This window comes from Vidua macroura, chromosome 12 (assembly GCF_024509145.1).
Source record: "Vidua macroura isolate BioBank_ID:100142 chromosome 12, ASM2450914v1, whole genome shotgun sequence".
In the NCBI taxonomy this organism is placed as follows: Eukaryota; Metazoa; Chordata; class Aves; order Passeriformes; family Viduidae; genus Vidua; species Vidua macroura.
The window spans coordinates 4,685,459-4,755,639 of NC_071582.1; positions in this window are offsets into that span (position 1 = coordinate 4,685,459).

Below are 70,181 nucleotides of genomic sequence, written 5' to 3' on the forward strand. Positions count from 1 at the left end.
ACACTTCATTTTCCTGGGCAAGCTGCAACCTGCTGGCAGATGGCCGTGCTCTCTGCCCACTCCTGCCCAGTTCTTGGTACTAGCGGGCACGTTGCAGCCTGGCGAAGGCAAGAAACCTGGAGAGCTGTCACAGAGCAGAAAGGCAGCTGAGATGCTGAAAAGCAGCAAAGCTGAACTGCCTGCCTCAACTTCAGCAGTGTGTAATTGACTGAAGGCGAAAAACCAAGCAGCAGAGCAGCGGGCTTCTGTGCGCACTGAAGGCAATTGCAAGAATCCAGCAGCTGCTCCTCGCCAAGCACAGGCAGCTGCCTGTGTTCTTGCTTCTTGACCAACTCACAGTTGCCCTTCTTTTCAGCAGCTGCCACCGTGTTCTCTGCATCTCGGAGACTCTGGGGAGCAACAAGAATTTCCAAGGAGGGATGCATGAAAACTAAAATAAAAACTCAGGAAGGTTGTCCTGGAACACCTCCCATTGGCATACCAGAAGTGAATTCAAGAGGCAGGAGAGCAGCAGCCACCGTCCTGCAGCTGTCTGCGAGTTTCGCACACAAGCCGGCTTCTTCGCGGCTTCGTTCTTCGCCTCTTGCAAGCTACCGCGATCTCCGGCTGCCGGAGGCGAAGAAGCGGCTACTTCGCGCACAGATCACTGGAGCGGCAGCGATGCGCTCCGAAGAGCCGCTTTTGCCGAAAGACGCCGGGAAGCGGCACTTGCTTTCGGCCAGCTGCGGAGCTGCGTATTCTGCCTCTCTAGTCGCCTACATCTTAGCGAAAAGCTTTTCCGCTCCAGTTCTCAAGGAGAAAGTGTACCAGCACTGCTCACTTAGCCCGACCTTGCCAGGAAATATGATATGCTGCACATTCCGAGGAGACTGCATTTTCCTGGGCAAGCTGCAACCTGCTGGCAGATGGCCGTGCTCTCTGCCCACTCCTGCCCAGTTCTTGCTACTAGCGGGCACGTTGCAGCCTGGCGAAGGCAAGAAACCTGGAGAGCTGTCACAGAGCAGAAAGGCAGCTGAGATGCTGAAAAGCAGCAAAGCTGAACTGCCTGCCTCAACTTCAGCAGTGTGTAATTGACTGAAGGCGAAAAACCAAGCAGCAGAGCAGCGGGCTTCTGTGCGCACTGAAGGCAATTGCAAGAATCCAGCAGCTGCTCCTCGCCAAGCACAGGCAGCTGCCTGTGTTCTTGCTTCTTGACCAACTCACAGTTGCCCTTCTTTTCAGCAGCTGCCACCGTGTTCTCTGCATCTCGGAGCCTCTGGGGAGCAACAAGAATTTCCAAGGAGGGATGCATGAAAACTAAAATAAAAACTCAGGAAGGTTGTCCTGGAACACCTCCCATTGGCATGCCAGAAGTGAATTCAAGAGGCAGGAGAGCGGCAGCCACCGTCCTGCGGCTGTCTGCGAGTTTCGCACACAAGCCGGCTTCTTCGCGGCTTCGTTCTTCGCCTCTTGTAAGCTACCATGATCTCCGGCTGCCGGAGGCGAAGAAGCCGCTACTTCGCGCACAGATCACTGGAGCGGCAGCGATGCGCTCCGGAGAGCCGCTTTTGCCGAAAGACGCCGGGAAGCGGCACTTGCTTTCGGCCAGCTGCGGAGCTGCGTATTCTGCCTCTCTAGTCGCCTACATCTTAGCGAAAAGCTTTTCCGCTCCAGTTCTCAAGGACAAAGTGTACCAGCACTGCTCACTTAGTCCGACCTTGCCAGGAAATGAGATTTGCTGCACATTCCAAGGACACTGCATTTTCCTGGGCAAGCTGCAACCTGCTGGCAGATGGCCGTGCTCTCTGCCCACTCCTGCCCAGTTCTTGCTACTAGCGGGCACGTTGCAGCCTGGCGAAGGCAAGAAACCTGGAGAGCTGTCACAGAGCAGAAAGGCAGCTGAGATGCTGAAAAGCAGCAAAGCTGAACTGCCTGCCTCAACTTCAGCAGTGTGTAATTGACTGAAGGCGAAAAACCAAGCAGCAGAGCAGCGGGCTTCTGTGCGCACTGAAGGCAATTGCAAGAATCCAGCAGCTGCTCCTCGCCAAGCACAGGCAGCTGCCTGTGTTCTTGCTTCTTGACCAACTCACAGTTGCCCTTCTTTTCAGCAGCTGCCACCGTGTTCTCTGCATCTCGGAGCCTCTGGGGAGCAACAAGAATTTCCAAGGAGGGATGCATGACGACTATGTCAAAACCCAGGAAAGTTGTCCTGGAACACCTCCCATTGGCATGCCAAGAGTGAATTCAAGAGGCAGGAGAGCGGCAGCCACCGTCCTGCAGCTGTCTGCGAGTTTCGCACAAAAGCCGGCTTCTTCGCGGCTTCGTTCTTCGCCTCTTGCAAGCTACCGCGATCTCCGGCTGCCGGAGGCGAAGAAGCCGTTACTTCGCGCACAGATCACTGGAGCGGCAGCGATGCGCTCCGAAGCGCCGCTTTTGCCGAAAGACGCCGGGAAGCGGCACTTGCTTTCGGCCAGCTGCGGAGCTGCGTATTCTGCCTCTCTAGTCGCCTACATCTTAGCGAAAAGCTTTTCCGCTCCAGTTCTCAAGGAGAAAGTGTACCAGCACTGCTCACTTAGCCCGACCTTGCCAGGAAATATGATATGCTGCACATTCCGAGGAGACTGCATTTTCCTGGGCAAGCTGCAACCTGCTGGCAGATGGCCGTGCTCTCTGCCCACTCCTGCCCAGTTCTTGCTACTAGCGGGCACGTTGCAGCCTGGCGAAGGCAAGAAACCTGGAGAGCTGTCACAGAGCAGAAAGGCAGCTGAGATGCTGAAAAGCAGCAAAGCTGAACTGCCTGCCTCAACTTCAGCAGTGTGTAATTGACTGAAGGCGAAAAACCAAGCAGCAGAGCAGCGGGCTTCTGTGCGCACTGAAGGCAATTGCAAGAATCCAGCAGCTGCTCCTCGCCAAGCACAGGCAGCTGCCTGTGTTCTTGCTTCTTGACCAACTCACAGTTGCCCTTCTTTTCAGCAGCTGCCACCGTGTTCTCTGCATCTCGGAGCCTCTGGGGAGCAACAAGAATTTCCAAGGAGGGATGCATGAAAACTAAAATAAAAACTCAGGAAGGTTGTCCTGGAACACCTCCCATTGGCATGCCAGAAGTGAATTCAAGAGGCAGGAGAGCGGCAGCCACCGTCCTGCGGCTGTCTGCGAGTTTCGCACACAAGCCGGCTTCTTCGCGGCTTCGTTCTTCGCCTCTTGTAAGCTACCATGATCTCCGGCTGCCGGAGGCGAAGAAGCCGCTACTTCGCGCACAGATCACTGGAGCGGCAGCGATGCGCTCCGGAGAGCCGCTTTTGCCGAAAGACGCCGGGAAGCGGCACTTGCTTTCGGCCAGCTGCGGAGCTGCGTATTCTGCCTCTCTAGTCGCCTACATCTTAGCGAAAAGCTTTTCCGCTCCAGTTCTCAAGGACAAAGTGTACCAGCACTGCTCACTTAGTCCGACCTTGCCAGGAAATGAGATTTGCTGCACATTCCAAGGACACTGCATTTTCCTGGGCAAGCTGCAACCTGCTGGCAGATGGCCGTGCTCTCTGCCCACTCCTGCCCAGTTCTTGCTACTAGCGGGCACGTTGCAGCCTGGCGAAGGCAAGAAACCTGGAGAGCTGTCACAGAGCAGAAAGGCAGCTGAGATGCTGAAAAGCAGCAAAGCTGAACTGCCTGCCTCAACTTCAGCAGTGTGTAATTGACTGAAGGCGAAAAACCAAGCAGCAGAGCAGCGGGCTTCTGTGCGCACTGAAGGCAATTGCAAGAATCCAGCAGCTGCTCCTCGCCAAGCACAGGCAGCTGCCTGTGTTCTTGCTTCTTGACCAACTCACAGTTGCCCTTCTTTTCAGCAGCTGCCACCGTGTTCTCTGCATCTCGGAGCCTCTGGGGAGCAACAAGAATTTCCAAGGAGGGATGCATGACGACTATGTCAAAACCCAGGAAAGTTGTCCTGGAACACCTCCCATTGGCATGCCAAGAGTGAATTCAAGAGGCAGGAGAGCGGCAGCCACCGTCCTGCAGCTGTCTGCGAGTTTCGCACAAAAGCCGGCTTCTTCGCGGCTTCGTTCTTCGCCTCTTGCAAGCTACCGCGATCTCCGGCTGCCGGAGGCGAAGAAGCCGTTACTTCGCGCACAGATCACTGGAGCGGCAGCGATGCGCTCCGAAGCGCCGCTTTTGCCGAAAGACGCCGGGAAGCGGCACTTGCTTTCGGCCAGCTGCGGAGCTGCGTATTCTGCCTCTCTAGTCGCCTACATCTTAGCGAAAAGCTTTTCCGCTCCAGTTCTCAAGGAGAAAGTGTACCAGCACTGCTCACTTAGCCCGACCTTGTCAGGAAATGAGATTTGCTGCACATTCCAAGGACACTTCATTTTCCTGGGCAAGCTGCAACCTGCTGGCAGATGGCCGTGCTCTCTGCCCACTCCTGCCCAGTTCTTGCTACTAGCGGGCACGTTGCAGCCTGGCGAAGGCAAGAAACCTGGAGAGCTGTCACAGAGCAGAAGGGCAGCTGAGATGCTGAAAAGCAGCAAAGCTGAACAGCCTGCCTCAACTTCAGCAGTGTGTAATTGACTGAAGGCGAAAAACCAAGCAGCAGAGCAGCGGGCTTCTGTGCGCACTGAAGGCAATTGCAAGAATCCAGCAGCTGCTCCTCGCCAAGCACAGGCAGCTGCCTGTGTTCTTGCTTCTTGACCAACTCACAGTTGCCCTTCTTTTCAGCAGCTGCCACCGTGTTCTCTGCATCTCGGAGCCTCTGGGGAGCAACAAGAATTTCCAAGGAGGGATGCATGAAAACTAAAATAAAAACTCAGGAAGGTTGTCCTGGAACACCTCCCATTGGCATGCCAGAAGTGAATTCAAGAGGCAGGAGAGCGGCAGCCACCGTCCTGCGGCTGTCTGCGAGTTTCGCACACAAGCCGGCTTCTTCGCGGCTTCGTTCTTCGCCTCTTGTAAGCTACCGCGATCTCCGGCTGCCGGAGGCGAAGAAGCCGCTACTTCGCGCACAGATCACTGGAGCGGCAGCGGTGCGCTCCGGAGAGCCGCTTTTGCCGAAAGACGCCGGGAAGCGGCACTTGCTTTCGGCCAGCTGCGGAGCTGCGTATTCTGCCTCTCTAGTCGCCTACATCTTAGCGAAAAGCTTTTCCGCTCCAGTTCTCAAGGAGAAAGTGTACCAGCACTGCTCACTTAGTCCGACCTTGCCAGGAAATGAGATTTGCTGCACATTCCAAGGACACTTCATTTTCCTGGGCAAGCTGCAACCTGCTGGCAGATGGCCGTGCTCTCTGCCCACTCCTGCCCAGTTCTTGCTACTAGCGGGCACGTTGCAGCCTGGCGAAGGCAAGAAACCTGGAGAGCTGTCACAGAGCAGAAAGGCAGCTGAGATGCTGAAAAGCAGCAAAGCTGAACTGCCTGCCTCAACTTCAGCAGTGTGTAATTGACTGAAGGCGAAAAACCAAGCAGCAGAGCAGCGGGCTTCTGTGCGCACTGAAGGCAATTGCAAGAATCCAGCAGCTGCTCCTCGCCAAGCACAGGCAGCTGCCTGTGTTCTTGCTTCTTGACCAACTCACAGTTGCCCTTCTTTTCAGCAGCTGCCACCGTGTTCTCTGCATCTCGGAGCCTCTGGGGAGCAACAAGAATTTCCAAGGAGGGATGCATGAAAACTAAAATAAAAACTCAGGAAGGTTGTCCTGGAACACCTCCCATTGGCATGCCAGAAGTGAATTCAAGAGGCAGGAGAGCGGCAGCCACCGTCCTGCGGCTGTCTGCGAGTTTCGCACACAAGCCGGCTTCTTCGCGGCTTCGTTCTTCGCCTCTTGTAAGCTACCATGATCTCCGGCTGCCGGAGGCGAAGAAGCCGCTACTTCGCGCACAGATCACTGGAGCGGCAGCGATGCGCTCCGGAGAGCCGCTTTTGCCGAAAGACGCCGGGAAGCGGCACTTGCTTTCGGCCAGCTGCGGAGCTGCGTATTCTGCCTCTCTAGTCGCCTACATCTTAGCGAAAAGCTTTTCCGCTCCAGTTCTCAAGGAGAAAGTGTACCAGCACTGCTCACTTAGTCCGACCTTGCCAGGAAATGAGATTTGCTGCACATTCCAAGGACACTGCATTTTCCTGGGCAAGCTGCAACCTGCTGGCAGATGGCCGTGCTCTCTGCCCACTCCTGCCCAGTTCTTGCTACTAGCGGGCACGTTGCAGCCTGGCGAAGGCAAGAAACCTGGAGAGCTGTCACAGAGCAGAAAGGCAGCTGAGATGCTGAAAAGCAGCAAAGCTGAACTGCCTGCCTCAACTTCAGCAGTGTGTAATTGACTGAAGGCGAAAAACCAAGCAGCAGAGCAGCGGGCTTCTGTGCGCACTGAAGGCAATTGCAAGAATCCAGCAGCTGCTCCTCGCCAAGCACAGGCAGCTGCCTGTGTTCTTGCTTCTTGACCAACTCACAGTTGCCCTTCTTTTCAGCAGCTGCCACCGTGTTCTCTGCATCTCGGAGCCTCTGGGGAGCAACAAGAATTTCCAAGGAGGGATGCATGACGACTATGTCAAAACCCAGGAAAGTTGTCCTGGAACACCTCCCATTGGAATGCCAAGAGTGAATTCAAGAGGCAGGAGAGCGGCAGCCACCGTCCTGCAGCTGTCTGCGAGTTTCGCACACAAGCCGGCTTCTTCGCGGCTTCGTTCTTCGCCTCTTGCAAGCTACCGCGATCTCCGGCTGCCGGAGGCGAAGAAGCCGTTACTTCGCGCACAGATCACTGGAGCGGCAGCGATGCGCTCCGAAGCGCCGCTTTTGCCGAAAGACGCCGGGAAGCGGCACTTGCTTTCGGCCAGCTGCGGAGCTGCGTATTCTGCCTCTCTAGTCGCCTACATCTTAGCGAAAAGCTTTTCCGCTCCAGTTCTCAAGGAGAAAGTGTACCAGCACTGCTCACTTAGCCCGACCTTGTCAGGAAATGAGATTTGCTGCACATTCCAAGGACACTTCATTTTCCTGGGCAAGCTGCAACCTGCTGGCAGATGGCCGTGCTCTCTATCCACTCCTGCCCAGTTCTTGCTACTAGCGGGCACGTTGCAGCCTGGCGAAGGCAAGAAACCTGGAGAGCTGTCACAGAGCAGAAAGGCAGCTGAGATGCTGAAAAGCAGCAAAGCTGAACAGCCTGCCTCAACTTCAGCAGTGTGTAATTGACTGAAGGCGAAAAACCAAGCAGCAGAGCAGCGGGCTTCTGTGCGCACTGAAGGCAATTGCAAGAATCCAGCAGCTGCTCCTCGCCAAGCACAGGCAGCTGCCTGTGTTCTTGCTTCTTGACCAACTCACAGTTGCCCTTCTTTTCAGCAGCTGCCACCGTGTTCTCTGCATCTCGGAGCCTCTGGGGAGCAACAAGAATTTCCAAGGGGGGATGCATGACGACTACGTCAAAACCCAGGAAAGTTGTCCTGGAACACCTCCCATTGGCATGCCAGAAGTGAATTCAAGAGGCAGGACAGCGGCAGCCACTGTCCTGCAGCTGTCTGCGAGTTTCGCACACAAGCCGGCTTCTTCGCGGCTTCGTTCTTCGCCTCTTGCAAGCTACCGCGATCTCCGGCTGCCGGAGGCGAAGAAGCCGCTACTTCGCGCACAGATCACTGGAGCGGCAGCGATGCGCTCCGAAGCGCCGCTTTTGCCGAAAGACGCCGGGAAGCGGCACTTGCTTTCGGCCAGCTGCGGAGCTGCGTATTCTGCCTCTCTAGTCGCCTACATCTTAGCGAAAAGCTTTTCCGCTCCAGTTCTCAAGGACAAAGTGTACCAGCACTGCTCACTTAGCCCGACCTTGCCAGGAAATGAGATTTGCTGCACATTCCAAGGACACTTCATTTTCCTGGGCAAGCTGCAACCTGCTGGCAGATGGCCGTGCTCTCTGCCCACTCCTGCCCAGTTCTTGGTACTAGCGGGCACGTTGCAGCCTGGCGAAGGCAAGAAACCTGGAGAGCTGTCACAGAGCAGAAAGGCAGCTGAGATGCTGAAAAGCAGCAAAGCTGAACTGCCTGCCTCAACTTCAGCAGTGTGTAATTGACTGAAGGCGAAAAACCAAGCAGCAGAGCAGCGGGCTTCTGTGCGCACTGAAGGCAATTGCAAGAATCCAGCAGCTGCTCCTCGCCAAGCACAGGCAGCTGCCTGTGTTCTTGCTTCTTGACCAACTCACAGTTGCCCTTCTTTTCAGCAGCTGCCACCGTGTTCTCTGCATCTCGGAGCCTCTGGGGAGCAACAAGAATTTCCAAGGAGGGATGCATGAAAACTAAAATAAAAACTCAGGAAGGTTGTCCTGGAACACCTCCCATTGGCATGCCAGAAGTGAATTCAAGAGGCAGGAGAGCGGCAGCCACCGTCCTGCGGCTGTCTGCGAGTTTCGCACACAAGCCGGCTTCTTCGCGGCTTCGTTCTTCGCCTCTTGTAAGCTACCGCGATCTCCGGCTGCCGGAGGCGAAGAAGCCGCTACTTCGCGCACAGATCACTGGAGCGGCAGCGGTGCGCTCCGGAGAGCCGCTTTTGCCGAAAGACGCCGGGAAGCGGCACTTGCTTTCGGCCAGCTGCGGAGCTGCGTATTCTGCCTCTCTAGTCGCCTACATCTTAGCGAAAAGCTTTTCCGCTCCAGTTCTCAAGGAGAAAGTGTACCAGCACTGCTCACTTAGTCCGACCTTGCCAGGAAATGAGATTTGCTGCACATTCCAAGGACACTTCATTTTCCTGGGCAAGCTGCAACCTGCTGGCAGATGGCCGTGCTCTCTGCCCACTCCTGCCCAGTTCTTGCTACTAGCGGGCACGTTGCAGCCTGGCGAAGGCAAGAAACCTGGAGAGCTGTCACAGAGCAGAAAGGCAGCTGAGATGCTGAAAAGCAGCAAAGCTGAACTGCCTGCCTCAACTTCAGCAGTGTGTAATTGACTGAAGGCGAAAAACCAAGCAGCAGAGCAGCGGGCTTCTGTGCGCACTGAAGGCAATTGCAAGAATCCAGCAGCTGCTCCTCGCCAAGCACAGGCAGCTGCCTGTGTTCTTGCTTCTTGACCAACTCACAGTTGCCCTTCTTTTCAGCAGCTGCCACCGTGTTCTCTGCATCTCGGAGCCTCTGGGGAGCAACAAGAATTTCCAAGGAGGGATGCATGAAAACTAAAATAAAAACTCAGGAAGGTTGTCCTGGAACACCTCCCATTGGCATACCAGAAGTGAATTCAAGAGGCAGGAGAGCGGCAGCCACCGTCCTGCAGCTGTCTGCGAGTTTCGCACACAAGCCGGCTTCTTCGCGGCTTCGTTCTTCGCCTCTTGCAAGCTACCGCGATCTCCGGCTGCCGGAGGCGAAGAAGCCGCTACTTCGCGCACAGATCACTGGAGCGGCAGCGATGCGCTCCGAAGCGCCGCTTTTGCCGAAAGACGCCGGCAAGCGGCACTTGCTTTCGGCCAGCTCCGGAGCTGCGTATTCTGCCTCTCTAGTCGCCTACATCTTAGCGAAAAGCTTTTCCGCTCCAGTTCTCAAGGAGAAAGTGTACCAGCACTGCTCACTTAGCCCGACCTTGCCAGGAAATATGATATGCTGCACATTCCGAGGAGACTGCATTTTCCTGGGCAAGCTGCAACCTGCTGGCAGATGGCCGTGCTCTCTGCCCACTCCTGCCCAGTTCTTGCTACTAGCGGGCACGTTGCAGCCTGGCGAAGGCAAGAAACCTCGAGAGCTGTCACAGAGCAGAAAGGCAGCTGAGATGCTGAAAAGCAGCAAAGCTGAACTGCCTGCCTCAACTTCAGCAGTGTGTAATTGACTGAAGGCGAAAAACCAAGCAGCAGAGCAGCGGGCTTCTGTGCGCACTGAAGGCAATTGCAAGAATCCAGCAGCTGCTCCTTGCCAAGCACAGGCAGCTGCCTATGTTCTTGCTTCTTGACCAACTCACAGTTGCCCTTCTTTTCAGCAGCTGCCACCGTGTTCTCTGCATCTCGGAGCCTCTGGGGAGCAACAAGAATTTCCAAGGAGGGATGCATGACGACTATGTGAAAACCCAGGAAAGTTGTCCTGGAACACCTCCCATTGGCATGCCAGAAGTGAATTCAAGAGGCAGGAGAGCGGCAGCCACCGTCCTGCGGCTGTGTGCGAGCTTCGCACACAAGCCGGCTTCTTCGCGGCTTCGTTCTTCGCCTCTTGTAAGCTACCGCGATCTCCGGCTGCCGGAGGCGAAGAAGCCGCTACTTCGCGCACAGATGACTGGAGCGGCAGCGGTGCGCTCCGAAGCGCCGCTTTTGCCGAAAGACGCCGGGAAGCGGCACTTGCTTTCGGCCAGCTGCGGAGCTGCGTATTCTGCCTCTCTAGTCGCCTACATCTTAGCGAAAAGCTTTTCCGCTCCAGTTCTCAAGGAGAAAGTGTACCAGCACTGCTCACTTAGCCCGACCTTGCCAGGAAATAAGATTTGCTGCACATTCCAAGGACACTTCATTTTCCTGGGCAAGCTGCAACCTGCTGGCAGATGGCCGTGCTCTCTGCCCACTCCTGCCCAGCTCTGGGTAGTAGCGGGCACGTTGCAGCCTGGCGAAGGGAAGAAACCTCTGAAACGATACGCGGAATAAATCAATAGACTCCATAACCTGGGGTAGTTATGAAGTGGGTATGTATGTCAGCGCCCGGCACAAGTGAGATAGCTCTCCAAAACTTGTGCCCCGAGCCTCAGTCTGACCCACACTTTTATTCTTAAAGTCGTTCCATATGCAAAACATTGCACAACTTTTTCATGCATATTCAACCCCTGGCCCCGCCTGTCCTCGCTTCTCATGCTAAGTAAGTCCACGTCCTTCTGGGCATGCGTGGTTTGCTGTGGTGGTCGTACGGGGGTCTCTTGGTGGTCCTGAGGCTGACGATTGTGGTCTTCCTCATGATTGAACTTTTGAACTTTTCCTCTCTGCGCGTGCGCTTTTGGTCCTTTGGTGCTTCTCTGAGTACGTCTGTCAGTCTTGATAGGCTTGGAGACAGAGGAGCTTCTTTATCTGGGTTCTTTCCTTCTTCTGGTATTGTTCTTTATGCAAGAAGCTTCAGAAATTTGCATTTTCCTATGCCCTTTGTACTAGGCAGAGGTTTCTTAAGTAAAAGGTTGAAAATTCAACACATAACTCTACAAGCTAAATTAGAAATGCTTCATTCATTTTGTTAACCTAACTCTAAAAATCTCTGCTTCAGTCCCCCCTTTTCTTAAAATAGAGTAAATTCTTTTACTACAGGGGTCTTGATTTAAATTCTGATCTACTATCATGACCGTCCTCTTTCAGTAAGATTCTAGGAGTTCTAGAGAGTGATGTCAGACTGGCCATGTGTTTTAACATCCTCGAATTCTACATGAGTGTTAAAGTAGACATCATTAAACTTACAGTAACTAAAATTAATAGAATTGTAATTGGGTGACATAAAGTGTTCTAAACAGCGTATTTCACTAGTTATGACTTGTGTTTATTAGCTAGTGATTGGTGCTGGATACACCAAGTTAAGAGACTTAACATACAGGAGGTTAGTGACATGTCTTGGGTAGACATTCTCTTTCGCACCCCATATGGTTTTTCATAAAGCAATTCAAAGTGGTTTAGCTTTTCTTTAGTCTTGGGTTTGGTTCGGATCTGCAGTAGTGCTAATGGGAGGGATTGAGTCCATGACAAATTAGCTTCTTGTCCCAATTGTACAATTTGTTGTTTGATCAAATGGTTCATTTTTTTTACCTGACCACTTGATTGTGGGTTATATGGGGTGTGAAGTTCTCAGTCTATGTTCAAGTATTGGCTAACTTGTTGCACTAATTTTACGATAAAATGTGGTCCTCTATTTGAGGAGATTGTGGCCAGGACTCTAAAGCGTGGTATGTTTTCTTGTACCAATACCTTAGTTACTTCTTGAGCTTTAGAAGTCCTGGTGGGGAATGCTTCTGGCCATCCTGAAAAGGTATCTGTTAGCACCAGTAAAAACTTATACCCCCCTTTTCTTGGCAATTCTGTACAATCTATCTGCCATTGCTGCTCCGGCCCATGACCCTTCCTAATCTGGCTAAGCTTTGGTTTGGGAGTATTTTTGGGGTTGGTCTGGAGGCAAAGGTCACATTGTCGAGTTGTAAATGTCTAGTTATGCTAGAGCATCAATACCCCAATGGTTTTCTGGTGTTCTTCCTTTATTAGGGACCATCAGAAATAGGAGGGTAGAAGTAATTTTCCTTCTATGGTGGCCCATCCCTCTTGGTTATAGTCTCCTTTTTGCTCATAGATTAATTTTTTTTCTAGTTTGTTGTATCTTGGCTTACCTTTAGGGGAAATTTGCCCGTCTTGCTGCTTCTTTTGCTTCCCTATCTGCCAGCTCGTTTCCTTCTTCCAATTCTGAGTTGATCTTCTGATGTGCCTTAATGTGCATGATCGCTACTTTCTCTGGCAACTGGACTGCTTCTAGAAGTCGCAGTACTTCTGATGCATCTTTAATATTTTTCCCTTGAGAGTTCAGCAGTCCTCTCTCTTTCTAAATGGCTCTGTGAGCATGCACTACTCCAAATGCATACTTCGAGTCCGTGTATATGTTTATTTCTTTCCCTCTTGCCAATTCTAGGGCCCGAGTTAGAGCAATTATCTCGGCCTTCTGTGCAGAGGTATTTGTTGGCAGGGGCCCAGATGATATTACTTCCTTGCACGTTGGAACTGCCTACCCGGCGTGCCGTTTTCCACTGATGATATAACTGCTTCCATCAGTAAACGAGACTTCTGCATTCTCCAGAGGGGTGTCCTTCAAGTCAGGGCAGCTGGAGTAGGTGGCTTCAATGGTCTCCAGGCAGTCATGTTCCACTGGTTCCCCTTGGTTTCTACTGAGGAAGGAGGCTGGATTGACAATGTTAGCCACTACTATCTCTACATCATCTTGCTCCGCTATGATAGCTTGGTATCTCAGGAGCCGTTGTGGGGAAAGCCAATGCCCACCTTTTACCTCTAGCACTGCAGACACTGTGTGAGACACTAGCACAGTTCTTTTCTGGCCTAGGGTGAATTTGTGTGCCTCTTGGATGTTCAGTACGACTGCTGCAACAGCTCTGAGGCACCCAGGCCACCCTTTAGCTGCTGTATCCAATTGCTTAGAGAAGTAAGCCACTGCTCTCCGATATGGGCCGAGGTCCTGTGCTAGTATTCCTAAGGCGATTCCTTGCTTCTCATGGGAGAATAAAAGGAAAGGCTTACTCACGTCCGGCAATCTCAGGGCTGGAGCTGACATGAGGGCTTTTTTCAGCTGGTTGAAAGCTTGCGTAGCTTCCTTTGTCTCTTGGATGTTCCTGCTTTCAGTTGCAATCAGTTCATAGAAGGGCTTAACAAACAGTCCATAGTTATAGATCCATAACCTGCACCACCCTGTCATCCTCAGGAAAGTTCGTAGTTCCTTTACAGTCTGAGGTTTTGGGCTCTGGCATATTGCCTCCTTCCGGCTTTGGCCCAAGGTACGTTGTCTAGCACTGACTTCGTAGCCCAGATAAGTTACTTTCTGTTTTACTACTTGGGCTTTTTTCTTTGATACTCGGTACCCTTGGAGCCCCAAAAAGTTCAAGAGGCTTATCGTCCAGGCCGTGCATGCTTCCCTTGTCCGTGTGGCTATCAGGATGTCATCTACGTACTCTAGCAACTTCCCTTCCTCTGGAGGGGCTTCTCAGGTCTCTAATTCTTTTGCAAGTTGTTCTCCAAACAAAGTGGGTGAGTTTTTGAATCCTTGTGGGAGTCTGGTCCATGTCAGTTGAGTTCTTGGCCCGCTCTTAGGATTTTCCCATTCAAATGCAAAAATTTTCTGGCTTCGTGGATAGGAAGGCAAAAGAAGGCATCTTTTCAATCTAAAACGGTAAACCAAGTTAGCTCGGCTGTTAAGCAAGTTAATAACGTGTAGGGATTGGCCACCACAGGATACAGATCCTCAGTGACCTTGTTTATGGCCCGCAGATCCTGTACTAACCGGTATGACCCATCAGGTTTACCAACTGGTAGGATAGGGGTATTAACACTTACATAACATAAGTTGGAACAAGGTATTATAGACAATATCATGGTCATCAATGGAAGCAATATTTGATTGAACTTTTTAGTTCTGAGGGTTCGTAACTTGTGTTTGTTGGTGACAGCAGGGAAGCACAGTGAGGCTGCTTAACAGGGCAGGATGCATACATATACTTTCCTTCGTCTACATTCACTTAACTTTATTTTACTTACTCTTACACATAACAAAACAACCACAACAACAAGGTACCTTTTCTTTTTCAACACACCTATTACACTTTTAGGTGTCCCTGGCTAGTCCCAGTGTTCTTGGATACCCCTCAATCTAGCTGTGTGGTTCCCAACTCTAGATCCTGTCAGACTTCTCTTCAAACTGGCAAAATTTTTACTCAATCTTGGCTGCTCTCAACAACCCAGCAAACTTAATTCTGGGTGCTCTTGCAATGTTAATCCCTCAACCCAGCAGGTTTGACTTAACCCTGGATGCTCTTGGAACATTAATCCCTCAATCCAGCAGGTTTGAATCAACCCTGGATGCTCTTGGAATATTAATCCCTCAATCCAGCAGGTTTGATCTTGGATGTTCTTGGGCATTCTTATCCCTCAATCCAGCAGAATTTTTAGGGGCCCCTCCTACACATTTTACCTTTTATTTTTCCCCAATAGATTATGCCAAGAAAACCCTCTTTTTACCTTTTAATTCATTTTTTTTTTCTAATTAATTACCTTTTACTCCCCCCCCCCCCCCCCCCACTAAGGGGTCCCACTCTTTCTCTGAGACCCAGTCCCAGGGGGGGTTCTCTCACTCTTTTTATTACTCGCTTCGTCTCTTTACTGGCCGCTTTTCTCGCGAAAAAGACGGAAACGCAGCATGGGAGACTGTCGCTCTCGCTTAGCAGGTCTGGGGTAACCAGCCCGCCTCTGTCACGATCCGCTTATGGCGGGGTGTCGTGATGGTTCTTTTCACCCATCCCAAAAGTGCAACAAAGGCAAACAACAAGGGACTATCAGTTAATCACAACAAATGCACCTTTAGTAGGGGCCAAAACAGTAAACGCGATAGTGGGGATCTGAAAGGAGATAAAAGGTTAGAGAGAGAAGAGGGATATGGGAATAGCTACCAACACAGGCGAGATCCTCAGTGCTCCGGACGATGGGGATCCGTCTGTCGTGTCGGGGGAGTCTTCGAAGTTCTGGTCGACTCGGGGCTCCAGTTATAATCCACAGAGGAGAGAGGGGGGGAACAAGTGTAATAATGAAAGTCCATTGTAATCGCCCCGAGGGAACGGGTGAGTCCACAGAAACCACCAAAGCAAGACGAATCCAATGAAGAATAAGTCCATTTGAATCACTGAAGGGAAACAGGTCATGTCATTAGTGGTCAGAGCACCAATTTCCCCTCCTCCCTATAGCAGGGGTCTCAGTCCTTGGGAGGAGGGTTCTCATTCTTTCTTTGTCACAGTGGTAACGAGGCAGATGAGGGGTCTTCAATGAAGGACCGCGAGAGTCACCCCAAAAGTTCATTTGGCTTAAGAACGGAGATTAGAAGCAGGCTGCGCATCAGGCTGTCCCGTGCTGGCTCCATGTCAGGTCTTTGCCAAGTCCTTGCCAACTCCTTGCCAAGTTCTTACCAGGCCTTGTTGGGAACAGCCAGCATGACGGTTCAGTGGTCCCACCTGTGCTGTGTCCTGTTCTAAGCCGGAACTACAGTGGGGGAAGGGATTCTTTCTTGTGGCAATCGGAAGGCAGAATGGAAAATGAGGGGCTTCAGACGGGCTCTTACAGCCTCTCATTCACACACATTCATCCCCCCTTTATTCGCCCTGTAATGCAAAGGATCTCCCAGTTGCCGAGCCGTGGGGGCTTTTAGCCACTCGGCACGAAGCTCGGATAGCTGGTACATCTGAGGGTCCACCAGAAGAACGGGAGGGACACTCGGGCTGCTGAAATCCTGCTCGTTGATTGAAGGGTCGCAGAAGGGGCAAACAGGGAGACAACGAAGCAGAAGGGAGGCAGATTCCGAGAGCCCCGAAGGGCGGGCTGAGGATTCTTTTACTGCGTAGGGGTAGGAGGGTTTAGCATTCGAGGGTACAATCGGGAGAAGGCTAAAGGGAGGGGAAATATAACATTAACCAGTGGGGAAAAGGGAAAGGAGTGTTCTTGGTGGAAGAACCAAAGGGAAAACGTGGAACAGAGAAGATTCTAGGCTAAGGGGCAGACTTGAACAATAACTGACAGGACAGGGGGAGGGTACAATTCTCTTCCAAAAGGGGGTGGAGAACTCATACAACTGCTGTTTCCCATGGCAACCCTAGACTGCCTTCCCCAACCCCTCCTCCTGCACCAGTGACAGCTTTTAACACTGAAGGGCAGTGCTATTGTATAACAAACACTTAACTCTTAGCCCAGCCGGGCTCGCCGGCTACTTTTGCAAGCTTTTTACCAACTAGCGATGCTTGTAAGCGGTGCTTGTAACTCCTAGCTTGTACCACGCTCCCACTAGCTGCGCTATCAGCTAGCGGCGTTCAAAGCAGCTCCTCAAACCGCGGCTTGTGCCCGCGCGCCCGCTGCGCTATCAGCTGGGCCGCGCCTAAAGCACCTTTGCAAGCCCCGACTTAAGCCCCGCGCCGCACTCCCCCAGCTCGCCAGAGACAGCCCGTGCCACGCATGCGCACCACCCGCTCTATCGGGTAGAGCGCGCACTACCCGCACGATCAGGTAGTGTGGGCTGAGAGCTGCCCTGCGCATGCGCTCTCTAGCACCACCGCGCCGCCTCTCTGTATCTTAGCAAGGCCGCACCGCGCTTCACCGTTCCACTCACACATACACACACACGCACAAGCACGCACGTCCGGACGTAACAGACACACTACACTGCAATCGGGACACACACCACACACTGAAATCGCGATTTCGCCCTCCCCGAGCCGCGCTATCAGCTGGGGAGGTCCTCCCGCCGCCGGCCTCTCCCCCGATGGCGGTCTGCTTGCAAGCCCCTAGGCAAACCTGCGCGCAAAAACATCTTTTTGCGACTTATCAGTGCCAACCGTAAGAAAATAAATTAACACATACCGCTTTCATCCGCTAGTCGACGGGCCGTGGTCTGCTCCCCGCAGTGTACAGCCGAGGCGCAGAGTCCCTCCGGGGAAAAGCCCTGTGGCGCCTGAGGGTGTCTGCTCCCAACCGGACCTGCGGGTGAGCAGAGCAGTCCCTTCGTGGTCGCCAACTGAAACGATACGCGGAAGAAATCAATAGACTCCATAACCTGGGGTAGTTATGAAGTGGGTATGTATGTCAGCGCCCGGCACAAGTGAGATAGCTCTCCAAAACTTGTGCCCCGAGCCTCAGTCTGACCCACACTTTTATTCTTAAAGACGTTCCATATGCAAAACATTGCACAACTTTTTCATGCATATTCAACCCCTGGCCCCGCCTGTCCTCGCTTCTCATGCTAAGTAAGTCCACGCCCTTCTGGGCATGCGTGGTTTGCTGTGGTGGTCGTACGGGGGTCTCTTGGTGGTCCTGAGGCTGAAAATTGTGGTCTTCCTCATGATTGAACTTTTGAACTTTTCCTCTCTGCGCGTGCGCTTTTGGTCCTTTGGTGCTTCTCTGAGTACGTCTGTCAGTCTTGATAGGCTTGGAGACAGAGGAGCTTCTTTATCTGGGTTCTTTCCTTCTTCTGGTATTGTTCTTTATGCAAGAAGCTTCAGAAATTTGCATTTTCCTTTGCCCTTTCTATTAGGCAGAGGTTTCTTAAGCAAAAGGTTGAAAATTCAACACATAACTCTACAAGCTAAACTAGAAATGCTTCATTCATTTTGTTAAACCAACGCTAAAAATCTCTATTTCACCTCGAGAGCTGTCAAAGAGCAGAAAGCAGCTGAGATGCTGAAAAGCAGCAAAGCTGAACTGCCTGCCTCAACTTCAGCAGTGTGTAATTGACTGAAGGCGAAAAACCAAGCAGCAGAGCAGCGGGCTTCTGTGCGCACTGAAGGCAATTGCAAGAATCCAGCAGCTGCTCCTCGCCAAGCACAGGCAGCTGCCTGTGTTCTTGCTTCTTGACCAACTCACAGTTGCCCTTCTTTTCAGCAGCTGCCACCGTGTTCTCTGCATCTCGGAGCCTCTGGGGAGCAACAAGAATTTCCAAGGAGGGATGCATGAAAACTAAAATAAAAACTCAGGAAGGTTGTCCTGGAACACCTCCCATTGGCATACCAGAAGTGAATTCAAGAGGCAGGAGAGCAGCAGCCACCGTCTTGCAGCTGTCTGCGAGTTTCGCACACAAGCCGGCTTCTTCGCGGCTTCGTTCTTCGCCTCTTGCAAGCTACCGCGATCTCCGGCTGCCGGAGGCGAAGAAGCCGCTACTTCGCGCACAGATCACTGGAGCGGCAGCGATGCGCTCCGAAGCGCCGCTTTTGCCGAAAGACGCCGGGAAGCGGCACTTGCTTTCGGCCAGCTGCGGAGCTGCGTATTCTGCCTCTCTAGTCGCCTACATCTTAGCGAAAAGCTTTTCCGCTCCAGTTCTCAAGGAGAAAGTGTACCAGCACTGCTCACTTAGCCCGACCTTGCCAGGAAATTAGATTTCCTGCACATTCCAAGGACACTTCATTTTCCTGGGCAAGCTGCAACCTGCTGGCAGATGGCCGTGCTCTCTGCCCACTCCTGCCCAGTTCTTGCTACTAGCGGGCACGTTGCAGCCTGGCGAAGGCAAGAAACCTCGATAGCTGTCACACAGCAGAAGGGCAGCTGAGATGCTGAAAAGCAGCAAAGCTGAACAGCCTGCCTCAACTTCAGCAGTGTGTAATTGACTGAAGGCGAAAAACCAAGCAGCAGAGCAGCGGGCTTCTGTGCGCACTGAAGGCAATTGCAAGAATGCAGCAGCCTGTCCTTGCCAAGCACAGGCAGCTGCCTGTGTTCTTGCTTCTTGACCAACTCACAGTTGCCCTTCTTTTCAGCAGCTGCCACTGTGTTCTCTGCATCTCGGAGCCTCTGGGGAGCAACAAGAGTTTCCAAGGAGGGATGCATGAAAGCTAAAATAAAAACTCAGGAAGGTTGTCCTGGAACACCTCCCATTGGCATGCCAAGGGTGAATTCAAGAGGCAGGAGAGCGGCAGCCACCGTCCTGCAGCTGTCTGCGAGTTTCGCACACAAGCCGGCTTCTTCGCGGCTTCGTTCTTCGCCTCTTGCAAGCTACCGCGATCTCCGGCTGCCGCAGGCGAAGAAGCCGTTAGTTCGCGCACAGATCACTGAAGCGGCAGCGGTGCGCTCCGGAGAGCCGCTTTTGCCGAAAGACGCCGGGAAGCGGCACTTGCTTTCGGCCAGCTGCGGAGCTGCGTATTCTGCCTCTCTAGTCGCCTACATCTTAGCGAAAAGCTTTTCCGCTCCAGTTCTCAAGGAGAAAGTGTACCAGCACTGCTCACTTAGCCCGACCTTGCCAGGAAATGAGATTTGCTGCACATTCCAACGACACTGCATTTTCCTGGGCAAGCTGCAACCTGCTGGCAGATGGCCGTGCTCTCTGCCCACTCCTGCCCAGTTCTTGCTACTAGCGGGCACGTTGCAGCCTGGCGAAGGCAAGAAACCTGGAGAGCTGTCACAGAGCAGAAGGGCAGCTGAGATGCTGAAAAGCAGCAAAGCTGAACAGCCTGCCTCAACTTCAGCAGTGTGTAATTGACTGAAGGCGAAAAACCAAGCAGCAGAGCAGCGGGCTTCTGTGCGCACTGAAGGCAATTGCAAGAATCCAGCAGCTGCTCCTCGCCAAGCACAGGCAGCTGCCTGTGTTCTTGCTTCTTGACCAACTCACAGTTGCCCTTCTTTTCAGCAGCTGCCACCGTGTTCTCTGCATCTCGGAGCCTCTGGGGAGCAACAAGAATTTCCAAGGAGGGATGCATGAAAACTAAAATAAAAACTCAGGAAGGTTGTCCTGGAGCACCTCCCATTGGCATGCCAGAAGTGAATTCAAGAGGCAGGAGAGCGGCAGCCACTGTCCTGCGGCTGTCTGCGAGTCTCGCACACAAGCCGGTTTCTTCGCGGCTTCGTTCTTCGCCTCTTACAAGCTACAGCGATCTCCGGCTGCCGGAGGCGAAGAAGCCGCTACTTCACGCACAGATCACTGGAGCGGCAGCGATGCGCTCCGGAGAGCCGCTTTTGCCGAAAGACGCCGGGAAGCGGCACTTGCTTTCGGCCAGCTGCGGAGCTGCGTATTCTGCCTCTCTAGTCGCCTACATCTTAGCGAAAAGCTTTTCCGCTCCAGTTCTCAAGGAGAAAGTGTACCAGCACTGCTCACTTAGCCCGACCTTGCCAGGAAATGAGATTTGCTGCACATTCCAACGACACTGCATTTTCCTGGGCAAGCTGCAACCTGCTGGCAGATGGCCGTGCTCTCTGCCCACTCCTGCCCAGTTCTTGGTACTAGCGGGCACGTTGCAGCCTGGCGAAGGCAAGAAACCTGGAGAGCTGTCACAGAGCAGAAGGGCAGCTGAGATGCTGAAAAGCAGCAAAGCTGAACTGCCTGCCTCAACTTCAGCAGTGTGTAATTGACTGAAGGCGAAAAACCAAGCAGCAGAGCAGCGGGCTTCTGTGCGCACTGAAGGCAATTGCAAGAATCCAGCAGCTGCTCCTCGCCAAGCACAGGCAGCTGCCTGTGTTCTTGCTTCTTGACCAACTCACAGTTGCCCTTCTTTTCAGCAGCTGCCACCGTGTTCTCTGCATCTCGGAGCCTCTGGGGAGCAACAGGAATTTCCAAGGAGGGATGCATGAAAACTAAAATAAAAACTCAGGAAGGTTGTCCTGGAGCACCTCCCATTGGCATGCCAGAAGTGAATTCAAGAGGCAGGAGAGCGGCAGCCGCCATCCTGCGGCTGTCTGCGAGTTTCGCACACAAGCCGGCTTCTTCGCGGCTTCGTTCTTCGCCTCTTGTAAGCTACAGCGATCTCCGGCTGCCGGAGGCGAAGAAGCCGCTACTTCGCGCACAGATCACTGGAGCGGCAGCGATGCGCTCCGGAGAGCCGCTTTTGCCGAAAGACGCCGGGAAGCGGCACTTGCTTTCGGCCAGCTGCGGAGCTGCGTATTCTGCCTCTCTAGTCGCCTACATCTTAGCGAAAAGCTTTTCCGCTCCAGTTCTCAAGGAGAAAGTGTACCAGCACTGCTCACTTAGCCCGACCTTGCCAGGAAATGAGATTTGCTGCACATTCCAAGGACACTTCATTTTCCTGGGCAAGCTGCAACCTGCTGGCAGATGGCCGTGCTCTCTGCCCACTCCTACCCAGTTCTTGCTACTAGCGGGCACGTTGCAGCCTGGCGAAGGCAAGAAACCTCGAGAGCTGTCACAGAGCAGAAGGGCAGCTGAGATGCTGAAAAGCAGCAAAGCTGAACAGCCTGCCTCAGCTTCAGCAGTGTGTAATTGACTGAAGGCGAAAAACCAAGCAGCAGAGCAGCGGGCTTCTGTGCGCACTGAAGGCAATTGCAAGAATCCAGCAGCTGCTCCTCGCCAAGCACAGGCAGCTGCCTGTGTTCTTGCTTCTTGACCAACTCACAGTTGCCCTTCTTTTCAGCAGCTGCCACCGTGTTCTCTGCATCTCGGAGCCTCTGGGGAGCAACAAGAATTTCCAAGGAGGGATGCATGACGACTATGTCAAAACCCAGGAAAGTTGTCCTGGAACACCTCCCATTGGCATGCCAGAAGTGAATTCAAGAGGCAGGAGAGCGGCAGCCACCATCCTGCGGCTGTCTGCGAGTTTCGCACAGAAGCCGGCTTCGCAGCTTCGTTCTTCGCCTCTTGTAAGCTACCGCGATCTCCGGCTGCCGGAGGCGAAGAAGCCGCTACTTCGCGCACAGATCACTGGAGCGGCAGCGATGCGCTCCGAAGCGCCGCTTTTGCCGAAAGACGCCGGCAAGCGGCACTTGCTTTCGGCCAGCTGCGGAGCTGCGTATTCTGCCTCTCTAGTCGCCTACATCTTAGCGAAAAGCTTTTCCGCTCCAGTTCTCAAGGAGAAAGTGTACCAGCACTGCTCACTTAGCCCGACCTTGCCAGGAAATGAGATTTGCTGCACATTCCAAGGACACTGCATTTTCCTGGGCAAGCTGCAACCTGCTGGCAGATGGCCGTGCTCTCTGCCCACTCCTGCCCAGTTCTTGCTACTAGCGGGCACGTTGCAGCCTGGCGAAGGCAAGAAACCTGGAGAGCTGTCACAGAGCAGAAAGGCAGCTGAGATGCTGAAAAGCAGCAAAGCTGAACTGCCTGCCTCAACTTCAGCAGTGTGTAATTGACTGAAGGCGAAAAACCAAGCAGCAGAGCAGCGGGCTTCTGTGCGCACTGAAGGCAATTGCAAGAATCCAGCAGCTGCTCCTCGCCAAGCACAGGCAGCTGCCTGTGTTCTTGCTTCTTGACCAACTCACAGTTGCCCTTCTTTTCAGCAGCTGCCACCGTGTTCTCTGCATCTCGGAGCCTCTGGGGAGCAACAAGAATTTCCAAGGAGGGATGCATGAAAACTAAAATAAAAACTCAGGAAGGTTGTCCTGGAACACCTCCCATTGGCATGCCAGAAGTGAATTCAAGAGGCAGGAGAGCGGCAGCCACCGTCCTGCGGCTGTCTGCGAGTTTCGCACACAAGCCGGCTTCTTCGCGGCTTCGTTCTTCGCCTCTTGTAAGCTAGCGCGATCTCCGGCTGCCGGAGGCGAAGAAGCCGCTACTTCGCGCACAGATCACTGGAGCGGCAGCGATGCGCTCCGGAGAGCCGCTTTTGCCGAAAGACGCCGGGAAGCGGCACTTGCTTTCGGCCAGCTGCGGAGCTGCGTATTCTGCCTCTCTAGTCGCCTACATCTTAGCGAAAAGCTTTTCCGCTCCAGTTCTCAAGGAGAAAGTGTACCAGCACTGCTCACTTAGCCCGACCTTGCCAGGAAATATGATATGCTGCACATTCCGAGGAGACTGTATTTTCCTGGGCAAGCTGCAACCTGCTGGCAGATGGCCGTGCTCTCTATCCACTCCTGCCCAGTTCTTGCTACTAGCGGGCACGTTGCAGCCTGGCGAAGGCAAGAAACCTGGAGAGCTGTCACAGAGCAGAAAGGCAGCTGAGATGCTGAAAAGCAGCAAAGCTGAACTGCCTGCCTCAACTTCAGCAGTGTGTAATTGACTGAAGGCGAAAAACCAAGCAGCAGAGCAGCGGGCTTCTGTGCGCACTGAAGGCAATTGCAAGAATCCAGCAGCTGCTCCTCGCCAAGCACAGGCAGCTGCCTGTGTTCTTGCTTCTTGACCAACTCACAGTTGCCCTTCTTTTCAGCAGCTGCCACCGTGTTCTCTGCATCTCGGAGCCTCTGGGGAGCAACAAGAATTTCCAAGGAGGGATGCATGACGACTATGTCAAAACCCAGGAAAGTTGTCCTGGAACACCTCCCATTGGCATGCCAGAAGTGAATTCAAGAGGCAGGAGAGCGGCAGCCACCATCCTGCGGCTGTCTGCGAGTTTCGCACACAAGCCGGCTTCTTCGCGGCTTCGTTCTTCGCCTCTTGTAAGCTACCGCGATCTCCGGCTGCCGGAGGCGAAGAAGCCGCTACTTCGCGCACAGATCACTGGAGCGGCAGCGATGCGCTCCGGAGAGCCGCTTTTGCCGAAAGACGCCGGCAAGCGGCACTTGCTTTCGGCCAGCTGCGGAGCTGCGTATTCTGCCTCTCTAGTCGCCTACATCTTAGCGAAAAGCTTTTCCGCTCCAGTTCTCAAGGAGAAAGTGTACCAGCACTGCTCACTTAGCCCGACCTTGCCAGGAAATGAGATTTGCTGCACATTCCAAGGACACTTCATTTTCCTGGGCAAGCTGCAACCTGCTGGCAGATGGCCGTGCTCTCTATCCACTCCTGCCCAGTTCTTGCTACTAGCGGGCACGTTGCAGCCTGGCGAAGGCAAGAAACCTGGAGAGCTGTCACAGAGCAGAAAGGCAGCTGAGATGCTGAAAAGCAGCAAAGCTGAACAGCCTGCCTCAACTTCAGCAGTGTGTAATTGACTGAAGGCGAAAAACCAAGCAGCAGAGCAGCGGGCTTCTGTGCGCACTGAAGGCAATTGCAAGAATCCAGCAGCTGCTCCTTGCCAAGCACAGGCAGCTGCCTGTGTTCTTGCTTCTTGACCAACTCACAGTTGCCCTTCTTTTCAGCAGCTGCCACCGTGTTCTCTGCATCTCGGAGCCTCTGGGGAGCAACAAGAATTTCCAAGGGGGGATGCATGACGACTACGTCAAAACCCAGGAAAGTTGTCCTGGAACACCTCCCATTGGCATGCCAGAAGTGAATTCAAGAGGCAGGACAGCGGCAGCCACTGTCCTGCAGCTGTCTGCGAGTTTCGCACTCAAGCCGGCTTCTTCGCGGCTTCGTTCTTCGCCTCTTGCAAGCTACCGCGATCTCCGGCTGCCGGAGGCGAAGAAGCCGCTACTTCGCGCACAGATCACTGGAGCGGCAGCGATGCGCTCCGAAGCGCCGCTTTTGCCGAAAGACGCCGGCAAGCGGCACTTGCTTTCGGCCAGCTGCGGAGCTGCGTATTCTGCCTCTCTAGTCGCCTACATCTTAGCGAAAAGCTTTTCCGCTCCAGTTCTCAAGGAGAAAGTGTACCAGCACTGCTCACTTAGCCCGACCTTGCCAGGAAATGAGATTTGCTGCACATTCCGAGGAGACTGCATTTTCCTGGGCAAGCTGCAACCTGCTGGCAGATGGCCGTGCTCTCTGCCCACTCCTGCCCAGTTCTTGCTACTAGCGGGCACGTTGCAGCCTGGCGAAGGCAAGAAACCTGGAGAGCTGTCACAGAGCAGAAAGGCAGCTGAGATGCTGAAAAGCAGCAAAGCTGAACTGCCTGCCTCAACTTCAGCAGTGTGTAATTGACTGAAGGCGAAAAACCAAGCAGCAGAGCAGCGGGCTTCTGTGCGCACTGAAGGCAATTGCAAGAATCCAGCAGCTGCTCCTCGCCAAGCACAGGCAGCTGCCTGTGTTCTTGCTTCTTGACCAACTCACAGTTGCCCTTCTTTTCAGCAGCTGCCACCGTGTTCTCTGCATCTTGGAGCCTCTAGGGAGCAACAAGAATTTCCAAGGAGGGATGCATGACGACTATGTCAAAACCCAGGAAAGTTGTCCTGGAACACCTCCCATTGGAATGCCAAGAGTGAATTCAAGAGGCAGGAGAGCGGCAGCCGCCGTCCTGCAGCTGTCTGCGAGTTTCGCACACAAGCCGGCTTCTTCGCGGCTTCGTTCTTCGCCTCTTGCAAGCTACCATGATCTCCGGCTGCCGGAGGCGAAGAAGCGGCTACTTCGCGCACAGATCACTGGAGCGGCAGCGATGCGCTCCGAAGCGCCGCTTTTGCCGAAAGACGCCGGGAAGCGGCACTTGCTTTCGGCCAGCTGCGGAGCTGCGTATTCTGCCTCTCTAGTCGCCTACATCTTAGCGAAAAGCTTTTCCGCTCCAGTTCTCAAGGAGAAAGTGTACCAGCACTGCTCACTTAGCCCGACCTTGCCAGGAAATGAGATTTGCTGCACATTCCAAGGACACTGCATTTTCCTGGGCAAGCTGCAACCTGCTGGCAGATGGCCGTGCTCTCTGCCCACTCCTGCCCAGTTCTTGGTACTAGCGGGCACGTTGCAGCCTGGCGAAGGCAAGAAACCTGGAGAGCTGTCACAGAGCAGAAGGGCAGCTGAGATGCTGAAAAGCAGCAAAGCTGAACTGCCTGCCTCAACTTCAGCAGTGTGTAATTGACTGAAGGCGAAAAACCAAGCAGCAGAGCAGCGGGCTTCTGTGCGCACTGAAGGCAATTGCAAGAATCCAGCAGCTGCTCCTCGCCAAGCACAGGCAGCTGCCTGTGTTCTTGCTTCTTGACCAACTCACAGTTGCCCTTCTTTTCAGCAGCTGCCACCGTGTTCTCTGCATCTCGGAGCCTCTGGGGAGCAACAAGAATTTCCAAGGAGGGATGCATGACGACTATGTCAAAACCCAGGAAAGTTGTCCTGGAACACCTCCCATTGGCATGCCAGAAGTGAATTCAAGAGGCAGGAGAGCGGCAGCCACCATCCTGCGGCTGTCTGCGAGTTTCGCACACAAGCCGGCTTCTTCGCGGCTTCGTTCTTCGCCTCTTGCAAGCTACCGCGATCTCCGGCTGCCGGAGGCGAAGAAGCCGCTACTTCGCGCACAGATCACTGGAGCGGCAGCGATGCGCTCCGGAGAGCCGCTTTTGCCGAAAGACGCCGGGAAGCGGCACTTGCTTTCGGCCAGCTGCGGAGCTGCGTATTCTGCCTCTCTAGTCGCCTACATCTTAGCGAAAAGCTTTTCCGCTCCAGTTCTCAAGGAGAAAGTGTACCAGCACTGCTCACTTAGCCCGACCTTGCCAGGAAATGAGATTTGCTGCACATTCCAAGGACACTGCATTTTCCTGGGCAAGCTGCAACCTGCTGGCAGATGGCCGTGCTCTCTGCCCACTCCTGCCCAGTTCTTGGTACTAGCGGGCACGTTGCAGCCTGGCGAAGGCAAGAAACCTGGAGAGCTGTCACAGAGCAGAAGGGCAGCTGAGATGCTGAAAAGCAGCAAAGCTGAACTGCCTGCCTCAACTTCAGCAATGTGTGTAATTGACTGAAGGCGAAAAACCAAGCAGCAGAGCAGCGGGCTTCTGTGCGCACTGAAGGCAATTGCAAGAATCCAGCAGCTGCTCCTCGCCAAGCACAGGCAGCTGCCTGTGTTCTTGCTTCTTGACCAACTCACAGTTGCCCTTCTTTTCAGCAGCTGCCACCGTGTTCTCTGCATCTTGGAGCCTCTAGGGAGCAACAAGAATTTCCAAGGAGGGATGCATGACGACTATGTCAAAACCCAGGAAAGTTGTCCTGGAACACCTCCCATTGGAATGCCAAGAGTGAATTCAAGAGGCAGGAGAGCGGCAGCCGCCGTCCTGCAGCTGTCTGCGAGTTTCGCACACAAGCCGGCTTCTTCGCGGCTTCGTTCTTCGCCTCTTGCAAGCTACCATGATCTCCGGCTGCCGGAGGCGAAGAAGCGGCTACTTCGCGCACAGATCACTGGAGCGGCAGCGATGCGCTCCGAAGCGCCGCTTTTGCCGAAAGACGCCGGGAAGCGGCACTTGCTTTCGGCCAGCTGCGGAGCTGCGTATTCTGCCTCTCTAGTCGCCTACATCTTAGCGAAAAGCTTTTCCGCTCCAGTTCTCAAGGAGAAAGTGTACCAGCACTGCTCACTTAGCCCGACCTTGCCAGGAAATGAGATTTGCTGCACATTCCAAGGACACTTCATTTTCCTGGGCAAGCTGCAACCTGCTGGCAGATGGCCGTGCTCTCTGCCCACTCCTGCCCAGTTCTTGGTACTAGCGGGCACGTTGCAGCCTGGCGAAGGCAAGAAACCTGGAGAGCTGTCACAGAGCAGAAAGGCAGCTGAGATGCTGAAAAGCAGCAAAGCTGAACTGCCTGCCTCAACTTCAGCAGTGTGTAATTGACTGAAGGCGAAAAACCAAGCAGCAGAGCAGCGGGCTTCTGTGCGCACTGAAGGCAATTGCAAGAATCCAGCAGCTGCTCCTCGCCAAGCACAGGCAGCTGCCTGTGTTCTTGCTTCTTGACCAACTCACAGTTGCCCTTCTTTTCAGCAGCTGCCACCGTGTTCTCTGCATCTCGGAGACTCTGGGGAGCAACAAGAATTTCCAAGGAGGGATGCATGACGACTATGTCAAAACCCAGGAAAGTTGTCCTGGAACACCTCCCATTGGAATGCCAAGAGTGAATTCAAGAGGCAGGAGAGCGGCAGCCACTGTCCTGCAGCTGTCTGCGAGTTTCGCACTCAAGCCGGCTTCTTCGCGGCTTCGTTCTTCGCCTCTTGCAAGCTACCGCGATCTCCGGCTGCCGGAGGCGAAGAAGCCGCTACTTCGCGCACAGATCACTGGAGCGGCAGCGATGCGCTCCGAAGCGCCGCTTTTGCCGAAAGACGCCGGCAAGCGGCACTTGCTTTCGGCCAGCTGCGGAGCTGCGTATTCTGCCTCTCTAGTCGCCTACATCTTAGCGAAAAGCTTTTCCGCTCCAGTTCTCAAGGAGAAAGTGTACCAGCACTGCTCACTTAGCCCGACCTTGCCAGGAAATGAGATTTGCTGCACATTCCGAGGAGACTGCATTTTCCTGGGCAAGCTGCAACCTGCTGGCAGATGGCCGTGCTCTCTGCCCACTCCTGCCCAGTTCTTGCTACTAGCGGGCACGTTGCAGCCTGGCGAAGGCAAGAAACCTGGAGAGCTGTCACAGAGCAGAAAGGCAGCTGAGATGCTGAAAAGCAGCAAAGCTGAACTGCCTGCCTCAACTTCAGCAGTGTGTAATTGACTGAAGGCGAAAAACCAAGCAGCAGAGCAGCGGGCTTCTGTGCGCACTGAAGGCAATTGCAAGAATCCAGCAGCTGCTCCTCGCCAAGCACAGGCAGCTGCCTGTGTTCTTGCTTCTTGACCAACTCACAGTTGCCCTTCTTTTCAGCAGCTGCCACCGTGTTCTCTGCATCTTGGAGCCTCTAGGGAGCAACAAGAATTTCCAAGGAGGGATGCATGACGACTATGTCAAAACCCAGGAAAGTTGTCCTGGAACACCTCCCATTGGAATGCCAAGAGTGAATTCAAGAGGCAGGAGAGCGGCAGCCGCCGTCCTGCAGCTGTCTGCGAGTTTCGCACACAAGCCGGCTTCTTCGCGGCTTCGTTCTTCGCCTCTTGCAAGCTACCATGATCTCCGGCTGCCGGAGGCGAAGAAGCGGCTACTTCGCGCACAGATCACTGGAGCGGCAGCGATGCGCTCCGAAGCGCCGCTTTTGCCGAAAGACGCCGGGAAGCGGCACTTGCTTTCGGCCAGCTGCGGAGCTGCGTATTCTGCCTCTCTAGTCGCCTACATCTTAGCGAAAAGCTTTTCCGCTCCAGTTCTCAAGGAGAAAGTGTACCAGCACTGCTCACTTAGCCCGACCTTGCCAGGAAATGAGATTTGCTGCACATTCCAAGGACACTGCATTTTCCTGGGCAAGCTGCAACCTGCTGGCAGATGGCCGTGCTCTCTGCCCACTCCTGCCCAGTTCTTGGTACTAGCGGGCACGTTGCAGCCTGGCGAAGGCAAGAAACCTGGAGAGCTGTCACAGAGCAGAAGGGCAGCTGAGATGCTGAAAAGCAGCAAAGCTGAACTGCCTGCCTCAACTTCAGCAGTGTGTAATTGACTGAAGGCGAAAAACCAAGCAGCAGAGCAGCGGGCTTCTGTGCGCACTGAAGGCAATTGCAAGAATCCAGCAGCTGCTCCTCGCCAAGCACAGGCAGCTGCCTGTGTTCTTGCTTCTTGACCAACTCACAGTTGCCCTTCTTTTCAGCAGCTGCCACCGTGTTCTCTGCATCTCGGAGCCTCTGGGGAGCAACAAGAATTTCCAAGGAGGGATGCATGACGACTATGTCAAAACCCAGGAAAGTTGTCCTGGAACACCTCCCATTGGCATGCCAGAAGTGAATTCAAGAGGCAGGAGAGCGGCAGCCACCATCCTGCGGCTGTCTGCGAGTTTCGCACACAAGCCGGCTTCTTCGCGGCTTCGTTCTTCGCCTCTTGCAAGCTACCGCGATCTCCGGCTGCCGGAGGCGAAGAAGCCGCTACTTCGCGCACAGATCACTGGAGCGGCAGCGATGCGCTCCGGAGAGCCGCTTTTGCCGAAAGACGCCGGGAAGCGGCACTTGCTTTCGGCCAGCTGCGGAGCTGCGTATTCTGCCTCTCTAGTCGCCTACATCTTAGCGAAAAGCTTTTCCGCTCCAGTTCTCAAGGAGAAAGTGTACCAGCACTGCTCACTTAGCCCGACCTTGCCAGGAAATGAGATTTGCTGCACATTCCAAGGACACTGCATTTTCCTGGGCAAGCTGCAACCTGCTGGCAGATGGCCGTGCTCTCTGCCCACTCCTGCCCAGTTCTTGGTACTAGCGGGCACGTTGCAGCCTGGCGAAGGCAAGAAACCTGGAGAGCTGTCACAGAGCAGAAGGGCAGCTGAGATGCTGAAAAGCAGCAAAGCTGAACAGCCTGCCTCAGCTTCAGCAATGTGTGTAATTGACTGAAGGCGAAAAACCAAGCAGCAGAGCAGCGGGCTTCTGTGCGCACTGAAGGCAATTGCAAGAATCCAGCAGCTGCTCCTCGCCAAGCACAGGCAGCTGCCTGTGTTCTTGCTTCTTGACCAACTCACAGTTGCCCTTCTTTTCAGCAGCTGCCACCGTGTTCTCTGCATCTTGGAGCCTCTAGGGAGCAACAAGAATTTCCAAGGAGGGATGCATGACGACTATGTCAAAACCCAGGAAAGTTGTCCTGGAACACCTCCCATTGGAATGCCAAGAGTGAATTCAAGAGGCAGGAGAGCGGCAGCCGCCGTCCTGCAGCTGTCTGCGAGTTTCGCACACAAGCCGGCTTCTTCGCGGCTTCGTTCTTCGCCTCTTGCAAGCTACCATGATCTCCGGCTGCCGGAGGCGAAGAAGCGGCTACTTCGCGCACAGATCACTGGAGCGGCAGCGATGCGCTCCGAAGCGCCGCTTTTGCCGAAAGACGCCGGGAAGCGGCACTTGCTTTCGGCCAGCTGCGGAGCTGCGTATTCTGCCTCTCTAGTCGCCTACATCTTAGCGAAAAGCTTTTCCGCTCCAGTTCTCAAGGAGAAAGTGTACCAGCACTGCTCACTTAGCCCGACCTTGCCAGGAAATGAGATTTGCTGCACATTCCAAGGACACTTCATTTTCCTGGGCAAGCTGCAACCTGCTGGCAGATGGCCGTGCTCTCTGCCCACTCCTGCCCAGTTCTTGGTACTAGCGGGCACGTTGCAGCCTGGCGAAGGCAAGAAACCTGGAGAGCTGTCACAGAGCAGAAAGGCAGCTGAGATGCTGAAAAGCAGCAAAGCTGAACTGCCTGCCTCAACTTCAGCAGTGTGTAATTGACTGAAGGCGAAAAACCAAGCAGCAGAGCAGCGGGCTTCTGTGCGCACTGAAGGCAATTGCAAGAATCCAGCAGCTGCTCCTCGCCAAGCACAGGCAGCTGCCTGTGTTCTTGCTTCTTGACCAACTCACAGTTGCCCTTCTTTTCAGCAGCTGCCACCGTGTTCTCTGCATCTCGGAGACTCTGGGGAGCAACAAGAATTTCCAAGGAGGGATGCATGAAAACTAAAATAAAAACTCAGGAAGGTTGTCCTGGAACACCTCCCATTGGCATACCAGAAGTGAATTCAAGAGGCAGGAGAGCAGCAGCCACCGTCCTGCAGCTGTCTGCGAGTTTCGCACACAAGCCGGCTTCTTCGCGGCTTCGTTCTTCGCCTCTTGCAAGCTACCGCGATCTCCGGCTGCCGGAGGCGAAGAAGCGGCTACTTCGCGCACAGATCACTGGAGCGGCAGCGATGCGCTCCGAAGAGCCGCTTTTGCCGAAAGACGCCGGGAAGCGGCACTTGCTTTCGGCCAGCTGCGGAGCTGCGTATTCTGCCTCTCTAGTCGCCTACATCTTAGCGAAAAGCTTTTCCGCTCCAGTTCTCAAGGAGAAAGTGTACCAGCACTGCTCACTTAGCCCGACCTTGCCAGGAAATATGATATGCTGCACATTCCGAGGAGACTGCATTTTCCTGGGCAAGCTGCAACCTGCTGGCAGATGGCCGTGCTCTCTGCCCACTCCTGCCCAGTTCTTGCTACTAGCGGGCACGTTGCAGCCTGGCGAAGGCAAGAAACCTGGAGAGCTGTCACAGAGCAGAAAGGCAGCTGAGATGCTGAAAAGCAGCAAAGCTGAACTGCCTGCCTCAACTTCAGCAGTGTGTAATTGACTGAAGGCGAAAAACCAAGCAGCAGAGCAGCGGGCTTCTGTGCGCACTGAAGGCAATTGCAAGAATCCAGCAGCTGCTCCTCGCCAAGCACAGGCAGCTGCCTGTGTTCTTGCTTCTTGACCAACTCACAGTTGCCCTTCTTTTCAGCAGCTGCCACCGTGTTCTCTGCATCTCGGAGCCTCTGGGGAGCAACAAGAATTTCCAAGGAGGGATGCATGAAAACTAAAATAAAAACTCAGGAAGGTTGTCCTGGAACACCTCCCATTGGCATGCCAGAAGTGAATTCAAGAGGCAGGAGAGCGGCAGCCACCGTCCTGCGGCTGTCTGCGAGTTTCGCACACAAGCCGGCTTCTTCGCGGCTTCGTTCTTCGCCTCTTGTAAGCTACCATGATCTCCGGCTGCCGGAGGCGAAGAAGCCGCTACTTCGCGCACAGATCACTGGAGCGGCAGCGATGCGCTCCGGAGAGCCGCTTTTGCCGAAAGACGCCGGGAAGCGGCACTTGCTTTCGGCCAGCTGCGGAGCTGCGTATTCTGCCTCTCTAGTCGCCTACATCTTAGCGAAAAGCTTTTCCGCTCCAGTTCTCAAGGACAAAGTGTACCAGCACTGCTCACTTAGTCCGACCTTGCCAGGAAATGAGATTTGCTGCACATTCCAAGGACACTGCATTTTCCTGGGCAAGCTGCAACCTGCTGGCAGATGGCCGTGCTCTCTGCCCACTCCTGCCCAGTTCTTGCTACTAGCGGGCACGTTGCAGCCTGGCGAAGGCAAGAAACCTGGAGAGCTGTCACAGAGCAGAAAGGCAGCTGAGATGCTGAAAAGCAGCAAAGCTGAACTGCCTGCCTCAACTTCAGCAGTGTGTAATTGACTGAAGGCGAAAAACCAAGCAGCAGAGCAGCGGGCTTCTGTGCGCACTGAAGGCAATTGCAAGAATCCAGCAGCTGCTCCTCGCCAAGCACAGGCAGCTGCCTGTGTTCTTGCTTCTTGACCAACTCACAGTTGCCCTTCTTTTCAGCAGCTGCCACCGTGTTCTCTGCATCTCGGAGCCTCTGGGGAGCAACAAGAATTTCCAAGGAGGGATGCATGACGACTATGTCAAAACCCAGGAAAGTTGTCCTGGAACACCTCCCATTGGCATGCCAAGAGTGAATTCAAGAGGCAGGAGAGCGGCAGCCACCGTCCTGCAGCTGTCTGCGAGTTTCGCACAAAAGCCGGCTTCTTCGCGGCTTCGTTCTTCGCCTCTTGCAAGCTACCGCGATCTCCGGCTGCCGGAGGCGAAGAAGCCGTTACTTCGCGCACAGATCACTGGAGCGGCAGCGATGCGCTCCGAAGCGCCGCTTTTGCCGAAAGACGCCGGGAAGCGGCACTTGCTTTCGGCCAGCTGCGGAGCTGCGTATTCTGCCTCTCTAGTCGCCTACATCTTAGCGAAAAGCTTTTCCGCTCCAGTTCTCAAGGAGAAAGTGTACCAGCACTGCTCACTTAGCCCGACCTTGCCAGGAAATATGATATGCTGCACATTCCGAGGAGACTGCATTTTCCTGGGCAAGCTGCAACCTGCTGGCAGATGGCCGTGCTCTCTGCCCACTCCTGCCCAGTTCTTGCTACTAGCGGGCACGTTGCAGCCTGGCGAAGGCAAGAAACCTGGAGAGCTGTCACAGAGCAGAAAGGCAGCTGAGATGCTGAAAAGCAGCAAAGCTGAACTGCCTGCCTCAACTTCAGCAGTGTGTAATTGACTGAAGGCGAAAAACCAAGCAGCAGAGCAGCGGGCTTCTGTGCGCACTGAAGGCAATTGCAAGAATCCAGCAGCTGCTCCTCGCCAAGCACAGGCAGCTGCCTGTGTTCTTGCTTCTTGACCAACTCACAGTTGCCCTTCTTTTCAGCAGCTGCCACCGTGTTCTCTGCATCTCGGAGCCTCTGGGGAGCAACAAGAATTTCCAAGGAGGGATGCATGAAAACTAAAATAAAAACTCAGGAAGGTTGTCCTGGAACACCTCCCATTGGCATGCCAGAAGTGAATTCAAGAGGCAGGAGAGCGGCAGCCACCGTCCTGCGGCTGTCTGCGAGTTTCGCACACAAGCCGGCTTCTTCGCGGCTTCGTTCTTCGCCTCTTGTAAGCTACCATGATCTCCGGCTGCCGGAGGCGAAGAAGCCGCTACTTCGCGCACAGATCACTGGAGCGGCAGCGATGCGCTCCGGAGAGCCGCTTTTGCCGAAAGACGCCGGGAAGCGGCACTTGCTTTCGGCCAGCTGCGGAGCTGCGTATTCTGCCTCTCTAGTCGCCTACATCTTAGCGAAAAGCTTTTCCGCTCCAGTTCTCAAGGACAAAGTGTACCAGCACTGCTCACTTAGTCCGACCTTGCCAGGAAATGAGATTTGCTGCACATTCCAAGGACACTGCATTTTCCTGGGCAAGCTGCAACCTGCTGGCAGATGGCCGTGCTCTCTGCCCACTCCTGCCCAGTTCTTGCTACTAGCGGGCACGTTGCAGCCTGGCGAAGGCAAGAAACCTGGAGAGCTGTCACAGAGCAGAAAGGCAGCTGAGATGCTGAAAAGCAGCAAAGCTGAACTGCCTGCCTCAACTTCAGCAGTGTGTAATTGACTGAAGGCGAAAAACCAAGCAGCAGAGCAGCGGGCTTCTGTGCGCACTGAAGGCAATTGCAAGAATCCAGCAGCTGCTCCTCGCCAAGCACAGGCAGCTGCCTGTGTTCTTGCTTCTTGACCAACTCACAGTTGCCCTTCTTTTCAGCAGCTGCCACCGTGTTCTCTGCATCTCGGAGCCTCTGGGGAGCAACAAGAATTTCCAAGGAGGGATGCATGACGACTATGTCAAAACCCAGGAAAGTTGTCCTGGAACACCTCCCATTGGCATGCCAAGAGTGAATTCAAGAGGCAGGAGAGCGGCAGCCACCGTCCTGCAGCTGTCTGCGAGTTTCGCACAAAAGCCGGCTTCTTCGCGGCTTCGTTCTTCGCCTCTTGCAAGCTACCGCGATCTCCGGCTGCCGGAGGCGAAGAAGCCGTTACTTCGCGCACAGATCACTGGAGCGGCAGCGATGCGCTCCGAAGCGCCGCTTTTGCCGAAAGACGCCGGGAAGCGGCACTTGCTTTCGGCCAGCTGCGGAGCTGCGTATTCTGCCTCTCTAGTCGCCTACATCTTAGCGAAAAGCTTTTCCGCTCCAGTTCTCAAGGAGAAAGTGTACCAGCACTGCTCACTTAGCCCGACCTTGTCAGGAAATGAGATTTGCTGCACATTCCAAGGACACTTCATTTTCCTGGGCAAGCTGCAACCTGCTGGCAGATGGCCGTGCTCTCTGCCCACTCCTGCCCAGTTCTTGCTACTAGCGGGCACGTTGCAGCCTGGCGAAGGCAAGAAACCTGGAGAGCTGTCACAGAGCAGAAGGGCAGCTGAGATGCTGAAAAGCAGCAAAGCTGAACAGCCTGCCTCAACTTCAGCAGTGTGTAATTGACTGAAGGCGAAAAACCAAGCAGCAGAGCAGCGGGCTTCTGTGCGCACTGAAGGCAATTGCAAGAATCCAGCAGCTGCTCCTCGCCAAGCACAGGCAGCTGCCTGTGTTCTTGCTTCTTGACCAACTCACAGTTGCCCTTCTTTTCAGCAGCTGCCACCGTGTTCTCTGCATCTCGGAGCCTCTGGGGAGCAACAAGAATTTCCAAGGAGGGATGCATGAAAACTAAAATAAAAACTCAGGAAGGTTGTCCTGGAACACCTCCCATTGGCATGCCAGAAGTGAATTCAAGAGGCAGGAGAGCGGCAGCCACCGTCCTGCGGCTGTCTGCGAGTTTCGCACACAAGCCGGCTTCTTCGCGGCTTCGTTCTTCGCCTCTTGTAAGCTACCGCGATCTCCGGCTGCCGGAGGCGAAGAAGCCGCTACTTCGCGCACAGATCACTGGAGCGGCAGCGGTGCGCTCCGGAGAGCCGCTTTTGCCGAAAGACGCCGGGAAGCGGCACTTGCTTTCGGCCAGCTGCGGAGCTGCGTATTCTGCCTCTCTAGTCGCCTACATCTTAGCGAAAAGCTTTTCCGCTCCAGTTCTCAAGGAGAAAGTGTACCAGCACTGCTCACTTAGTCCGACCTTGCCAGGAAATGAGATTTGCTGCACATTCCAAGGACACTTCATTTTCCTGGGCAAGCTGCAACCTGCTGGCAGATGGCCGTGCTCTCTGCCCACTCCTGCCCAGTTCTTGCTACTAGCGGGCACGTTGCAGCCTGGCGAAGGCAAGAAACCTGGAGAGCTGTCACAGAGCAGAAAGGCAGCTGAGATGCTGAAAAGCAGCAAAGCTGAACTGCCTGCCTCAACTTCAGCAGTGTGTAATTGACTGAAGGCGAAAAACCAAGCAGCAGAGCAGCGGGCTTCTGTGCGCACTGAAGGCAATTGCAAGAATCCAGCAGCTGCTCCTCGCCAAGCACAGGCAGCTGCCTGTGTTCTTGCTTCTTGACCAACTCACAGTTGCCCTTCTTTTCAGCAGCTGCCACCGTGTTCTCTGCATCTCGGAGCCTCTGGGGAGCAACAAGAATTTCCAAGGAGGGATGCATGAAAACTAAAATAAAAACTCAGGAAGGTTGTCCTGGAACACCTCCCATTGGCATGCCAGAAGTGAATTCAAGAGGCAGGAGAGCGGCAGCCACCGTCCTGCGGCTGTCTGCGAGTTTCGCACACAAGCCGGCTTCTTCGCGGCTTCGTTCTTCGCCTCTTGTAAGCTACCATGATCTCCGGCTGCCGGAGGCGAAGAAGCCGCTACTTCGCGCACAGATCACTGGAGCGGCAGCGATGCGCTCCGGAGAGCCGCTTTTGCCGAAAGACGCCGGGAAGCGGCACTTGCTTTCGGCCAGCTGCGGAGCTGCGTATTCTGCCTCTCTAGTCGCCTACATCTTAGCGAAAAGCTTTTCCGCTCCAGTTCTCAAGGAGAAAGTGTACCAGCACTGCTCACTTAGTCCGACCTTGCCAGGAAATGAGATTTGCTGCACATTCCAAGGACACTGCATTTTCCTGGGCAAGCTGCAACCTGCTGGCAGATGGCCGTGCTCTCTGCCCACTCCTGCCCAGTTCTTGCTACTAGCGGGCACGTTGCAGCCTGGCGAAGGCAAGAAACCTGGAGAGCTGTCACAGAGCAGAAAGGCAGCTGAGATGCTGAAAAGCAGCAAAGCTGAACTGCCTGCCTCAACTTCAGCAGTGTGTAATTGACTGAAGGCGAAAAACCAAGCAGCAGAGCAGCGGGCTTCTGTGCGCACTGAAGGCAATTGCAAGAATCCAGCAGCTGCTCCTCGCCAAGCACAGGCAGCTGCCTGTGTTCTTGCTTCTTGACCAACTCACAGTTGCCCTTCTTTTCAGCAGCTGCCACCGTGTTCTCTGCATCTCGGAGCCTCTGGGGAGCAACAAGAATTTCCAAGGAGGGATGCATGACGACTATGTCAAAACCCAGGAAAGTTGTCCTGGAACACCTCCCATTGGAATGCCAAGAGTGAATTCAAGAGGCAGGAGAGCGGCAGCCACCGTCCTGCAGCTGTCTGCGAGTTTCGCACACAAGCCGGCTTCTTCGCGGCTTCGTTCTTCGCCTCTTGCAAGCTACCGCGATCTCCGGCTGCCGGAGGCGAAGAAGCCGTTACTTCGCGCACAGATCACTGGAGCGGCAGCGATGCGCTCCGAAGCGCCGCTTTTGCCGAAAGACGCCGGGAAGCGGCACTTGCTTTCGGCCAGCTGCGGAGCTGCGTATTCTGCCTCTCTAGTCGCCTACATCTTAGCGAAAAGCTTTTCCGCTCCAGTTCTCAAGGAGAAAGTGTACCAGCACTGCTCACTTAGCCCGACCTTGTCAGGAAATGAGATTTGCTGCACATTCCAAGGACACTTCATTTTCCTGGGCAAGCTGCAACCTGCTGGCAGATGGCCGTGCTCTCTATCCACTCCTGCCCAGTTCTTGCTACTAGCGGGCACGTTGCAGCCTGGCGAAGGCAAGAAACCTGGAGAGCTGTCACAGAGCAGAAAGGCAGCTGAGATGCTGAAAAGCAGCAAAGCTGAACAGCCTGCCTCAACTTCAGCAGTGTGTAATTGACTGAAGGCGAAAAACCAAGCAGCAGAGCAGCGGGCTTCTGTGCGCACTGAAGGCAATTGCAAGAATCCAGCAGCTGCTCCTCGCCAAGCACAGGCAGCTGCCTGTGTTCTTGCTTCTTGACCAACTCACAGTTGCCCTTCTTTTCAGCAGCTGCCACCGTGTTCTCTGCATCTCGGAGCCTCTGGGGAGCAACAAGAATTTCCAAGGGGGGATGCATGACGACTACGTCAAAACCCAGGAAAGTTGTCCTGGAACACCTCCCATTGGCATGCCAGAAGTGAATTCAAGAGGCAGGACAGCGGCAGCCACTGTCCTGCAGCTGTCTGCGAGTTTCGCACACAAGCCGGCTTCTTCGCGGCTTCGTTCTTCGCCTCTTGCAAGCTACCGCGATCTCCGGCTGCCGGAGGCGAAGAAGCCGCTACTTCGCGCACAGATCACTGGAGCGGCAGCGATGCGCTCCGAAGCGCCGCTTTTGCCGAAAGACGCCGGGAAGCGGCACTTGCTTTCGGCCAGCTGCGGAGCTGCGTATTCTGCCTCTCTAGTCGCCTACATCTTAGCGAAAAGCTTTTCCGCTCCAGTTCTCAAGGACAAAGTGTACCAGCACTGCTCACTTAGCCCGACCTTGCCAGGAAATGAGATTTGCTGCACATTCCAAGGACACTTCATTTTCCTGGGCAAGCTGCAACCTGCTGGCAGATGGCCGTGCTCTCTGCCCACTCCTGCCCAGTTCTTGGTACTAGCGGGCACGTTGCAGCCTGGCGAAGGCAAGAAACCTGGAGAGCTGTCACAGAGCAGAAAGGCAGCTGAGATGCTGAAAAGCAGCAAAGCTGAACTGCCTGCCTCAACTTCAGCAGTGTGTAATTGACTGAAGGCGAAAAACCAAGCAGCAGAGCAGCGGGCTTCTGTGCGCACTGAAGGCAATTGCAAGAATCCAGCAGCTGCTCCTCGCCAAGCACAGGCAGCTGCCTGTGTTCTTGCTTCTTGACCAACTCACAGTTGCCCTTCTTTTCAGCAGCTGCCACCGTGTTCTCTGCATCTCGGAGCCTCTGGGGAGCAACAAGAATTTCCAAGGAGGGATGCATGAAAACTAAAATAAAAACTCAGGAAGGTTGTCCTGGAACACCTCCCATTGGCATGCCAGAAGTGAATTCAAGAGGCAGGAGAGCGGCAGCCACCGTCCTGCGGCTGTCTGCGAGTTTCGCACACAAGCCGGCTTCTTCGCGGCTTCGTTCTTCGCCTCTTGTAAGCTACCGCGATCTCCGGCTGCCGGAGGCGAAGAAGCCGCTACTTCGCGCACAGATCACTGGAGCGGCAGCGGTGCGCTCCGGAGAGCCGCTTTTGCCGAAAGACGCCGGGAAGCGGCACTTGCTTTCGGCCAGCTGCGGAGCTGCGTATTCTGCCTCTCTAGTCGCCTACATCTTAGCGAAAAGCTTTTCCGCTCCAGTTCTCAAGGAGAAAGTGTACCAGCACTGCTCACTTAGTCCGACCTTGCCAGGAAATGAGATTTGCTGCACATTCCAAGGACACTTCATTTTCCTGGGCAAGCTGCAACCTGCTGGCAGATGGCCGTGCTCTCTGCCCACTCCTGCCCAGTTCTTGCTACTAGCGGGCACGTTGCAGCCTGGCGAAGGCAAGAAACCTGGAGAGCTGTCACAGAGCAGAAAGGCAGCTGAGATGCTGAAAAGCAGCAAAGCTGAACTGCCTGCCTCAACTTCAGCAGTGTGTAATTGACTGAAGGCGAAAAACCAAGCAGCAGAGCAGCGGGCTTCTGTGCGCACTGAAGGCAATTGCAAGAATCCAGCAGCTGCTCCTCGCCAAGCACAGGCAGCTGCCTGTGTTCTTGCTTCTTGACCAACTCACAGTTGCCCTTCTTTTCAGCAGCTGCCACCGTGTTCTCTGCATCTCGGAGCCTCTGGGGAGCAACAAGAATTTCCAAGGAGGGATGCATGAAAACTAAAATAAAAACTCAGGAAGGTTGTCCTGGAACACCTCCCATTGGCATACCAGAAGTGAATTCAAGAGGCAGGAGAGCGGCAGCCACCGTCCTGCAGCTGTCTGCGAGTTTCGCACACAAGCCGGCTTCTTCGCGGCTTCGTTCTTCGCCTCTTGCAAGCTACCGCGATCTCCGGCTGCCGGAGGCGAAGAAGCCGCTACTTCGCGCACAGATCACTGGAGCGGCAGCGATGCGCTCCGAAGCGCCGCTTTTGCCGAAAGACGCCGGCAAGCGGCACTTGCTTTCGGCCAGCTCCGGAGCTGCGTATTCTGCCTCTCTAGTCGCCTACATCTTAGCGAAAAGCTTTTCCGCTCCAGTTCTCAAGGAGAAAGTGTACCAGCACTGCTCACTTAGCCCGACCTTGCCAGGAAATATGATATGCTGCACATTCCGAGGAGACTGCATTTTCCTGGGCAAGCTGCAACCTGCTGGCAGATGGCCGTGCTCTCTGCCCACTCCTGCCCAGTTCTTGCTACTAGCGGGCACGTTGCAGCCTGGCGAAGGCAAGAAACCTCGAGAGCTGTCACAGAGCAGAAAGGCAGCTGAGATGCTGAAAAGCAGCAAAGCTGAACTGCCTGCCTCAACTTCAGCAGTGTGTAATTGACTGAAGGCGAAAAACCAAGCAGCAGAGCAGCGGGCTTCTGTGCGCACTGAAGGCAATTGCAAGAATCCAGCAGCTGCTCCTTGCCAAGCACAGGCAGCTGCCTATGTTCTTGCTTCTTGACCAACTCACAGTTGCCCTTCTTTTCAGCAGCTGCCACCGTGTTCTCTGCATCTCGGAGCCTCTGGGGAGCAACAAGAATTTCCAAGGAGGGATGCATGACGACTATGTGAAAACCCAGGAAAGTTGTCCTGGAACACCTCCCATTGGCATGCCAGAAGTGAATTCAAGAGGCAGGAGAGCGGCAGCCACCGTCCTGCGGCTGTGTGCGAGCTTCGCACACAAGCCGGCTTCTTCGCGGCTTCGTTCTTCGCCTCTTGTAAGCTACCGCGATCTCCGGCTGCCGGAGGCGAAGAAGCCGCTACTTCGCGCACAGATGACTGGAGCGGCAGCGGTGCGCTCCGAAGCGCCGCTTTTGCCGAAAGACGCCGGGAAGCGGCACTTGCTTTCGGCCAGCTGCGGAGCTGCGTATTCTGCCTCTCTAGTCGCCTACATCTTAGCGAAAAGCTTTTCCGCTCCAGTTCTCAAGGAGAAAGTGTACCAGCACTGCTCACTTAGCCCGACCTTGCCAGGAAATAAGATTTGCTGCACATTCCAAGGACACTTCATTTTCCTGGGCAAGCTGCAACCTGCTGGCAGATGGCCGTGCTCTCTGCCCACTCCTGCCCAGCTCTGGGTAGTAGCGGGCACGTTGCAGCCTGGCGAAGGGAAGAAACCTCTGAAACGATACGCGGAATAAATCAATAGACTCCATAACCTGGGGTAGTTATGAAGTGGGTATGTATGTCAGCGCCCGGCACAAGTGAGATAGCTCTCCAAAACTTGTGCCCCGAGCCTCAGTCTGACCCACACTTTTATTCTTAAAGTCGTTCCATATGCAAAACATTGCACAACTTTTTCATGCATATTCAACCCCTGGCCCCGCCTGTCCTCGCTTCTCATGCTAAGTAAGTCCACGTCCTTCTGGGCATGCGTGGTTTGCTGTGGTGGTCGTACGGGGGTCTCTTGGTGGTCCTGAGGCTGACGATTGTGGTCTTCCTCATGATTGAACTTTTGAACTTTTCCTCTCTGCGCGTGCGCTTTTGGTCCTTTGGTGCTTCTCTGAGTACGTCTGTCAGTCTTGATAGGCTTGGAGACAGAGGAGCTTCTTTATCTGGGTTCTTTCCTTCTTCTGGTATTGTTCTTTATGCAAGAAGCTTCAGAAATTTGCATTTTCCTATGCCCTTTGTACTAGGCAGAGGTTTCTTAAGTAAAAGGTTGAAAATTCAACACATAACTCTACAAGCTAAATTAGAAATGCTTCATTCATTTTGTTAACCTAACTCTAAAAATCTCTGCTTCAGTCCCCCCTTTTCTTAAAATAGAGTAAATTCTTTTACTACAGGGGTCTTGATTTAAATTCTGATCTACTATCATGACCGTCCTCTTTCAGTAAGATTCTAGGAGTTCTAGAGAGTGATGTCAGACTGGCCATGTGTTTTAACATCCTCGAATTCTACATGAGTGTTAAAGTAGACATCATTAAACTTACAGTAACTAAAATTAATAGAATTGTAATTGGGTGACATAAAGTGTTCTAAACAGCGTATTTCACTAGTTATGACTTGTGTTTATTAGCTAGTGATTGGTGCTGGATACACCAAGTTAAGAGACTTAACATACAGGAGGTTAGTGACATGTCTTGGGTAGACATTCTCTTTCGCACCCCATATGGTTTTTCATAAAGCAATTCAAAGTGGTTTAGCTTTTCTTTAGTCTTGGGTTTGGTTCGGATCTGCAGTAGTGCTAATGGGAGGGATTGAGTCCATGACAAATTAGCTTCTTGTCCCAATTGTACAATTTGTTGTTTGATCAAATGGTTCATTTTTTTTACCTGACCACTTGATTGTGGGTTATATGGGGTGTGAAGTTCTCAGTCTATGTTCAAGTATTGGCTAACTTGTTGCACTAATTTTACGATAAAATGTGGTCCTCTATTTGAGGAGATTGTGGCCAGGACTCTAAAGCGTGGTATGTTTTCTTGTACCAATACCTTAGTTACTTCTTGAGCTTTAGAAGTCCTGGTGGGGAATGCTTCTGGCCATCCTGAAAAGGTATCTGTTAGCACCAGTAAAAACTTATACCCCCCTTTTCTTGGCAATTCTGTACAATCTATCTGCCATTGCTGCTCCGGCCCATGACCCTTCCTAATCTGGCTAAGCTTTGGTTTGGGAGTATTTTTGGGGTTGGTCTGGAGGCAAAGGTCACATTGTCGAGTTGTAAATGTCTAGTTATGCTAGAGCATCAATACCCCAATGGTTTTCTGGTGTTCTTCCTTTATTAGGGACCATCAGAAATAGGAGGGTAGAAGTAATTTTCCTTCTATGGTGGCCCATCCCTCTTGGTTATAGTCTCCTTTTTGCTCATAGATTAATTTTTTTTCTAGTTTGTTGTATCTTGGCTTACCTTTAGGGGAAATTTGCCCGTCTTGCTGCTTCTTTTGCTTCCCTATCTGCCAGCTCGTTTCCTTCTTCCAATTCTGAGTTGATCTTCTGATGTGCCTTAATGTGCATGATCGCTACTTTCTCTGGCAACTGGACTGCTTCTAGAAGTCGCAGTACTTCTGATGCATCTTTAATATTTTTCCCTTGAGAGTTCAGCAGTCCTCTCTCTTTCTAAATGGCTCTGTGAGCATGCACTACTCCAAATGCATACTTCGAGTCCGTGTATATGTTTATTTCTTTCCCTCTTGCCAATTCTAGGGCCCGAGTTAGAGCAATTATCTCGGCCTTCTGTGCAGAGGTATTTGTTGGCAGGGGCCCAGATGATATTACTTCCTTGCACGTTGGAACTGCCTACCCGGCGTGCCGTTTTCCACTGATGATATAACTGCTTCCATCAGTAAACGAGACTTCTGCATTCTCCAGAGGGGTGTCCTTCAAGTCAGGGCAGCTGGAGTAGGTGGCTTCAATGGTCTCCAGGCAGTCATGTTCCACTGGTTCCCCTTGGTTTCTACTGAGGAAGGAGGCTGGATTGACAATGTTAGCCACTACTATCTCTACATCATCTTGCTCCGCTATGATAGCTTGGTATCTCAGGAGCCGTTGTGGGGAAAGCCAATGCCCACCTTTTACCTCTAGCACTGCAGACACTGTGTGAGACACTAGCACAGTTCTTTTCTGGCCTAGGGTGAATTTGTGTGCCTCTTGGATGTTCAGTACGACTGCTGCAACAGCTCTGAGGCACCCAGGCCACCCTTTAGCTGCTGTATCCAATTGCTTAGAGAAGTAAGCCACTGCTCTCCGATATGGGCCGAGGTCCTGTGCTAGTATTCCTAAGGCGATTCCTTGCTTCTCATGGGAGAATAAAAGGAAAGGCTTACTCACGTCCGGCAATCTCAGGGCTGGAGCTGACATGAGGGCTTTTTTCAGCTGGTTGAAAGCTTGCGTAGCTTCCTTTGTCTCTTGGATGTTCCTGCTTTCAGTTGCAATCAGTTCATAGAAGGGCTTAACAAACAGTCCATAGTTATAGATCCATAACCTGCACCACCCTGTCATCCTCAGGAAAGTTCGTAGTTCCTTTACAGTCTGAGGTTTTGGGCTCTGGCATATTGCCTCCTTCCGGCTTTGGCCCAAGGTACGTTGTCTAGCACTGACTTCGTAGCCCAGATAAGTTACTTTCTGTTTTACTACTTGGGCTTTTTTCTTTGATACTCGGTACCCTTGGAGCCCCAAAAAGTTCAAGAGGCTTATCGTCCAGGCCGTGCATGCTTCCCTTGTCCGTGTGGCTATCAGGATGTCATCTACGTACTCTAGCAACTTCCCTTCCTCTGGAGGGGCTTCTCAGGTCTCTAATTCTTTTGCAAGTTGTTCTCCAAACAAAGTGGGTGAGTTTTTGAATCCTTGTGGGAGTCTGGTCCATGTCAGTTGAGTTCTTGGCCCGCTCTTAGGATTTTCCCATTCAAATGCAAAAATTTTCTGGCTTCGTGGATAGGAAGGCAAAAGAAGGCATCTTTTCAATCTAAAACGGTAAACCAAGTTAGCTCGGCTGTTAAGCAAGTTAATAACGTGTAGGGATTGGCCACCACAGGATACAGATCCTCAGTGACCTTGTTTATGGCCCGCAGATCCTGTACTAACCGGTATGACCCATCAGGTTTACCAACTGGTAGGATAGGGGTATTAACACTTACATAACATAAGTTGGAACAAGGTATTATAGACAATATCATGGTCATCAATGGAAGCAATATTTGATTGAACTTTTTAGTTCTGAGGGTTCGTAACTTGTGTTTGTTGGTGACAGCAGGGAAGCACAGTGAGGCTGCTTAACAGGGCAGGATGCATACATATACTTTCCTTCGTCTACATTCACTTAACTTTATTTTACTTACTCTTACACATAACAAAACAACCACAACAACAAGGTACCTTTTCTTTTTCAACACACCTATTACACTTTTAGGTGTCCCTGGCTAGTCCCAGTGTTCTTGGATACCCCTCAATCTAGCTGTGTGGTTCCCAACTCTAGATCCTGTCAGACTTCTCTTCAAACTGGCAAAATTTTTACTCAATCTTGGCTGCTCTCAACAACCCAGCAAACTTAATTCTGGGTGCTCTTGCAATGTTAATCCCTCAACCCAGCAGGTTTGACTTAACCCTGGATGCTCTTGGAACATTAATCCCTCAATCCAGCAGGTTTGAATCAACCCTGGATGCTCTTGGAATATTAATCCCTCAATCCAGCAGGTTTGATCTTGGATGTTCTTGGGCATTCTTATCCCTCAATCCAGCAGAATTTTTAGGGGCCCCTCCTACACATTTTACCTTTTATTTTTCCCCAATAGATTATGCCAAGAAAACCCTCTTTTTACCTTTTAATTCATTTTTTTTTTCTAATTAATTACCTTTTACTCCCCCCCCCCCCCCCCCCACTAAGGGGTCCCACTCTTTCTCTGAGACCCAGTCCCAGGGGGGGTTCTCTCACTCTTTTTATTACTCGCTTCGTCTCTTTACTGGCCGCTTTTCTCGCGAAAAAGACGGAAACGCAGCATGGGAGACTGTCGCTCTCGCTTAGCAGGTCTGGGGTAACCAGCCCGCCTCTGTCACGATCCGCTTATGGCGGGGTGTCGTGATGGTTCTTTTCACCCATCCCAAAAGTGCAACAAAGGCAAACAACAAGGGACTATCAGTTAATCACAACAAATGCACCTTTAGTAGGGGCCAAAACAGTAAACGCGATAGTGGGGATCTGAAAGGAGATAAAAGGTTAGAGAGAGAAGAGGGATATGGGAATAGCTACCAACACAGGCGAGATCCTCAGTGCTCCGGACGATGGGGATCCGTCTGTCGTGTCGGGGGAGTCTTCGAAGTTCTGGTCGACTCGGGGCTCCAGTTATAATCCACAGAGGAGAGAGGGGGGGAACAAGTGTAATAATGAAAGTCCATTGTAATCGCCCCGAGGGAACGGGTGAGTCCACAGAAACCACCAAAGCAAGACGAATCCAATGAAGAATAAGTCCATTTGAATCACTGAAGGGAAACAGGTCATGTCATTAGTGGTCAGAGCACCAATTTCCCCTCCTCCCTATAGCAGGGGTCTCAGTCCTTGGGAGGAGGGTTCTCATTCTTTCTTTGTCACAGTGGTAACGAGGCAGATGAGGGGTCTTCAATGAAGGACCGCGAGAGTCACCCCAAAAGTTCATTTGGCTTAAGAACGGAGATTAGAAGCAGGCTGCGCATCAGGCTGTCCCGTGCTGGCTCCATGTCAGGTCTTTGCCAAGTCCTTGCCAACTCCTTGCCAAGTTCTTACCAGGCCTTGTTGGGAACAGCCAGCATGACGGTTCAGTGGTCCCACCTGTGCTGTGTCCTGTTCTAAGCCGGAACTACAGTGGGGGAAGGGATTCTTTCTTGTGGCAATCGGAAGGCAGAATGGAAAATGAGGGGCTTCAGACGGGCTCTTACAGCCTCTCATTCACACACATTCATCCCCCCTTTATTCGCCCTGTAATGCAAAGGATCTCCCAGTTGCCGAGCCGTGGGGGCTTTTAGCCACTCGGCACGAAGCTCGGATAGCTGGTACATCTGAGGGTCCACCAGAAGAACGGGAGGGACACTCGGGCTGCTGAAATCCTGCTCGTTGATTGAAGGGTCGCAGAAGGGGCAAACAGGGAGACAACGAAGCAGAAGGGAGGCAGATTCCGAGAGCCCCGAAGGGCGGGCTGAGGATTCTTTTACTGCGTAGGGGTAGGAGGGTTTAGCATTCGAGGGTACAATCGGGAGAAGGCTAAAGGGAGGGGAAATATAACATTAACCAGTGGGGAAAAGGGAAAGGAGTGTTCTTGGTGGAAGAACCAAAGGGAAAACGTGGAACAGAGAAGATTCTAGGCTAAGGGGCAGACTTGAACAATAACTGACAGGACAGGGGGAGGGTACAATTCTCTTCCAAAAGGGGGTGGAGAACTCATACAACTGCTGTTTCCCATGGCAACCCTAGACTGCCTTCCCCAACCCCTCCTCCTGCACCAGTGACAGCTTTTAACACTGAAGGGCAGTGCTATTGTATAACAAACACTTAACTCTTAGCCCAGCCGGGCTCGCCGGCTACTTTTGCAAGCTTTTTACCAACTAGCGATGCTTGTAAGCGGTGCTTGTAACTCCTAGCTTGTACCACGCTCCCACTAGCTGCGCTATCAGCTAGCGGCGTTCAAAGCAGCTCCTCAAACCGCGGCTTGTGCCCGCGCGCCCGCTGCGCTATCAGCTGGGCCGCGCCTAAAGCACCTTTGCAAGCCCCGACTTAAGCCCCGCGCCGCACTCCCCCAGCTCGCCAGAGACAGCCCGTGCCACGCATGCGCACCACCCGCTCTATCGGGTAGAGCGCGCACTACCCGCACGATCAGGTAGTGTGGGCTGAGAGCTGCCCTGCGCATGCGCTCTCTAGCACCACCGCGCCGCCTCTCTGTATCTTAGCAAGGCCGCACCGCGCTTCACCGTTCCACTCACACATACACACACACGCACAAGCACGCACGTCCGGACGTAACAGACACACTACACTGCAATCGGGACACACACCACACACTGAAATCGCGATTTCGCCCTCCCCGAGCCGCGCTATCAGCTGGGGAGGTCCTCCCGCCGCCGGCCTCTCCCCCGATGGCGGTCTGCTTGCAAGCCCCTAGGCAAACCTGCGCGCAAAAACATCTTTTTGCGACTTATCAGTGCCAACCGTAAGAAAATAAATTAACACATACCGCTTTCATCCGCTAGTCGACGGGCCGTGGTCTGCTCCCCGCAGTGTACAGCCGAGGCGCAGAGTCCCTCCGGGGAAAAGCCCTGTGGCGCCTGAGGGTGTCTGCTCCCAACCGGACCTGCGGGTGAGCAGAGCAGTCCCTTCGTGGTCGCCAACTGAAACGATACGCGGAAGAAATCAATAGACTCCATAACCTGGGGTAGTTATGAAGTGGGTATGTATGTCAGCGCCCGGCACAAGTGAGATAGCTCTCCAAAACTTGTGCCCCGAGCCTCAGTCTGACCCACACTTTTATTCTTAAAGACGTTCCATATGCAAAACATTGCACAACTTTTTCATGCATATTCAACCCCTGGCCCCGCCTGTCCTCGCTTCTCATGCTAAGTAAGTCCACGCCCTTCTGGGCATGCGTGGTTTGCTGTGGTGGTCGTACGGGGGTCTCTTGGTGGTCCTGAGGCTGAAAATTGTGGTCTTCCTCATGATTGAACTTTTGAACTTTTCCTCTCTGCGCGTGCGCTTTTGGTCCTTTGGTGCTTCTCTGAGTACGTCTGTCAGTCTTGATAGGCTTGGAGACAGAGGAGCTTCTTTATCTGGGTTCTTTCCTTCTTCTGGTATTGTTCTTTATGCAAGAAGCTTCAGAAATTTGCATTTTCCTTTGCCCTTTCTATTAGGCAGAGGTTTCTTAAGCAAAAGGTTGAAAATTCAACACATAACTCTACAAGCTAAACTAGAAATGCTTAATTCATTTTGTTAAACCAACGCTAAAAATCTCTATTTCACCTCGAGAGCTGTCAAAGAGCAGAAAGCAGCTGAGATGCTGAAAAGCAGCAAAGCTGAACTGCCTGCCTCAACTTCAGCAGTGTGTAATTGACTGAAGGCGAAAAACCAAGCAGCAGAGCAGCGGGCTTCTGTGCGCACTGAAGGCAATTGCAAGAATCCAGCAGCTGCTCCTCGCCAAGCACAGGCAGCTGCCTGTGTTCTTGCTTCTTGACCAACTCACAGTTGCCCTTCTTTTCAGCAGCTGCCACCGTGTTCTCTGCATCTCGGAGCCTCTGGGGAGCAACAAGAATTTCCAAGGAGGGATGCATGACGACTATGTCAAAACCCAGGAAAGTTGTCCTGGAACACCTCCCATTGGCATGCCAAGAGTGAATTCAAGAGGCAGGAGAGCGGCAGCCACCGTCCTGCAGCTGTCTGCGAGTTTCGCACACAAGCCGGCTTCTTCGCGGCTTCGTTCTTCGCCTCTTGCAAGCTACCGCGATCTCCGGCTGCCGGAGGCGAAGAAGCCGTTACTTCGCGCACAGATCACTGGAGCGGCAGCGGTGCGCTCCGAAGCGCCGCTTTTGCCGAAAGACGCCGGCAAGCGGCACTTGCTTTCGGCCAGCTGCGGAGCTGCGTATTCTGCCTCTCTAGTCGCCTACATCTTAGCGAAAAGCTTTTCCGCTCCAGTTCTCAAGGAGAAAGTGTACCAGCACTGCTCACTTAGCCCGACCTTGCCAGGAAATGAGATTTGCTGCACATTCCAAGGACACTGCATTTTCCTGGGCAAGCTGCAACCTGCTGGCAGATGGCCGTGCTCTCTGCCCACTCCTGCCCAGTTCTTGCTACTAGCGGGCACGTTGCAGCCTGGCGAAGGCAAGAAACCTGGAGAGCTGTCACAGAGCAGAAGGGCAGCTGAGATGCTGAAAAGCAGCAAAGCTGAACTGCCTGCCTCAACTTCAGCAGTGTGTAATTGACTGAAGGCGAAAAACCAAGCAGCAGAGCAGCGGGCTTCTGTGCGCACTGAAGGCAATTGCAAGAATCCAGCAGCTGCTCCTCGCCAAGCACAGGCAGCTGCCTGTGTTCTTGCTTCTTGACCAACTCACAGTTGCCCTTCTTTTCAGCAGCTGCCACCGTGTTCTCTGCATCTCGGAGCCTCTGGGGAGCAACAAGAATTTCCAAGGAGGGATGCATGACGACTATGTCAAAACCCAGGAAAGTTGTCCTGGAACACCTCCCATTGGCATGCCAGAAGTGAATTCAAGAGGCAGGAGAGCGGCAGCCACCATCCTGCGGCTGTCTGCGAGTTTCGCACACAAGCCGGCTTCTTCGCGGCTTCGTTCTTCGCCTCTTGTAAGCTACCGCGATCTCCGGCTGCCGGAGGCGAAGAAGCCGCTACTTCGCGCACAGATCACTGGAGCGGCAGCGATGCGCTCCGGAGAGCCGCTTTTGCCGAAAGACGCCGGGAAGCGGCACTTGCTTTCGGCCAGCTGCGGAGCTGCGTATTCTGCCTCTCTAGTCGCCTACATCTTAGCGAAAAGCTTTTCCGCTCCAGTTCTCAAGGAGAAAGTGTACCAGCACTGCTCACTTAGCCCGACCTTGCCAGGAAATGAGATTTGCTGCACATTCCAAGGACACTTCATTTTCCTGGGCAAGCTGCAACCTGCTGGCAGATGGCCGTGCTCTCTATCCACTCCTGCCCAGTTCTTGCTACTAGCGGGCACGTTGCAGCCTGGCGAAGGCAAGAAACCTGGAGAGCTGTCACAGAGCAGAAAGGCAGCTGAGATGATGAAAAGCAGCAAAGCTGAACAGCCTGCCTCAACTTCAGCAGTGTGTAATTGACTGAAGGCGAAAAACCAAGCAGCAGAGCAGCGGGCTTCTGTGCGCACTGAAGGCAATTGCAAGAATCCAGCAGCTGCTCCTCGCCAAGCACAGGCAGCTGCCTGTGTTCTTGCTTCTTGACCAACTCACAGTTGCTCTTCTTTTCAGCAGCTGCCATTGTGTTCTCTGCATCTCGGAGCCTCTGGGGAGCAACAAGAGTTTCCAAGGAGGGATGCATGAAAACTAAAATAAAAACTCAGGAAGGTTGTCCTGGAACACCTCCCATTGGCATGCCAGAAGTGAATTCAAGAGGCAGGAGAGCGGCAGCCACCGTCCTGCGGCTGTCTGCGAGTTTCGCACACAAGCCGGCTTCTTCGCGGCTTCGTTCTTCGCCTCTTGTAAGCTACAGCGATCTCCGGCTGCCGGAGGCGAAGAAGCCGCTACTTCGCGCACAGATCACTGGAGCGGCAGCGGTGCGCTCCGGAGAGCCGCTTTTGCCGAAAGACGCCGGGAAGCGGCACTTGCTTTCGGCCAGCTGCGGAGCTGCGTATTCTGCCTCTCTAGTCGCCTACATCTTAGCGAAAAGCTTTTCCGCTCCAGTTCTCAAGGAGAAAGTGTACCAGCACTGCTCACTTAGTCCGACCTTGCCAGGAAATGAGATTTGCTGCACATTCCAAGGACACTTCATTTTCCTGGGCAAGCTGCAACCTGCTGGCAGATGGCCGTGCTCTCTGCCCACTCCTGCCCAGTTCTTGCTACTAGCGGGCACGTTGCAGCCTGGCGAAGGCAAGAAACCTGGAGAGCTGTCACAGAGCAGAAAGGCAGCTGAGATGCTGAAAAGCAGCAAAGCTGAACTGCCTGCCTCAACTTCAGCAGTGTGTAATTGACTGAAGGCGAAAAACCAAGCAGCAGAGCAGCGGGCTTCTGTGCGCACTGAAGGCAATTGCAAGAATCCAGCAGCTGCTCCTCGCCAAGCACAGGCAGCTGCCTGTGTTCTTGCTTCTTGACCAACTCACAGTTGCCCTTCTTTTCAGCAGCTGCCACCGTGTTCTCTGCATCTCGGAGCCTCTGGGGAGCAACAAGAATTTCCAAGGAGGGATGCATGAAAACTAAAATAAAAACTCAGGAAGGTTGTCCTGGAACACCTCCCATTGGCATACCAGAAGTGAATTCAAGAGGCAGGAGAGCAGCAGCCACCGTCCTGCAGCTGTCTGCGAGTTTCGCACACAAGCCGGCTTCTTCGCGGCTTCGTTCTTCGCCTCTTGCAAGCTAGCGCGATCTCCGGCTGCCGGAGGCGAAGAAGCGGCTACTTCGCGCACAGATCACTGGAGCGGCAGCGATGCGCTCCGAAGCGCCGCTTTTGCCGAAAGACGCCGGGAAGCGGCACTTGCTTTCGGCCAGCTGCGGAGCTGCGTATTCTGCCTCTCTAGTCGCCTACATCTTAGCGAAAAGCTTTTCCGCTCCAGTTCTCAAGGAGAAAGTGTACCAGCACTGCTCACTTAGCCCGACCTTGCCAGGAAATATGATATGCTGCACATTCCGAGGAGACTGCATTTTCCTGGGCAAGCTGCAACCTGCTGGCAGATGGCCGTGCTCTCTGCCCACTCCTGCCCAGTTCTTGCTACTAGCGGGCACGTTGCAGCCTGGCGAAGGCAAGAAACCTGGAGAGCTGTCACAGAGCAGAAAGGCAGCTGAGATGCTGAAAAGCAGCAAAGCTGAACTGCCTGCCTCAACTTCAGCAGTGTGTAATTGACTGAAGGCGAAAAACCAAGCAGCAGAGCAGCGGGCTTCTGTGCGCACTGAAGGCAATTGCAAGAATCCAGCAGCTGCTCCTTGCCAAGCACAGGCAGCTGCCTGTGTTCTTGCTTCTTGACCAACTCACAGTTGCCCTTCTTTTCAGCAGCTGCCACCGTGTTCTCTGCATCTCGGAGCCTCTGGGGAGCAACAAGAATTTCCAAGGAGGGATGCATGACGACTATGTCAAAACCCAGGAAAGTTGTCCTGGAACACCTCCCATTGGCATGCCAGAAGTGAATTCAAGAGGCAGGAGAGCGGCAGCCACCATCCTGCGGCTGTCTGCGAGTTTCGCACACAAGCCGGCTTCTTCGCGGCTTCGTTCTTCGCCTCTTGTAAGCTACCGCGATCTCCGGCTGCCGGAGGCGAAGAAGCCGCTACTTCGCGCACAGATCACTGGAGCGGCAGCGATGCGCTCCGGAGAGCCGCTTTTGCCGAAAGACGCCGGGAAGCGGCACTTGCTTTCGGCCAGCTGCGGAGCTGCGTATTCTGCCTCTCTAGTCGCCTACATCTTAGCGAAAAGCTTTTCCGCTCCAGTTCTCAAGGAGAAAGTGTACCAGCACTGCTCACTTAGCCCGACCTTGCCAGGAAATGAGATTTGCTGCACATTCCAAGGACACTTCATTTTCCTGGGCAAGCTGCAACCTGCTGGCAGATGGCCGTGCTCTCTATCCACTCCTGCCCAGTTCTTGCTACTAGCGGGCACGTTGCAGCCTGGCGAAGGCAAGAAACCTGGAGAGCTGTCACAGAGCAGAAAGGCAGCTGAGATGATGAAAAGCAGCAAAGCTGAACAGCCTGCCTCAACTTCAGCAGTGTGTAATTGACTGAAGGCGAAAAACCAAGCAGCAGAGCAGCGGGCTTCTGTGCGCACTGAAGGCAATTGCAAGAATCCAGCAGCTGCTCCTCGCCAAGCACAGGCAGCTGCCTGTGTTCTTGCTTCTTGACCAACTCACAGTTGCTCTTCTTTTCAGCAGCTGCCATTGTGTTCTCTGCATCTCGGAGCCTCTGGGGAGCAACAAGAGTTTCCAAGGAGGGATGCATGAAAACTAAAATAAAAACTCAGGAAGGTTGTCCTGGAACACCTCCCATTGGCATGCCAGAAGTGAATTCAAGAGGCAGGAGAGCGGCAGCCACCGTCCTGCGGCTGTCTGCGAGTTTCGCACACAAGCCGGCTTCTTCGCGGCTTCGTTCTTCGCCTCTTGTAAGCTACAGCGATCTCCGGCTGCCGGAGGCGAAGAAGCCGCTACTTCGCGCACAGATCACTGGAGCGGCAGCGGTGCGCTCCGGAGAGCCGCTTTTGCCGAAAGACGCCGGGAAGCGGCACTTGCTTTCGGCCAGCTGCGGAGCTGCGTATTCTGCCTCTCTAGTCGCCTACATCTTAGCGAAAAGCTTTTCCGCTCCAGTTCTCAAGGAGAAAGTGTACCAGCACTGCTCACTTAGTCCGACCTTGCCAGGAAATGAGATTTGCTGCACATTCCAAGGACACTTCATTTTCCTGGGCAAGCTGCAACCTGCTGGCAGATGGCCGTGCTCTCTGCCCACTCCTGCCCAGTTCTTGCTACTAGCGGGCACGTTGCAGCCTGGCGAAGGCAAGAAACCTGGAGAGCTGTCACAGAGCAGAAAGGCAGCTGAGATGCTGAAAAGCAGCAAAGCTGAACTGCCTGCCTCAACTTCAGCAGTGTGTAATTGACTGAAGGCGAAAAACCAAGCAGCAGAGCAGCGGGCTTCTGTGCGCACTGAAGGCAATTGCAAGAATCCAGCAGCTGCTCCTCGCCAAGCACAGGCAGCTGCCTGTGTTCTTGCTTCTTGACCAACTCACAGTTGCCCTTCTTTTCAGCAGCTGCCACCGTGTTCTCTGCATCTCGGAGCCTCTGGGGAGCAACAAGAATTTCCAAGGAGGGATGCATGAAAACTAAAATAAAAACTCAGGAAGGTTGTCCTGGAACACCTCCCATTGGCATACCAGAAGTGAATTCAAGAGGCAGGAGAGCAGCAGCCACCGTCCTGCAGCTGTCTGCGAGTTTCGCACACAAGCCGGCTTCTTCGCGGCTTCGTTCTTCGCCTCTTGCAAGCTAGCGCGATCTCCGGCTGCCGGAGGCGAAGAAGCGGCTACTTCGCGCACAGATCACTGGAGCGGCAGCGATGCGCTCCGAAGCGCCGCTTTTGCCGAAAGACGCCGGGAAGCGGCACTTGCTTTCGGCCAGCTGCGGAGCTGCGTATTCTGCCTCTCTAGTCGCCTACATCTTAGCGAAAAGCTTTTCCGCTCCAGTTCTCAAGGAGAAAGTGTACCAGCACTGCTCACTTAGCCCGACCTTGCCAGGAAATATGATATGCTGCACATTCCGAGGAGACTGCATTTTCCTGGGCAAGCTGCAACCTGCTGGCAGATGGCCGTGCTCTCTGCCCACTCCTGCCCAGTTCTTGCTACTAGCGGGCACGTTGCAGCCTGGCGAAGGCAAGAAACCTGGAGAGCTGTCACAGAGCAGAAAGGCAGCTGAGATGCTGAAAAGCAGCAAAGCTGAACTGCCTGCCTCAACTTCAGCAGTGTGTAATTGACTGAAGGCGAAAAACCAAGCAGCAGAGCAGCGGGCTTCTGTGCGCACTGAAGGCAATTGCAAGAATCCAGCAGCTGCTCCTTGCCAAGCACAGGCAGCTGCCTGTGTTCTTGCTTCTTGACCAACTCACAGTTGCCCTTCTTTTCAGCAGCTGCCACCGTGTTCTCTGCATCTCGGAGCCTCTGGGGAGCAACAAGAATTTCCAAGGAGGGATGCATGACGACTATGTCAAAACCCAGGAAAGTTGTCCTGGAACACCTCCCATTGGCATGCCAGAAGTGAATTCAAGAGGCAGGAGAGCGGCAGCCACCATCCTGCGGCTGTCTGCGAGTTTCGCACACAAGCCGGCTTCTTCGCGGCTTCGTTCTTCGCCTCTTGTAAGCTACCGCGATCTCCGGCTGCCGGAGGCGAAGAAGCGGCTACTTCGCGCACAGATCACTGGAGCGGCAGCGATGCGCTCCGGAGAGCCGCTTTTGCCGAAAGACGCCGGCAAGCGGCACTTGCTTTCGGCCAGCTGCGGAGCTGCGTATTCTGCCTCTCTAGTCGCCTACATCTTAGCGAAAAGCTTTTCCGCTCCAGTTCTCAAGGAGAAAGTGTACCAGCACTGCTCACTTAGCCCGACCTTGCCAGGAAATGAGATTTGCTGCACATTCCAAGGACACTTCATTTTCCTGGGCAAGCTGCAACCTGCTGGCAGATGGCCGTGCTCTCTATCCACTCCTGCCCAGTTCTTGCTACTAGCGGGCACGTTGCAGCCTGGCGAAGGCAAGAAACCTGGAGAGCTGTCACAGAGCAGAAAGGCAGCTGAGATGCTGAAAAGCAGCAAAGCTGAACAGCCTGCCTCAACTTCAGCAGTGTGTAATTGACTGAAGGCGAAAAACCAAGCAGCAGAGCAGCGGGCTTCTGTGCGCACTGAAGGCAATTGCAAGAATCCAGCAGCTGCTCCTCGCCAAGCACAGGCAGCTGCCTGTGTTCTTGCTTCTTGACCAACTCACAGTTGCCCTTCTTTTCAGCAGCTGCCACCGTGTTCTCTGCATCTTGGAGCCTCTAGGGAGCAACAAGAATTTCCAAGGAGGGATGCATGACGACTATGTCAAAACCCAGGAAAGTTGTCCTGGAACACCTCCCATTGGAATGCCAAGAGTGAATTCAAGAGGCAGGAGAGCGGCAGCCGCCGTCCTGCAGCTGTCTGCGAGTTTCGCACACAAGCCGGCTTCTTCGCGGCTTCGTTCTTCGCCTCTTGCAAGCTACCATGATCTCCGGCTGCCGGAGGCGAAGAAGCGGCTACTTCGCGCACAGATCACTGGAGCGGCAGCGATGCGCTCCGAAGCGCCGCTTTTGCCGAAAGACGCCGGGAAGCGGCACTTGCTTTCGGCCAGCTGCGGAGCTGCGTATTCTGCCTCTCTAGTCGCCTACATCTTAGCGAAAAGCTTTTCCGCTCCAGTTCTCAAGGAGAAAGTGTACCAGCACTGCTCACTTAGCCCGACCTTGCCAGGAAATGAGATTTGCTGCACATTCCAAGGACACTGCATTTTCCTGGGCAAGCTGCAACCTGCTGGCAGATGGCCGTGCTCTCTGCCCACTCCTGCCCAGTTCTTGCTACTAGCGGGCACGTTGCAGCCTGGCGAAGGCAAGAAACCTGGAGAGCTGTCACAGAGCAGAAAGGCAGCTGAGATGCTGAAAAGCAGCAAAGCTGAACTGCCTGCCTCAACTTCAGCAGTGTGTAATTGACTGAAGGCGAAAAACCAAGCAGCAGAGCAGCGGGCTTCTGTGCGCACTGAAGGCAATTGCAAGAATCCAGCAGCTGCTCCTCGCCAAGCACAGGCAGCTGCCTGTGTTCTTGCTTCTTGACCAACTCACAGTTGCCCTTCTTTTCAGCAGCTGCCACCGTGTTCTCTGCATCTCGGAGCCTCTGGGGAGCAACAAGAATTTCCAAGGAGGGATGCATGAAAACTAAAATAAAAACTCAGGAAGGTTGTCCTGGAACACCTCCCATTGGCATGCCAGAAGTGAATTCAAGAGGCAGGAGAGCGGCAGCCACCGTCCTGCGGCTGTCTGCGAGTTTCGCACACAAGCCGGCTTCTTCGCGGCTTCGTTCTTCGCCTCTTGTAAGCTACCGCGATCTCCGGCTGCCGGAGGCGAAGAAGCCGCTACTTAGCGCACAGATCACTGGAGCGGCAGCGATGCGCTCCGGAGAGCCGCTTTTGCCGAAAGACGCCGGCAAGCGGCACTTGCTTTCGGCCAGCTGCGGAGCTGCGTATTCTGCCTCTCTAGTCGCCTACATCTTAGCGAAAAGCTTTTCCGCTCCAGTTCTCAAGGAGAAAGTGTACCAGCACTGCTCACTTAGCCCGACCTTGCCAGGAAATGAGATTTGCTGCACATTCCAAGGACACTTCATTTTCCTGGGCAAGCTGCAACCTGCTGGCAGATGGCCGTGCTCTCTATCCACTCCTGCCCAGTTCTTGCTACTAGCGGGCACGTTGCAGCCTGGCGAAGGCAAGAAACCTGGAGAGCTGTCACAGAGCAGAAAGGCAGCTGAGATGATGAAAAGCAGCAAAGCTGAACAGCCTGCCTCAACTTCAGCAGTGTGTAATTGACTGAAGGCGAAAAACCAAGCAGCAGAGCAGCGGGCTTCTGTGCGCACTGAAGGCAATTGCAAGAATCCAGCAGCTGCTCCTTGCCAAGCACAGGCAGCTGCCTGTGTTCTTGCTTCTTGACCAACTCACAGTTGCCCTTCTTTTCAGCAGCTGCCACCGTGTTCTCTGCATCTCGGAGCCTCTGGGGAGCAACAAGAATTTCCAAGGGGGGATGCATGACGACTACGTCAAAACCCAGGAAGGTTGTCCTGGAACACCTCCCATTGGCATGCCAGAAGTGAATTCAAGAGGCAGGACAGCGGCAGCCACTGTCCTGCAGCTGTCTGCGAGTTTCGCACTCAAGCCGGCTTCTTCGCGGCTTCGTTCTTCGCCTCTTGCAAGCTACCGCGATCTCCGGCTGCCGGAGGCGAAGAAGCCGCTACTTCGCGCACAGATCACTGGAGCGGCAGCGATGCGCTCCGAAGCGCCGCTTTTGCCGAAAGACGCCGGGAAGCGGCACTTGCTTTCGGCCAGCTGCGGAGCTGCGTATTCTGCCTCTCTAGTCGCCTACATCTTAGCGAAAAGCTTTTCCGCTCCAGTTCTCAAGGAGAAAGTGTACCAGCACTGCTCACTTAGCCCGACCTTGCCAGGAAATGAGATTTGCTGCACATTCCAAGGACACTTCATTTTCCTGGGCAAGCTGCAACCTGCTGGCAGATGGCCGTGCTCTCTGCCCACTCCTGCCCAGTTCTTGCTACTAGCGGGCACGTTGCAGCCTGGCGAAGGCAAGAAACCTGGAGAGCTGTCACAGAGCAGAAAGGCAGCTGAGATGCTGAAAAGCAGCAAAGCTGAACTGCCTGCCTCAACTTCAGCAGTGTGTAATTGACTGAAGGCGAAAAACCAAGCAGCAGAGCAGCGGGCTTCTGTGCGCACTGAAGGCAATTGCAAGAATCCAGCAGCTGCTCCTCGCCAAGCACAGGCAGCTGCCTGTGTTCTTGCTTCTTGACCAACTCACAGTTGCCCTTCTTTTCAGCAGCTGCCACCGTGTTCTCTGCATCTCGGAGCCTCTGGGGAGCAACAAGAATTTCCAAGGAGGGATGCATGAAAACTAAAATAAAAACTCAGGAAGGTTGTCCTGGAACACCTCCCATTGGCATGCCAAGAGTGAATTCAAGAGGCAGGAGAGCGGCAGCCACCGTCCTGCAGCTGTCTGCGAGTTTCGCACACAAGCCGGCTTCTTCGCGGCTTCGTTCTTCGCCTCTTGCAAGCTACCGCGATCTCCGGCTGCCGGAGGCGAAGAAGCCGCTACTTCGCGCACAGATCACTGGAGCGGCAGCGATGCGCTCCGAAGCGCCGCTTTTGCCGAAAGACGCCGGGAAGCGGCACTTGCTTTCGGCCAGCTGCGGAGCTGCGTATTCTGCCTCTCTAGTCGCCTACATCTTAGCGAAAAGCTTTTCCGCTCCAGTTCTCAAGGAGAAAGTGTACCAGCACTGCTCACTTAGCCCGACCTTGCCAGGAAATGAGATTTGCTGCACATTCCAAGGACACTTCATTTTCCTGGGCAAGCTGCAACCTGCTGGCAGATGGCCGTGCTCTCTATCCACTCCTGCCCAGTTCTTGCTACTAGCGGGCACGTTGCAGCCTGGCGAAGGCAAGAAACCTGGAGAGCTGTCACAGAGCAGAAAGGCAGCTGAGATGATGAAAAGCAGCAAAGCTGAACAGCCTGCCTCAACTTCAGCAGTGTGTAATTGACTGAAGGCGAAAAACCAAGCAGCAGAGCAGCGGGCTTCTGTGCGCACTGAAGGCAATTGCAAGAATCCAGCAGCTGCTCCTTGCCAAGCACAGGCAGCTGCCTGTGTTCTTGCTTCTTGACCAACTCACAGTTGCCCTTCTTTTCAGCAGCTGCCACCGTGTTCTCTGCATCTCGGAGCCTCTGGGGAGCAACAAGAATTTCCAAGGGGGGATGCATGACGACTACGTCAAAACCCAGGAAAGTTGTCCTGGAACACCTCCCATTGGCATGCCAGAAGTGAATTCAAGAGGCAGGACAGCGGCAGCCACTGTCCTGCAGCTGTCTGCGAGTTTCGCACTCAAGCCGGCTTCTTCGCGGCTTCGTTCTTCGCCTCTTGCAAGCTACCGCGATCTCCGGCTGCCGGAGGCGAAGAAGCCGCTACTTCGCGCACAGATCACTGGAGCGGCAGCGATGCGCTCCGAAGCGCCGCTTTTGCCGAAAGACGCCGGGAAGCGGCACTTGCTTTCGGCCAGCTGCGGAGCTGCGTATTCTGCCTCTCTAGTCGCCTACATCTTAGCGAAAAGCTTTTCCGCTCCAGTTCTCAAGGAGAAAGTGTACCAGCACTGCTCACTTAGCCCGACCTTGCCAGGAAATGAGATTTGCTGCACATTCCAAGGACACTGCATTTTCCTGGGCAAGCTGCAACCTGCTGGCAGATGGCCGTGCTCTCTGCCCACTCCTGCCCAGTTCTTGCTACTAGCGGGCACGTTGCAGCCTGGCGAAGGCAAGAAACCTGGAGAGCTGTCACAGAGCAGAAAGGCAGCTGAGATGCTGAAAAGCAGCAAAGCTGAACTGCCTGCCTCAACTTCAGCAGTGTGTAATTGACTGAAGGCGAAAAACCAAGCAGCAGAGCAGCGGGCTTCTGTGCGCACTGAAGGCAATTGCAAGAATCCAGCAGCTGCTCCTCGCCAAGCACAGGCAGCTGCCTGTGTTCTTGCTTCTTGACCAACTCACAGTTGCCCTTCTTTTCAGCAGCTGCCACCGTGTTCTCTGCATCTCGGAGCCTCTGGGGAGCAACAAGAATTTCCAAGGAGGGATGCATGAAAACTAAAATAAAAACTCAGGAAGGTTGTCCTGGAACACCTCCCATTGGCATACCAGAAGTGAATTCAAGAGGCAGGAGAGCGGCAGCCACCGTCCTGCAGCTGTCTGCGAGTTTCGCACACAAGCCGGCTTCTTCGCGGCTTCGTTCTTCGCCTCTTGCAAGCTACCGCGATCTCCGGCTGCCGGAGGCGAAGAAGCCGCTACTTCGCGCACAGATCACTGGAGCGGCAGCGATGCGCTCCGAAGCGCCGCTTTTGCCGAAAGACGCCGGGAAGCGGCACTTGCTTTCGGCCAGCTGCGGAGCTGCGTATTCTGCCTCTCTAGTCGCCTACATCTTAGCGAAAAGCTTTTCCGCTCCAGTTCTCAAGGAGAAAGTGTACCAGCACTGCTCACTTAGCCCGACCTTGCCAGGAAATATGATATGCTGCACATTCCGAGGAGACTGCATTTTCCTGGGCAAGCTGCAACCTGCTGGCAGATGGCCGTGCTCTCTGCCCACTCCTGCCCAGTTCTTGCTACTAGCGGGCACGTTGCAGCCTGGCGAAGGCAAGAAACCTGGAGAGCTGTCACAGAGCAGAAAGGCAGCTGAGATGCTGAAAAGCAGCAATGCTGAACTGCCTGCCTCAACTTCAGCAGTGTGTAATTGACTGAAGGCGAAAAACCAAGCAGCAGAGCAGCGGGCTTCTGTGCGCACTGAAGGCAATTGCAAGAATCCAGCAGCTGCTCCTTGCCAAGCACAGGCAGCTGCCTATGTTCTTGCTTCTTGACCAACTCACAGTTGCCCTTCTTTTCAGCAGCTGCCACCGTGTTCTCTGCATCTCGGAGCCTCTGGGGAGCAACAAGAATTTCCAAGGGGGGATGCATGACGACTATGTGAAAACCCAGGAAAGTTGTCCTGGAACACCTCCCATTGGCATGCCAGAAGTGAATTCAAGAGGCAGGAGAGCGGCAGCCACCGTCCTGCGGCTGTGTGCGAGCTTCGCACACAAGCCGGCTTCTTCGCGGCTTCGTTCTTCGCCTCTTGTAAGCTACCGCGATCTCCGGCTGCCGGAGGCGAAGAAGCCGCTACTTCGCGCACAGATCACTGGAGCGGCAGCGGTGTGCTCCGAAGCGCCGCTTTTGCCGAAAGACGCCGGGAAGCGGCACTTGCTTTCGGCCAGCTGCGGAGCTGCGTATTCTGCCTCTCTAGTCGCCTACATCTTAGCGAAAAGCTTTTCCGCTCCAGTTCTCAAGGAGAAAGTGTACCAGCACTGCTCACTTAGCCCGACCTTGCCAGGAAATAAGATTTGCTGCACATTCCAAGGACACTTCATTTTCCTGGGCAAGCTGCAACCTGCTGGCAGATGGCCGTGCTCTCTGCCCACTCCTGCCCAGCTCTGGGTAGTAGCGGGCACGTTGCAGCCTGGCGAAGGGAAGAAACCTCTGAAACGATACGCGGAATAAATCAATAGACTCCATAACCTGGGGTAGTTATGAAGTGGGTATGTATGTCAGCGCCCGGCACAAGTGAGATAGCTCTCCAAAACTTGTGCCCCGAGCCTCAGTCTGACCCACACTTTTATTCTTAAAGTCGTTCCATATGCAAAACATTGCACAACTTTTTCATGCATATTCAACCCCTGGCCCCGCCTGTCCTCGCTTCTCATGCTAAGTAAGTCCACGTCCTTCTGGGCATGCGTGGTTTGCTGTGGTGGTCGTACGGGGGTCTCTTGGTGGTCCTGAGGCTGACGATTGTGGTCTTCCTCATGATTGAACTTTTGAACTTTTCCTCTCTGCGCGTGCGCTTTTGGTCCTTTGGTGCTTCTCTGAGTACGTCTGTCAGTCTTGATAGCCTTGGAGACAGAGGAGCTTCTTTATCTGGGTTCTTTCCTTCTTCTGGTATTGTTCTTTATGCAAGAAGCTTCAGAAATTTGCATTTTCCTATGCCCTTTGTACTAGGCAGAGGTTTCTTAAGTAAAAGGTTGAAAATTCAACACATAACTCTACAAGCTAAATTAGAAATGCTTCATTCATTTTGTTAACCTAACTCTAAAAATCTCTGCTTCAGTCCCCCCTTTTCTTAAAATAGAGTAAATTCTTTTACTACAGGGGTCTTGATTTAAATTCTGATCTACTATCATGACCGTCCTCTTTCAGTAAGATTCTAGGAGTTCTAGAGAGTGATGTCAGACTGGCCATGTGTTTTAACATCCTCGAATTCTACATGAGTGTTAAAGTAGACATCATTAAACTTACAGTAACTAAAATTAATAGAATTGTAATTGGGTGACATAAAGTGTTCTAAACAGCGTATTTCACTAGTTATGACTTGTGTTTATTAGCTAGTGATTGGTGCTGGATACACCAAGTTAAGAGACTTAACATACAGGAGGTTAGTGACATGTCTTGGGTAGACATTCTCTTTCGCACCCCATATGGTTTTTCATAAAGCAATTCAAAGTGGTTTAGCTTTTCTTTAGTCTTGGGTTTGGTTCGGATCTGCAGTAGTGCTAATGGGAGGGATTGAGTCCATGACAAATTAGCTTCTTGTCCCAATTGTACAATTTGTTGTTTGATCAAATGGTTCATTTTTTTTACCTGACCACTTGATTGTGGGTTATATGGGGTGTGAAGTTCTCAGTCTATGTTCAAGTATTGGCTAACTTGTTGCACTAATTTTACGATAAAATGTGGTCCTCTATTTGAGGAGATTGTGGCCAGGACTCTAAAGCGTGGTATGTTTTCTTGTACCAATACCTTAGTTACTTCTTGAGCTTTAGAAGTCCTGGTGGGGAATGCTTCTGGCCATCCTGAAAAGGTATCTGTTAGCACCAGTAAAAACTTATACCCCCCTTTTCTTGGCAATTCTGTACAATCTATCTGCCATTGCTGCTCCGGCCCATGACCCTTCCTAATCTGGCTAAGCTTTGGTTTGGGAGTATTTTTGGGGTTGGTCTGGAGGCAAAGGTCACATTGTCGAGTTGTAAATGTCTAGTTATGCTAGAGCATCAATACCCCAATGGTTTTCTGGTGTTCTTCCTTTATTAGGGACCATCAGAAATAGGAGGGTAGAAGTAATTTTCCTTCTATGGTGGCCCATCCCTCTTGGTTATAGTCTCCTTTTTGCTCATAGATTAATTTTTTTTCTAGTTTGTTGTATCTTGGCTTACCTTTAGGGGAAATTTGCCCGTCTTGCTGCTTCTTTTGCTTCCCTATCTGCCAGCTCGTTTCCTTCTTCCAATTCTGAGTTGATCTTCTGATGTGCCTTAATGTGCATGATCGCTACTTTCTCTGGCAACTGGACTGCTTCTAGAAGTCGCAGTACTTCTGATGCATCTTTAATATTTTTCCCTTGAGAGTTCAGCAGTCCTCTCTCTTTCTAAATGGCTCTGTGAGCATGCACTACTCCAAATGCATACTTCGAGTCCGTGTATATGTTTATTTCTTTCCCTCTTGCCAATTCTAGGGCCCGAGTTAGAGCAATTATCTCGGCCTTCTGTGCAGAGGTATTTGTTGGCAGGGGCCCAGATGATATTACTTCCTTGCACGTTGGAACTGCCTACCCGGCGTGCCGTTTTCCACTGATGATATAACTGCTTCCATCAGTAAACGAGACTTCTGCATTCTCCAGAGGGGTGTCCTTCAAGTCAGGGCAGCTGGAGTAGGTGGCTTCAATGGTCTCCAGGCAGTCATGTTCCACTGGTTCCCCTTGGTTTCTACTGAGGAAGGAGGCTGGATTGACAATGTTAGCCACTACTATCTCTACATCATCTTGCTCCGCTATGATAGCTTGGTATCTCAGGAGCCGTTGTGGGGAAAGCCAATGCCCACCTTTTACCTCTAGCACTGCAGACACTGTGTGAGACACTAGCACAGTTCTTTTCTGGCCTAGGGTGAATTTGTGTGCCTCTTGGATGTTCAGTACGACTGCTGCAACAGCTCTGAGGCACCCAGGCCACCCTTTAGCTGCTGTATCCAATTGCTTAGAGAAGTAAGCCACTGCTCTCCGATATGGGCCGAGGTCCTGTGCTAGTATTCCTAAGGCGATTCCTTGCTTCTCATGGGAGAATAAAAGGAAAGGCTTACTCACGTCCGGCAATCTCAGGGCTGGAGCTGACATGAGGGCTTTTTTCAGCTGGTTGAAAGCTTGCGTAGCTTCCTTTGTCTCTTGGATGTTCCTGCTTTCAGTTGCAATCAGTTCATAGAAGGGCTTAACAAACAGTCCATAGTTATAGATCCATAACCTGCACCACCCTGTCATCCTCAGGAAAGTTCGTAGTTCCTTTACAGTCTGAGGTTTTGGGCTCTGGCATATTGCCTCCTTCCGGCTTTGGCCCAAGGTACGTTGTCTAGCACTGACTTCGTAGCCCAGATAAGTTACTTTCTGTTTTACTACTTGGGCTTTTTTCTTTGATACTCGGTACCCTTGGAGCCCCAAAAAGTTCAAGAGGCTTATCGTCCAGGCCGTGCATGCTTCCCTTGTCCGTGTGGCTATCAGGATGTCATCTACGTACTCTAGCAACTTCCCTTCCTCTGGAGGGGCTTCTCAGGTCTCTAATTCTTTTGCAAGTTGTTCTCCAAACAAAGTGGGTGAGTTTTTGAATCCTTGTGGGAGTCTGGTCCATGTCAGTTGAGTTCTTGGCCCGCTCTTAGGATTTTCCCATTCAAATGCAAAAATTTTCTGGCTTCGTGGATAGGAAGGCAAAAGAAGGCATCTTTTCAATCTAAAACGGTAAACCAAGTTAGCTCGGCTGTTAAGCAAGTTAATAACGTGTAGGGATTGGCCACGACAGGATACAGATCCTCAGTGACCTTGTTTATGGCCCGCAGATCCTGTACTAACCGGTATGACCCATCAGGTTTACCAACTGGTAGGATAGGGGTATTAACACTTACATAACATAAGTTGGAACAAGGTATTATAGACAATATCATGGTCATCAATGGAAGCAATATTTGATTGAACTTTTTAGTTCTGAGGGTTCGTAACTTGTGTTTGTTGGTGACAGCAGGGAAGCACAGTGAGGCTGCTTAACAGGGCAGGATGCATACATATACTTTCCTTCGTCTACATTCACTTAACTTTATTTTACTTACTCTTACACATAACAAAACAACCACAACAACAAGGTACCTTTTCTTTTTCAACACACCTATTACACTTTTAGGTGTCCCTGGCTAGTCCCAGTGTTCTTGGATACCCCTCAATCTAGCTGTGTGGTTCCCAACTCTAGATCCTGTCAGACTTCTCTTCAAACTGGCAAAATTTTTACTCAATCTTGGCTGCTCTCAACAACCCAGCAAACTTAATTCTGGGTGCTCTTGCAATGTTAATCCCTCAACCCAGCAGGTTTGACTTAACCCTGGATGCTCTTGGAACATTAATCCCTCAATCCAGCAGGTTTGAATCAACCCTGGATGCTCTTGGAATATTAATCCCTCAATCCAGCAGGTTTGATCTTGGATGTTCTTGGGCATTCTTATCCCTCAATCCAGCAGAATTTTTAGGGGCCCCTCCTACACATTTTACCTTTTATTTTTCCCCAATAGATTATGCCAAGAAAACCCTCTTTTTACCTTTTAATTCATTTTTTTTTTCTAATTAATTACCTTTTACTCCCCCCCCCCCCCCCCCCCCACTAAGGGGTCCCACTCTTTCTCTGAGACCCAGTCCCAGGGGGGGTTCTCTCACTCTTTTTATTACTCGCTTCGTCTCTTTACTGGCCGCTTTTCTCGCGAAAAAGACGGAAACGCAGCATGGGAGACTGTCGCTCTCGCTTAGCAGGTCTGGGGTAACCAGCCCGCCTCTGTCACGATCCGCTTATGGCGGGGTGTCGTGATGGTTCTTTTCACCCATCCCAAAAGTGCAACAAAGGCAAACAACAAGGGACTATCAGTTAATCACAACAAATGCACCTTTAGTAGGGGCCAAAACAGTAAACGCGATAGTGGGGATCTGAAAGGAGATAAAAGGTTAGAGAGAGAAGAGGGATATGGGAATAGCTACCAACACAGGCGAGATCCTCAGTGCTCCGGACGATGGGGATCCGTCTGTCGTGTCGGGGGAGTCTTCGAAGTTCTGGTCGACTCGGGGCTCCAGTTATAATCCACAGAGGAGAGAGGGGGGGAACAAGTGTAATAATGAAAGTCCATTGTAATCGCCCCGAGGGAACGGGTGAGTCCACAGAAACCACCAAAGCAAGACGAATCCAATGAAGAATAAGTCCATTTGAATCACTGAAGGGAAACAGGTCATGTCATTAGTGGTCAGAGCACCAATTTCCCCTCCTCCCTATAGCAGGGGTCTCAGTCCTTGGGAGGAGGGTTCTCATTCTTTCTTTGTCACAGTGGTAACGAGGCAGATGAGGGGTCTTCAATGAAGGACCGCGAGAGTCACCCCAAAAGTTCATTTGGCTTAAGAACGGAGATTAGAAGCAGGCTGCGCATCAGGCTGTCCCGTGCTGGCTCCATGTCAGGTCTTTGCCAAGTCCTTGCCAACTCCTTGCCAAGTTCTTACCAGGCCTTGTTGGGAACAGCCAGCATGACGGTTCAGTGGTCCCACCTGTGCTGTGTCCTGTTCTAAGCCGGAACTACAGTGGGGGAAGGGATTCTTTCTTGTGGCAATCGGAAGGCAGAATGGAAAATGAGGGGCTTCAGACGGGCTCTTACAGCCTCTCATTCACACACATTCATCCCCCCTTTATTCGCCCTGTAATGCAAAGGATCTCCCAGTTGCCGAGCCGTGGGGGCTTTTAGCCACTCGGCACGAAGCTCGGATAGCTGGTACATCTGAGGGTCCACCAGAAGAACGGGAGGGACACTCGGGCTGCTGAAATCCTGCTCGTTGATTGAAGGGTCGCAGAAGGGGCAAACAGGGAGACAACGAAGCAGAAGGGAGGCAGATTCCGAGAGCCCCGAAGGGCGGGCTGAGGATTCTTTTACTGCGTAGGGGTAGGAGGGTTTAGCATTCGAGGGTACAATCGGGAGAAGGCTAAAGGGAGGGGAAATATAACATTAACCAGTGGGGAAAAGGGAAAGGAGTGTTCTTGGTGGAAGAACCAAAGGGAAAACGTGGAACAGAGAAGATTCTAGGCTAAGGGGCAGACTTGAACAATAACTGACAGGACAGGGGGAGGGTACAATTCTCTTCCAAAAGGGGGTGGAGAACTCATACAACTGCTGTTTCCCATGGCAACCCTAGACTGCCTTCCCCAACCCCTCCTCCTGCACCAGTGACAGCTTTTAACACTGAAGGGCAGTGCTATTGTATAACAAACACTTAACTCTTAGCCCAGCCGGGCTCGCCGGCTACTTTTGCAAGCTTTTTACCAACTAGCGATGCTTGTAAGCGGTGCTTGTAACTCCTAGCTTGTACCACGCTCCCACTAGCTGCGCTATCAGCTAGCGGCGTTCAAAGCAGCTCCTCAAACCGCGGCTTGTGCCCGCGCGCCCGCTGCGCTATCAGCTGGGCCGCGCCTAAAGCACCTTTGCAAGCCCCGACTTAAGCCCCGCGCCGCACTCCCCCAGCTCGCCAGAGACAGCCCGTGCCACGCATGCGCACCACCCGCTCTATCGGGTAGAGCGCGCACTACCCGCACGATCAGGTAGTGTGGGCTGAGAGCTGCCCTGCGCATGCGCTCTCTAGCACCACCGCGCCGCCTCTCTGTATCTTAGCAAGGCCGCACCGCGCTTCACCGTTCCACTCACACATACACACACACGCACAAGCACGCACGTCCGGACGTAACAGACACACTACACTGCAATCGGGACACACACCACACACTGAAATCGCGATTTCGCCCTCCCCGAGCCGCGCTATCAGCTGGGGAGGTCCTCCCGCCGCCGGCCTCTCCCCCGATGGCGGTCTGCTTGCAAGCCCCTAGGCAAACCTGCGCGCAAAAACATCTTTTTGCGACTTATCAGTGCCAACCGTAAGAAAATAAATTAACACATACCGCTTTCATCCGCTAGTCGACGGGCCGTGGTCTGCTCCCCGCAGTGTACAGCCGAGGCGCAGAGTCCCTCCGGGGAAAAGCCCTGTGGCGCCTGAGGGTGTCTGCTCCCAACCGGACCTGCGGGTGAGCAGAGCAGTCCCTTCGTGGTCGCCAACTGAAACGATACGCGGAAGAAATCAATAGACTCCATAACCTGGGGTAGTTATGAAGTGGGTATGTATGTCAGCGCCCGGCACAAGTGAGATAGCTCTCCAAAACTTGTGCCCCGAGCCTCAGTCTGACCCACACTTTTATTCTTAAAGACGTTCCATATGCAAAACATTGCACAACTTTTTCATGCATATTCAACCCCTGGCCCCGCCTGTCCTCGCTTCTCATGCTAAGTAAGTCCACGCCCTTCTGGGCATGCGTGGTTTGCTGTGGTGGTCGTACGGGGGTCTCTTGGTGGTCCTGAGGCTGAAAATTGTGGTCTTCCTCATGATTGAACTTTTGAACTTTTCCTCTCTGCGCGTGCGCTTTTGGTCCTTTGGTGCTTCTCTGAGTACGTCTGTCAGTCTTGATAGGCTTGGAGACAGAGGAGCTTCTTTATCTGGGTTCTTTCCTTCTTCTGGTATTGTTCTTTATGCAAGAAGCTTCAGAAATTTGCATTTTCCTTTGCCCTTTCTATTAGGCAGAGGTTTCTTAAGCAAAAGGTTGAAAATTCAACACATAACTCTACAAGCTAAACTAGAAATGCTTAATTCATTTTGTTAAACCAACGCTAAAAATCTCTATTTCACCTCGAGAGCTGTCAAAGAGCAGAAAGCAGCTGAGATGCTGAAAAGCAGCAAAGCTGAACTGCCTGCCTCAACTTCAGCAGTGTGTAATTGACTGAAGGCGAAAAACCAAGCAGCAGAGCAGCGGGCTTCTGTGCGCACTGAAGGCAATTGCAAGAATCCAGCAGCTGCTCCTCGCCAAGCACAGGCAGCTGCCTGTGTTCTTGCTTCTTGACCAACTCACAGTTGCCCTTCTTTTCAGCAGCTGCCACCGTGTTCTCTGCATCTCGGAGCCTCTGGGGAGCAACAAGAATTTCCAAGGAGGGATGCATGACGACTATGTCAAAACCCAGGAAAGTTGTCCTGGAACACCTCCCATTGGCATGCCAAGAGTGAATTCAAGAGGCAGGAGAGCGGCAGCCACCGTCCTGCAGCTGTCTGCGAGTTTCGCACACAAGCCGGCTTCTTCGCGGCTTCGTTCTTCGCCTCTTGCAAGCTACCGCGATCTCCGGCTGCCGGAGGCGAAGAAGCCGTTACTTCGCGCACAGATCACTGGAGCGGCAGCGGTGCGCTCCGAAGCGCCGCTTTTGCCGAAAGACGCCGGCAAGCGGCACTTGCTTTCGGCCAGCTGCGGAGCTGCGTATTCTGCCTCTCTAGTCGCCTACATCTTAGCGAAAAGCTTTTCCGCTCCAGTTCTCAAGGAGAAAGTGTACCAGCACTGCTCACTTAGCCCGACCTTGCCAGGAAATGAGATTTGCTGCACATTCCAAGGACACTGCATTTTCCTGGGCAAGCTGCAACCTGCTGGCAGATGGCCGTGCTCTCTGCCCACTCCTGCCCAGTTCTTGCTACTAGCGGGCACGTTGCAGCCTGGCGAAGGCAAGAAACCTGGAGAGCTGTCACAGAGCAGAAGGGCAGCTGAGATGCTGAAAAGCAGCAAAGCTGAACTGCCTGCCTCAGCTTCAGCAGTGTGTAATTGACTGAAGGCGAAAAACCAAGCAGCAGAGCAGCGGGCTTCTGTGCGCACTGAAGGCAATTGCAAGAATCCAGCAGCTGCTCCTCGCCAAGCACAGGCAGCTGCCTGTGTTCTTGCTTCTTGACCAACTCACAGTTGCCCTTCTTTTCAGCAGCTGCCACCGTGTTCTCTGCATCTCGGAGCCTCTGGGGAGCAACAAGAATTTCCAAGGAGGGATGCATGACGACTATGTCAAAACCCAGGAAAGTTGTCCTGGAACACCTCCCATTGGCATGCCAGAAGTGAATTCAAGAGGCAGGAGAGCGGCAGCCACCATCCTGCGGCTGTCTGCGAGTTTCGCACACAAGCCGGCTTCTTCGCGGCTTCGTTCTTCGCCTCTTGTAAGCTACCGCGATCTCCGGCTGCCGGAGGCGAAGAAGCCGCTACTTCGCGCACAGATCACTGGAGCGGCAGCGATGCGCTCCGGAGAGCCGCTTTTGCCGAAAGACGCCGGC